The sequence below is a fragment of the Panicum virgatum genome, chromosome 6K, assembly GCF_016808335.1.
Source record: "Panicum virgatum strain AP13 chromosome 6K, P.virgatum_v5, whole genome shotgun sequence".
Taxonomy (NCBI): domain Eukaryota; kingdom Viridiplantae; phylum Streptophyta; class Magnoliopsida; order Poales; family Poaceae; genus Panicum; species Panicum virgatum.
Genome location: NC_053141.1, coordinates 44,496,043 through 44,566,817, shown reverse-complemented (window position 1 = coordinate 44,566,817; position 70,775 = coordinate 44,496,043). Strand labels below are relative to the sequence as shown.

Below are 70,775 nucleotides of genomic sequence, written 5' to 3'. Positions count from 1 at the left end.
CAAGGTTGTTGGCTATTCATTAAAAAAATCAACAAGAACGACATCTTTGGAGTGTCGCTCGATCAAAGTCAACGTTTAATTTTCCATATATATGCAGAGCGACATATAGTTTACGACGTTTGTTAGGCAGGAACAGCTACACTGCTAGAGTTTGAATTGGACACATCATCTATCTCGCCTGGAATTGTAATCTCGCGAGCTTATGATCGAGCCGTCTGCAACCAAAATTACGGTACCCGGCCTCCCACTGCTCGGTGCAATGCATGCATGCATGCATCTACTATAATAAGCCTGAAATAAACAGGACACGACATGTATGACACTGATGTGCAGGTCGATCGATCGGCTTTGTCTAGCTATGTGCCGCCGCCGCTGACACAATCTCTCACGATTTTTCAAAAGGCTAGTTGCATTGGCTACGTACGTCAGTTCGAATTTGAAACAGCTTCCTGGCTAGCTAGCTAGCTTCGTAATAACACGTGCAAAATGGTAATATAAGTTATAGTACGTAATAACACGTGTTCTTCCTAGCTAGTCAAATCGAAAGCGTACGTACCTACAGAGCCTTAGGAAAGCCGTTGGAATAGAGACCCCTGGCAAGCAATGCAAGGCTCACGATTTCGATTTTTCGACAAACGGTGACACGGGGAAGAGCCTATCCGAAGAGTTAGCTGCAAGGCATCCGCCCGGCAGGCGGCGGCAGCCGAAGCTGACAAGTGACAAGTGGCGAACGGACAACAACGTACGTCCTCCCTAATTCATCCCCCCCAAAAGAAAACGACCGTAAATAATAAAATATATAATATTACCGCCCTCAACTTTCACGTAACGAGGGTAGGAGAAAAATATTAATTTGGCCGTGAGATATGTCGAGAATGGTTTGATTTGATGGATTCAGGGTCGGTCTGGTTGGAGGAGATAATAAAGTTAAATGCTAAACTCTAGCACATATTAGCATTTATGCACGTGCTAAAGTTTTCAAGTCTTGACTGAAGTTTAGTCTACCTCATTAGCACTCGTGTTTGGAGAAGCTAGTGCTAAAGTTTAACACTTTCACACATTAGTATTTGGATCCAAACAGAACCTCATGAGATTTGTGATACCCTTAGCTTGCACAATATATGATGTGCCCATACCATCTCCATAGATTTATTACGCCTCTAACGTTGAAAAATATAACATTGAAAGGAGGTACACGATAAGCTAGCCTTCTAGTAGTAATCTTGTTCTATGATGATGAAGATACGAAATTATTATATTATACTTTTCTAACTTTCAGCACATGGAGGATAAATGTCAACAAGCTGCCGTTTTGTACAAGAAACATAAAGGGTCAAAAAAAGTTTGATTATTATTGATTGAGACGAGATTTCCGTGACTCTAACCGCGTGGACACATTTGGTCCCGGGGTTCCCCGATATAAAAACTCGTCATGTTGAAAGAGCCATGTTTGTCACGATTATTCTTGTGCTATGGTCATGCCTTCCCATGTTGAGGCCACAAAGATCAAGCGAAGAGCCAACAACCGAAGTCAACAACACATGATCTTGTTTAAGACTTGTAATAAAGGGCTAATTAGGGTCTCTCAAGAGGATTATGATAGATAAGTTTATAGCACTAGATTCTTATATAGAGAGCAAAAGTTCGATAGTCCTAGAGGGTCGTCGACTCGAGTTGCGAGATCACTCGTATTCTTTTAAAGTTGTTCTTAAATAATTTACGGCCAGCTTCATCATTGGGCATTTTCCAGCGTCCCCGCGGTGGTGTCGTTGGATGCGACCTGCTGTGGCTCACCAGCAGCACCGTGGTGGTGGGCCGAGGCTGGTGGCGCCGGGCTGCCGGCCGTCTCTTGCGCTATGGATGATACGGGTGAAAATCCATCTCTCCTTGGGCCGGCCGTCTGTTGCGCCATGGACGATACGGGTAAAAACCCATCTCTCCTTGGGACGAGTCGATGGTGCCACTAGTGTCATTTCCTTTCTGAAGGCGATGACGAGTGTCTCCAGTGCGAACCGGACCTTGGTGGCAGGCGCTCGGCAATGGCTGCAGCATTTTTCTTTCTTTTCCCTTTTCAAAAAAAAGGAAAAAAATGTTGCTCGTGTTGGGGTGGCTCGTGTCGAGGACAATCCGACCTAGCATGGTGTGCAGTAGTGCAGAGGCTCTGGTCGACCATCCAATTCGACAGGGTAGAGTGAGTTGAGGCCTGGGTCGATGTCCCAATCCGACCTGGGCAGTGGTGTGGTCGTGTTGATGCCCCAATCCAACCGACCAGTATGCGGCGCCGTCGATGTCCCAATCTGATCGGTTTTAGTTGTAGGTGTAGCTGAATGTGTTGTAGTTGTAGTGTTTGATTTTCGGGTTAGATTTATCTATAAACTGGATCAATTCTCTTCTTCTTATTAATATATGCCGAGCCGTAACGTTTAGGATTTTTTTTTAAAAAATCTTATCCTATTGTCACATGCTTCAATGCCGTCATCTAAAATAGCTTTCAACAGATTTATCCATATATGCTACCCCTAGATATATGGTGCTTGGTGCAAGTTTTCATGTCGTACTTGCAATATGATTTCTAGATCTAGAAGCTAGTACGCATAGTAAAGTCCTTGTATTTGCTGACTACAATCGTGCCGTCCTACCTCTTGATAAAGTCCTTGGAGTACTATCAAATTAATAGTGCAACTTCGATGATGAAGTGTATATATATTTTTTCTTAATACATAAGACAACTTAGACACTCGCAATTCGCGCACACTCACACCCTTATAAACACACGTACGCAAAATCCTACTCCTACGAGTATCTTCAAAAACTTACCCGATAAATCTTCGAGATTGACGAAGTCATCAGGCGCCACACTGCGATGGGAACGTTGTCTACTACTAAACGTCGTATAGTCTCTGGTATCCTGTTTTCTCATCAATTATTTTTTGGACATCACTTTGATAGGCCACTACCTAACCCGTCCTGTGCCTGCCGGTCCGCACGTGTCCCGATAGAGATACGGATCCGGCCAGCCCATGCGCTGCACAGTTCTCTGATGGATCCGGCCAGCCCATGCGCTGCACAGTTTTCTGATGGATCCGGCCCACCACACGACGACGACGCGTGTGGGAGAGAATTCTACAGAGCCGGCGGCCACCTTCTCATCCCTGAAGCCGGCCTAAACTGTAAAAACGAGCCCTACGCGACTCGGCGGCGGGCGGCGGCGGCTGCTGCGGCGGGAGTCGTAGCCTTGTTGTGGGGGCCACGACGACCTAATTCCATCGCCGGCGAGGCGAGGCCAGAGGCCGCCGGAGCACCAGCTCGTTTGGGACAGTAAGTCTTCATTCTCGCGTGCGTGGTCTTAGGTTTTCTCAGACTTGAAGGTTTCGTTCTTTTTTTGGATGCTACATGATCTGTTTCTGTTAATTTTGGCAAAATTGATGTTAGACTATTGATCTGGAAATCGTGTCAGAGACCATTAGGTTGGGACCCGTCAGAGCTGTACCAGCACGAGGATTTTTTTCATATGTGATTCCTGTGCCTTCTTTTTATGTTTTTGATGTAGTGCTGGAAAAGGTGCTGGACGCTCGTTTCCTCGAGTTGAAGTTCGTGTTCGACAACACGAAGATCAATGACCTCGCCGTGAACAGATCAGTCATCTCCGATGATATCTCAGCCGGGTGCCAAGTGTGGAGGTTTAACCGCCGCACCCCCCCCCCCCCCCCCTCCCGTGGGATCAGCAGAGAGCTCGCCCCTGAGCACTTGTCTCTCTACATCCAGATGGTGAGCAAATCCGTCAAGGCAAAAACTATCTTCGAGGCTTTCGTGATGGACAAGAACGGCAGGCCATCGTCTCACCGCGCAGGGAGGCTATCGTCCCCGCTTGTTTACCCGCAAGTGTGGGGGTGGCATCAGCTCGTCAAGTAGAGCGATCTCGAGACGCTCCACGCGACGGATGGCCTGGTCACCATGGTGTGCGGGGTCATCGTCGCGCGTGACGACGACGACCCTGTCGACGTGCCGCCGTCCGACATGGGAAGCCACCTTGGCCGCCTTCTGGACTGCGCCGACGGCTCCGACGTCTCCTTCGTCGTCGAGGGCGAGATGTTTCCCGCGCACCGCGCGGTGCTCGCCGCCCGCTCGCCGGTCTTCAGGGCGCAGCTCCTCGGCGCCATGGCGGATGCCAAGATGCCGTCCATCACCATGCACGACATATCGGCGGCGACGTTCAAAGCCATGCTCCGGTTCATGTACACGGACGCCTTGCCTGCCGACGACGAGCTCGGGGATTGTCCATTGATAATCGAGGTGTTTCAGGATCTGCTTGCCATGGCCGACAGGTACGCGCTGGACAGGTTGAAGCTCATATGTGCTAGGAAGCTGTGGGAGAACATGGCGACAGATAATGTCGGCTCAACCTTAGCCTGCGCCGAGACGTATAATTGCCCGGAGCTGAAAAGGAAGTGCATTGCCTTCGTGGCCAAGGACGAGAACTTGAAGAAGATCGTGCTGACCGATGGTTTTCTTCAGTTGGTGCAGAAGTACCCATCGATTCTTGCCACTACTGCAAAAAAAAATTTAGAGACGGGTAAAAACGTATTTTTAGGGGTGGATGCGGTATCCGTCCCTAGTTCTCGTAGCTAAAAATGCCCCCCTAAAAATAATTATTAGGGGCGAGTCACGGCATGTTGATTTCTATGGGTGGGTCATGCCATGACCCGCCCCTACAAATTTTTGTTCAAAAAATAAAAAAAATAAAAAACAGCAAAAGAAAAAAGAAAAAAAAATTATCCTAGCCAACCCACCACCACCACTAGCCCTGTAATGTCAGGCTACGATTTTTTTGATGAAATATACACACTTGCATCACCTGGGATTTGAACCGCCTATCCCTAGTCTCGCACATACTTTCCTTACCACTACACTACACAAGCACTTGTGACATTATGAGGTATGTTATTCTTTTATATTAACTCAGAAATTAATTTATAGGGGCGGGTGACGCCATCACCCGCCCCTACAAATGCATTTTTAGGGGCGGGTGACGCCATCACCCGCCCCTAAAAATATTTTCTATTTTATCAGAAAATTCATTTAATTGTTTACATATAGCAAAACAAATTAAAAAATGTGAACCTTCTACACTATGGTTATTGTGAACTATAGAAATAAAAAAATATGTCAAATATATTTCAGTGTATATAAAGGTTAAGATTGTGGAAACCTCAAAGTATGACTTGAGTTATATGAGATACTATATAGTTATAGCTATTAGAGAACTAATTCTATTTTTTTACCACAAGATGACCTTAAATGAAAAAATTATCAACTACAAAGTTTTAGATCTCGTCATTCTCTATAATTTTGATATAAAATTTGACTTCATCCAAGATTATATGAAAAAGTTATGATTTTTTTTTGTGTGGAACTATTTGAAGGGGCGGGCCATACCATCACCCGCCCTTAAAAATGCATTTGTAGGAACGGGTGAGGCCATGACCCGCCCCTACAAATGCCACTATTTTTAGGGGTGGTTCATGGCATCACCACCCCTAGAAATGCTCTTTTTAGGGGCGGGTGACGCCATGAACCGCCCCTGAAAATGACATTTATTTTTAGGGGTGGGTGAGGGGTGACCCGCCCTAAAAATATTTTTTTTAGGGGCGAGTCGGATGCTACAGTAACACCGTTCCATTTGTAGCAACGGTTGAAATTTTGGTCTGTCCTTGAAAAAAAATCGAGGCATTCCTATAAATCGTTTTGTTAGTAGTGTGCGGAGACGAGGGAGAAGTTCGCGGGCTAGAAAGGCATGCATGTATGCCAAGTCTGGAGTACAGCTGTGCATCCACTTCTTTACGGATGAGAAGAACTTCAGGAAGGCTGTGTTAACCGATGGCTTGTCCAGCTGGTGAAAAGGTTGCCGTCGATACTTGCTGAACTCAGGGTGAAGGCCGGGGCATATATAGAGGCATGTGTACACATGCCAAAACCTGCACTAATATACTCTATTGTAGCTGACAGAAGTGCACTGATATATAGAGATATGCATGCTATTGCTAGATACTCCCTTCTTCAGTTTAAAAAAAAACAACTTATACTTAGTGAACTCGTGATGAGGGGATTAGGCATAATTTTCACTAAGCCATATGATAAAATTAAAGGTGCACTAATCCTTAGTGAACAAATCATACTCAGTACGAATCGAGTCCCGGTCAACGTTTAGAGAGGGGTGAGAACGCCTGAAAATGAAGCTACACTATGCCAGAATACAACAAAGATGACACCATATTAGGCTACACTGAAATTAACCGTGTCACCAAAAAAAAATTTTAGTGACGCGTCTGAACCAGCAGCGTCACCTATATACCAGCTACAGCCGAGGAAGCTAAAATCGCGTCACCTATATCTGATAATCGAAGACGCGTGTGTAAAACACGCGTCACCAAAACGGACCTCAACAATCGGTGACGCGTATTGGAAACCAGCGTCACCGATAATGCAGCACAATAGTGACATAATTTCTTCCGTCCGCGTCACCAATGTGAGCTATTTGGATTTATACGCAAGCAGAGTAGAAACTATATGGGCCTGGGCCGCCACGGCCTTTCAACCGGCCCAAAACAGGCGCTCACGAATATAAAAACCTGATAGCTAACCCTAGCCTCCATCCGCTCCGCGCTGCCGCCTCTCTTCGCGCTAGAGCCGCCACATCTCCACGCCCTAGCACCGCCGATGAGAGAGAGGAATGGAAGGGAGCGCCGCCGCTGCCTAGCGCTGTTGCCCCCACCCTCCTCTCCAAATCACCGCCTCCTCCCAGCCTTCTTGAGATCTCCACGTTGCAAATCCATGGAGGAGAGGCCGCGGATAGGGCTGGAAAAAAAGCTCGTTAACTGGCTCGGTGTCTTTTTTCAAAATTGCTCCGATTACGTTCGTTCTTTTTTTAAAATAAAGATTAGTTGATTTGGAACAAAAGTCAATTTTGGCCGGCTCGGCTCGGCTCGGCTCGCTCGATTTGAAGTTGCATATCAAACAACGCGGGAGACTATAATAAATACGAATATATTGATTTCGAAGAAAGCTCGAAAAAAGTCTCGGCTCGGCTCGAGTCCAGCCCTAGCCGCGGACGAGGTCAGAGCGCCGGCCTGACCCTGAACCCCTCGCCTTGCTCCCCAACTGCAGGCGCCGCCGACACTGCCCAGCCTCGCCGCCTCTGCCGATGGGGAATTTACAGGGACTACAGCGCCCGGTCCTCGTCCGCGCGCTCACCTCCGGTACACCGAGGGTATGCCCCCACTTCCCTCTTGCGCGCGGCCTCTCCTCCGTATCTCCCGTCTCAACCCGTGCAGCTTCTGTTGCTTGGCGTGCTTGCAGTTGTGGGCGAGTTTTACAGCTTGTGTGACCCAGCTCGACCGAATCGGATCCGAGGCTTGGAGCTGCTCCTCCCCATCCTCTGGCCGGTACACTCCTCCCCGAGCTCAGGCCGGCACTGCTCCTCCCCGACCTCGGGCCGGCGCACTCCTCCCCGAGCTCAGGCCGGCGTTGCTCCTCCCCGACCTCGGGCCGGCGCACTCCTCCCCGAGCTCAGGCCGGCGCCGCAGCTCTCTGACCCCAAGCCTTCCCCACACCGGCAAGCCCCCCGCTTCCACGCTGAGGGCTTCAAGGCCGACCTCTCTGGCGCAGGTATTTGCTAGTTTCCTTGCGTTATCTGCATTTTCAATTCTAGATTCATTCCTTGATTTAGTTGTATCCAATATTTTTGCTAATAATTTAGTTGGATTCAGTAAAGTGCAGACATTCTTTCAGTTTGTAACATGCATTATCTGCCTTAAGTTGAAATGTCTTTTTAGTTCAAAACTAGATGTAGGCAGCAGGATGAGAGAGTTCTCTCTTAATTGTTAATTCGTTGCCTAACACACAAAAATATTGAGTAGAGCAATATTTATAGTGAATCTCTCTTAAGATGCACAGATGTAAGTGAATCTCGATGGGGCTGGTACAATTGGTTGCTAACTTTTGAACTTATACACGGATATTGTAGGGCACTGGTTCAAAAGTTGAAGGTGGAGGATGCCACTTCTGAGACTCCTGGTACAAGTAGACTTAAATATAGCATTACCAGTTTGCAGCTCTTAGTGACTTGTGCTTTCCAAATGTGTATTTTGGTTCGTAGTCCCATGTAATTTCAATTTGTAAGTGAATCATAGGATGCACATGTGTATATATGATAATTGTTGATGATTGCTATTCCGCATGTATATGTGATCAGAGAGAAAACTGTGATGTGCATAGGTGAGTGAATCACCTATATACTACTGCATATATATAATGGAGAAAAAAAATGTACTATTGATTTTTTTTGTTTTTTCAATTCATCATTGGTGACGCATTTTGCCAAAACACGTCACCAATTACTCATTAGTGACGCATTTTGTCAAACTGTGTCACCAATATCCCCTCATTGGTGACGCGTTCTAGAAAAAGGCATCATCGGTGACGCAAGAAATCCACCAATTAGACTTTTTCCGCGTCTCCAATGACGAGTTCTGGCATAGTGCTAGCTACATCCCTGAACGCTTGATGAGGTGTGTATGATCTGAGTACACACACATGCCGCGCCGTCTCACTGTTTGCCCACCGCCTCCTTCAGCTCGGCAATCATGGATGGGAACTTCTGCACCAGCTGCACAAACCCATCAGTTAGCACTGCATCTCTGAAGTTCTCGTCCACAAGGAAGCCAACGCACTTCGTCTTCAGCTCCGGGCAGCTACACGCCTTGGCGCATGCTAGGGTGGCGGCAACCGTGTTCGCCGACACGTTGCCCCACAGCTTCCCGGCGCACACGAGCTTCAGCCGGTCCAGCGCGTACCGGTCGGCGGCGGCGAGCAGGCGCGGGTACACCTCGCTCGGCGAGCCCCCGAGCTCGCCGTCCTCGGGGCAGGCGTTGGTGTACACGAACCGGAGCATGGCTCGGAACGTCGCGGGGGCCATGTCGGGCACGGTGACGGATGACGCCCTGGCCTTCGCCGTGGGGCCCAGGAGCTGCGCCTTGAATACCGGCGAGCGGGCAGCAAGCACGGCCCGGTGAGCCGGGAACCTCGCGCCGTCGACGACGAAGGAGACGTCGGAGCCGTCCGCGCAGTCCAGCAGGAGGCCGAGGTGGGTGCCGATGTCGGGCGGCGGCGCGACGAGGGGGTCGTTGTCGCGGCCGCGCCCGGTGACGATGACCCCGCACGGGATCGTCGCCCAGCCGTCAGCCAGGTACAGCGAGTCGAGGTCTTTCCGTTTCACGAACTGCCGGAACGCCAGCGACCTGACCCCTCCGCCGCCGCAGGTGGTGATGATGAGTAGACCTGCTGGGCCATGTGCACGCAGGACGAGGACGGCGCGCTGTCTGGTTTCGTCATGAAGGCCTCGAAGATGGCCTCGACGCTGCCGCTTGTGGAATCGCCGGTGAGCTCGAGGTAGAGGGAGAAGTACTCGCCGTTGTCCTCTGCCCTGTACCCACGCGGGTAGCAGTCGATCCGCCAGTGGTGGTGTAACACCCTGCCTCACGGACAGTCCGCTTGGGGCGGCGGACGGTCAGCGACGGCTCTGTTTCAACCACTCCGAGACCGAGGTTCGTCGGTCGCCGCCACATGCCGACCGTCGAGCTCGTCCCCGGCCACCCCACTACACGGCATTGAAGGCGTACAACTCCCCTCCACCCACCCGCGCCCACTCTTCCTCTCTCTCTCAGTTCACTCTCCCTCTCCCTCCCGACGCTATGGACGGAGCTTGAGCTCCTCCCGTTCGCCGGCCGATTTTGCGAGCTCCCCTCCATGGATTTCAAATCCACCGCACCCAAAGCTCAACTACCTCCCTAGCTCCCTCCTCAACCCCTCCAACCATAGCCACAACCCCCACCTCGCCGGGAATCCCTAGCTGAGCCATGTGGTGTGGTCGCCGGGGAGGTGGTGGCGCAGCCGTCGGATGCCGACGGACAGTGGATGCACACAGGTCACAGGACACGTGGATGGCCTCAATGTGACTCGGATCCTCTCACAGTGTGTTGTCCGGCCGTGTACCAAAATGGCAAAATTTGTGGATCAAGATAAACAAACTAGTGTAATCCTTAATGTTGCTGTTTACAAAACCACCTAGACGACGAAGGCAAGAACGAAGCGATGGAGTTGCCACACAATGACACACACACACACCCCACACGGCCGGGTCAAATTAGGCTTGGTGTGGTCGGGATTAGACCAGCCGCTCGCAGAGTGTTTGAATAATGGTAAACTTTTTAAGTGGTGGGCATGCAGTTGCCGGTTCGTTTCAGGGGGTCTGCTAATCGGGGCGCGCGCGCCAGGAAGGCTCGCAGCGCTCGATCTCCGACAAATATATATTTCCTATTTGGGAAAGTTGTTTGTCTATACAATTTTTTAATTTTGGAAAACTATAACTTGTAAACATAATTTTTTTAGTATAACTTTTTGCACATCTTTATTAAAGATAAATTCTCGTCATAACTTTTTGTGATGTACATAACTTTTACATATAACTCTTTCCTAATAACTAGAAATACAATATTTTAGCACAACTTTCATGATGCATATAGAACTTAATGCATACTTTTCTCAAAGTAACTTATGGAGGACAATTTTTTAGCACAAATTGTATGAAGATATTATCTGGAAGAATTTTTGCACAACTTTTTACGCACAAATTTATCTGCAATTTCTAAACACACAAGTCTGGTATAATTTTTTAGTATGATTTCCATATAAAAGTTGCTAAGAACACTTTGGAAGATAAAAATATGCTGCCGGTCAGGGAATACGTCGCCACCCACGTCCAAGATGTCGTGGTTGCGACGCGAGGTCGCAGCTGCAGCACGGCACACAGCATCGCAGCTGTCACGTGGATTTGTGGAGAAAGGAAAAGAAAAAATACTAAAATTCATCGACGGGATCACAAGCGGAGCAACAGGATCGGAGTGCGAGTCATCCGGTCGGAAAATCGAGCGTTCGTACGCTTCCTCACGCTCGCGTGTGGAATTAGAATTCCGTTCGTTTCAGTATATAGATCTATGGGTTAAGTGTTAAACTTTGCTAAACCTTTTCCCTTCCCCTTCCCCTGCTACGGTCCAGAGCGCGGCGGAAAGGCGACACCCTTGTTCTGCCGTCGATTTCTCCAATTTCCCACCTCCGGCCGCTCCGGGCCGGTGGAAGTGGGGATCCGGCGCGTGGATCCACTTGTATAGCTAGTACCTAGGTCTTAGGTTTTTAATCTCCTGCTCCACGACGTTTTGGCATTTTTTACAAACAAGTTCTTTTGGCACTTTTTTGTAATTTTATTTTCTTCCCAGAGTACGGTACGGATGTAATTCAGGGATGTACTAACACACTTCAATGAATCCATAGCCCTTCGCCAAAAAAAAGTGTGAAACTTTAAAATATATTAGCACTTATATTTTAACATCTTATTTGGATTCAAGTGCTAATACGTGCAATGTTAAACTTTAGCATTAGTTCATCGAAACAGAGTGCTAATATGTGCAAGTACTTTAGCTAAGACTTATAGTACATATACGAGTGCTACTATGTGATAAAGTTTGTTAGCACTCAACTTTAACTCATGCAAAAAGACTTAAGCCCTGGTTAAATTTAATTTTTTTTAGTCCACCCAGTAGCACTCTTGTTTGGATGAGCTAATAATGTTAAACTTTAGCAATTCTAAGCATTACTACTTGAATCCAAATTAACATACCTCCTTGCGATGGAGGATCCTGCATCGCTCCTAACGAGATTTCGTTGCCAGCTAACTGGAACGAATGGATCTAACAGCACATATTCGATCAGTATATATGCACGACAAGAATATTCATCATCACCAGCGCAATTTGTTGTTTAGGCTAGTGGCTAGAGAACAATATAATGAACCCCCATTCCCATCCCAACCCCATCATGGCATTACATGGATGGAAACTGATCTGATCTGAGCTGCTGTCAATATGATCGCCAACAAAACAAGCAGATGAGATGATGCGTGTGCGGTGAGCCGGATGCATGATCCAACAATAATTAAGGATAAAACAAGAGTAGTACTTAGGAAAGAAGCTTGTTGGATGCTAGCTCGTGGAACACATGCATCACATGACTGACAGCAGGCTGCCTCACCGACGATGCATGCGCTTTCCTACGACCACAACCAGGATGGATGCATGCAGAGTCCTACTTTTGCTTCATTTGCTTTTGTCTCACCTATTTCTCAAGGACATACTTGTGCACGCTGCTACCTTCGCCAGCGTCGCCATCCATAACTGAAGCTCATAATATATAATTAACTTGCGTATTAACAAGGACGGCGATGGCGATGGCGATGACACGAGAAGGTGACTGCCTGCCGAGACGTAATATGTGCAATAGGTATCCTAATTATATTTGCCACATGTGATGACTGCTCGATTCTCCATTTACAGGAAAGATGATTATATTTCTGCTAATTATTCCAACCAAGATGATGCTGCTGCTCCTGCTGCTGCCTGCACTTCATGCATGTGTGTCCGGATCCGGATCCGGATCGGAGGCTGGGATGCTGGCCCGATGGTGGATCCAAAGCAAACCCACCGGGAGCAGAGCATATTCCTTCCTGCATATGCCTGCGCCACTTTCTTTTCCACGCGCCATACTCGCGTATGGGTGTTAACCGATCATGGTCCTACTCTCTTCTCAGTTCAACTTGATTCTTACATAGTATAATTTTAGCTTAAATTGTATAAGATGTATAAGAGCACGATCTTTTTAGTCCGATTCTTAGATTATCTAAGCTAAAATTTGAGACCTTTTACCATCCTCCTTACGTCAGCTAATCGTCTGCTGGCAGTACTAGTAGTAGATTGATTTGTTTTTAATCTGCGTCCAAAACTAATGATGGTTGGCAGCCGGCACGCAGACAAATTTCTTTCGTTAGCAAGTCTCGTGCACCATCATGTTATTGCGTGAGTCCACCCAACTCTTCTTTGAGACTGTTCTACCAAAAAAATGCATTTCTTTTCTTTCAGACCTGCTTATTAGTCGTCATACGTACCTGTCATACTTCGCAACTAGCCACCCTTGACCTTTTTATTCTTGGATAAGGCATCCTTAACCATTGATTGGTCATCTTTTGTTTGTCAAAACACGTGGATCTTGCATTTGCATCATCAGTCTTCTTGCTTGGATGTTTTTCCTTTTATAAGAAGAGGATGTTGATACCAACAACAAGAATTAGGGCACCTAGTGCATACCAAGGATCTCTATATAGAGAGCTTCTAGAAGGTGCGCAAGGGATGTATCTATAAAGCCCATGAGAACTCATCTTCTCATGTCGTCTTCTTTCTCGTGCCCGGTCATCCTCTTGCCGCCGTGCTACCTGCCCACCACCCGCCGCCGCCTTCGACCTTAGCGTTCCTCGCCCCTGCCGCCGGGCACCGCCTACTGAATGTCCAGCCCCGCCCGAGCGCCACCTCGCCTCCGCCACCAATCTCCTCCTCTAAGGCCGGTGGCTATTGGAGCCTCGAAAATTTGAAACTCTAACATCTGCCGTCTCGACCACCATCCCGGCCACCGGCGACCTTGCTAGCGGCGGCTCCCCCACCCCTCGCCAGCGACCGTTCCACCCTCTCATTGCTCGCACTCCTCCGACCGGAGCACGTGTGAGTGGCAATGCGAGATGGAACAGCGTGCGGTGTGAGCCAGAGGAGAAAGAAAGAGATCGTATGGCCCAGCGGATCGCACAAATCTCAACGAGTGGTAAGTGGAATAAAAAAACTTCAATATGCCAGCCTGTAGTCGTAGGCCCAAAAGCAGGAAGGCGGCCCGTCTTCTTACCTTTTCTTCTTGTGGGTGTGAGACTGTGAGCAGAGCAAAGCAGGGCCCGCCCGCACGTCTTTTTCTTTTTTATATTTAAAAAAATTCAAAAATATATGTCTGTTTTGAAAAATTTCGAAAATGCCCCCCGGTCGCCCGGCCCAGGGGCGATAGGGGTCCTGTCGCCCAAGCAACGGGCGACAGGACCTCAATGTAATTTTTTTTTGAATTTGCAAAGTGGTCCCTGGCCGGGGTAGGGGTCCTGTCGCCCAAGCAACGGGCGACAGGACCTCAATGAAAATTTTGTGGATGATCCAGAAAAAATTTACAGGCAAAGGAGACGAGAAGCACGATCAAGGAAGCTGGAACTAGTAGATCCAAAAGAAGAAGTCGCCGGTTCATCGTCTTCACCTCGAGCAACTCCACCAACAAGTCCAAAGGAGGCGCCACTTCACCAAGAGATGGCGCTACCTGAGCAGGAGCGTACGATCAGAGAGCTATGCACTCCGGACGTTCGGGACTTGCCGATCCAAAATCTCGACAACATCGGAGTTCCATTCGAGATCAAGACTTCAATCATAAGGATGGTGCAAAGCTCGCCCTTCACTGGAAAAGAAGACGCTAATCTACATGTTCAAGCATTCCTCCAACTATGCCGCACCTTCGACATGCAAGGGATGACTCAAGAACAAATAAGAGCGAGGCTCTTTCCGTTCTCTCTACTTGGGAGAGCGTTGCAATGGTTTCATTCTCTACCACCGCGCACGGTGCAAAATTGGGAGTCCTTGATGAAAGAGTTCATGACGGAGTTCTACTCGCCGGGCAAGACCCAGATTCTGCGCAACAATATTGCAACATTCGCGCAAGCCCCGACGGAGACTATTGCGGAAGCCTATGAGTGCTTCAACGACTACATCCACGCTGTACCTCATCACAAGTTCTCAAGGGAGGATGTGGTCCAGAAGTTCTATCAAGGCCTCACTACTGCATCAAGGGGGATCATTGACGCATCGGCCGGAGGTTCTATCATTGAGCTCACGCCTACTCAAGTTTTCAAGCTATTCAAGAAGGTGGCAGACAATGACGCATGGGCATCATCGGGGCGCCTACAACCACTCCAAGCCGTGGGCGCCGCGAAGAGTGTATTGCAAGTGGAACGTGAAGAAGTGCTAGAAGTGAAGATCGACTCGCTCATGAGAAGGTTGGAGAAGATGGAAGTAGAAAAGAGAGAAGCCCAAGCTATTGATTTGAAGGCGGTCGAAGCAAGGTCTACATGTGAAGAATGTGGAGAGTACGTCCATGTCCAAAAGAATTGCCCGGAGGAAGCCAAGATGCTCGACTACATGAAGAAGGGAGAATGGATCCCGCCACCCAACTCCCGCTACGGGCAAGGTAGACCTCAATTTAATGCAAGCTCTTCCATTCAAAACTCGGTGCCTCTTCGTATACAATTGAAGGAGTTCATGGAGGAGCAAGGCAAGATCAACAAGGACACCATCACCAAGTTCAAGGCTATGGACAAGATCTTGGAGAACATTGATGGCAAGGTGACGGAGGTCGGGAGCTCTAACCTTCAAGTACTCAACATGATGAAGATGCTAGAGACGCAAGTAGCCCAGCTCGCCGGACGCTTATCTAGCAATGAAGGAAAATTGCCCGGGTAACCTCAAAGTCCGGAGACGGCAAAGGCAATTCAAACTCGCTCGGGAAAGGAGACCGAAGAACCCGAACACGCAGCGGGAGCAAGGAAGCCTAAGCCAAGAGTTGAAGTGGAGACCATCATCAAGGAGAAGGTTGAGCATCAATATGCCGCTCTTGGACGCTCTACAAGTTCCGATGTATTCTCGCTACTTCAAAGACATCATGGGAAACAAGCGCGAGATACCGCCAAGCACTGTCAAGCTAACCAAGAAATGTAGCGCGGCAATCGCTAATGAAGCTCCTGAAAAGAAGAGGGACCCCGGATGTCCTACCATCCCGTATTCCATTGGATCTCTTATGTTCGAAAGAGCACTTTGTGATCTCGGTGCAAGTGTGAGCATCATGCCAAAGAATGTGTTCGAGAAGCTACGCTTACCGGAGCCGGAGCCCACCGCCATGTGCCTAGAGTTAGCAGACAATTCCGTTCGCTATCCTTTGGGAATCGCCGAAGACATGCCCGTGAAGATTTGAGAACACTTAGTCCCCGTTGACTTTGTGATTCTCGATATGGGAGAAGGGAGCAAGGTGCCTCTCATACTTGGGAGGCCTTTCCTCAAGACCGCAAGGGCAAACATCGACGTTGGCAAGGGAGAGATAAAGTTCGACATCAATGGCACCACAAGTGAATTCAAGTTTCGTCCACGCCTCGAGGTATGCAACATGATCAATGTCAAATATGTTCCGCCTCACTGTCGTGTCACAGAGGAGAAGCCAAAGAATGAAGAGGAGCCGAACAAGAGGGAAGCGAAGAAGGAGATAGAAGTCGTCGCGTCCATCGCGACAAAGAAGATCGCTGCACCCGTCAAGAAGAAAGCTAAAAGCCCGCCTGTGAAGACCAAAAAGACAACTAACCTAGAAGACAAACTCGCACCACGGATTGTGCGGAAGTGGGTACCCAAGACTGCAGCGCCATCACCGAGCGTTGGTCCGAAGTGAAGAAGAAGAAAGTCTAGCTATAGACTATAAATGAAGCGCTTTGCGGGGGGCAACCCGTTCGTCGAGTCAAGAATAAGCTGATGGGAGGACAACCCGCGAAAGATTTAGGTAAGTGAGTCAAGAATTTTGCTACGCAAGGACATGATAAACTTTTGAACAATTGGTCGTTCGGTCGAACAATTCGATTTGGATTTTATTCGCTCGGTCATTTCGATGTTGTTTCTTATTTTAAACCAATGACATGAGCCATCCTATGATTTATTTGCCTCTTCTTGAGAAAGCCACATCCAAAATTCCTTACCCATTTTTGTCGACCGTCCTGTCCATGACGGCCGGACCAAGTTGAGATAAAACACACGAGCAGAGCCGCGCTATGTTTATATTATTTAAATTCTTGATGCGTAGGTTCGCACAAACATAGAGAGAATTTTCAGTTTCATTACCATAGGACTAGAATTTTCCTAACCTTAATTATTCTCTTTTTCAAAAATCTCTCTCTCATTTTGGCAAAAATTAGAACCTAAACCCAAGGCCCACGGTTGAATTCGAGATTGTTCGCTATCAATTCATGAAAGTGAACGGTTCCGGTGCAACCAAAATTAATGTAGTCGGGAAATATTTTTCGACTTACAAATGTAAAGATGTTTCAATTCCCCTCTTATTATTCATTTAAACTTATTGCATGCTTTGAGTCAATTCTGAAATTTCGAAGTTAGAGGAGGATTAAACATCTAAGCATGATTTGGAGAGGGTTTATGTGCTTGATTAATATCCATTGATCAAAGTGAGTTCACGGGAAGGAATTGTGCTCTCTACCTACCACCACATGCAAATAATCCAAAGGAGGGAGTAGCCATGCATGGGAAGGACATGTGATTTTCAGCAAAGATGGCACCAAGTGATGAATGATTAGGCATGGGACAAGGTGAATGACACAAAGTGAAGAAATAATGTTGCAAGTGGACATCAAAGACAAAGAAGGAGTGGTTCACAGGATTTGGATGGTGCAAAGCATGAAAGATGTACTGGACAGAAGCAAATAATTGCACCAGGAAGCCACCAGAGAAAGATGAAGTGAAGAAGAGCCAGGAATGCCCTAGGCCGGCCGGCCTGGCCCCTTTTTAAGTGCTCTGGTGCTCCCCTTTGACAGGTACGCTCCTCACTCAATTCATTGCTTATGTTCTTCAAGTTCTTCACCCAGAAACATCAGTTAGAGCCCGGAAAAATTTGTCCACCAAATCTATTCCAAAAATCTCCGAAAATTCGCCACAAATCTTAGTTTGCTCCACTCTTCGATATATTATTTTCCCGCCGGCAAGAAACCCCCGGTGTGTTTGTTTTTGTGTGTGTGCAGCAACGAGTCACCATGAGTGGCATCATGAGGTTCGTCACCGGGAGGAGAAGGACGCGTTCATCGACATCCGACACATCGGCAAGTTCTTCGCGGAGGCATTCGGTCTCCGAGTCTCCGCGGAGCATGGAGGAAGACAACCCCGCACCGAGGAGCGACATGTTGCTCCTTGGTGGGATGAGAGACCCGAGAAGCTCCTCCATGAGATTCACCGAAGGGATGCCACCTCCTCCACGGCGTTTGACAAGGTCATCCGCACCACCACCATACAAGCCCAAGAATTCATAATATGGGTTTATTATCTTGTCGAAGGAAGAAGAAGAAAAGCTCAAGTTCATGAAGGGAAGGCTGCGAGCAAACTATGATTTTGATGATGAAGCATTGAAGAAGTTGTGATTTAATCATGACATCTATCAACTCTTGGAGAACATCGGTTGGAAGTTATTTTCCGACGGTGTCACGGTAGACATGCAAGAAGAAGTGGCTTTGGAGATGTTCATGACATTGGAGAAAACAACAGAAGTGGTGGATGATGAAGAAGTTCCATGTCTGAAATTTCGGCTCAAGAATGAAGAAAAAGTCATCACTTATGGAGAAATAGGGAGTTTGTTCGGAATCAAAAGTAATGCATATGAAATGGTGCAAGTTGAAGATAGAGAGCTTGATGAATTTTGGACAAAGATAGCAAAAGATGTCAACCGCCAAAGGAAGAATATAAGTAATGTGACCCTCCAAATATTCCACTCATGGTTGAGCAAAAGAATTCTCGGGAGGATGAGAGAATCGAAGGTCGAAGACCAAGAATTAAATTGGATGTATGCTGCATTGGTGAAGAAGCAAGTGATTGATCCCACCTACATCATGGTTGAAAGGTGGATTTGTGAAGCATCATCCGGTACGGGAGAAGTTGGTTCGGGGTGTTATCTCACAATGATAGCCCGAGCCATAAATCCGGGGTTACGAGTGATCCAAAAATATTATGTCCCGGGAAGAGATATTGGGATTGAACATTTGAGGCAAGGCCATTATATCGGAGGGGATGAAAAAGAAGGGATTCACTATTTCTGAGATGGATATTTCCCTCCCCGATCAAAGGCTGAAATTATTCGCAAGAGGGAGGACTGATTGGCGAGTTGAAAATATTGGAAAAAATGTGAAGAAATCAAAAAGTGGAAGATTAATTGAAGGAACATCGGCATCGGCACAACAAGAAGACTTCGAAGTAGACCTTCCACCGCCAAGTTCCGCTTATTGGAGGAATGAATTTCAAGGTGCATCAAGTGGACAAGGATACCCACAAGGATGGACGAGTCAATGGGAAGGGAACCAAGATCAAGCATGGGGGCATGCTGCGGCGGCGCCCCCACCATTTAGCAACTACGGCTACCCACCCTCGTCATACCAAGGAGAGATGCCCGACCCGTCATTTGGAGCGCAATATTTTGACCTCCCTCAACCGGAACAAGGAATGAGAATCATGGGTGCCTATGCAAGAAGAAACATGGAAGATATAGACGCCATCCGGAGGCACACAACCCAACTAGAAGATGGAACCGCAGGAATTGAATATCAAATGGGACTTCTAGGCCTGGCGCCACCGGAACAATTTGATGGAGGAGCATTTCAACAATATTATGACCAAGGATACAATGCAAGAGGCAATCAAGAAGAGTGATCGACGACAAGACCATGAATAAAATGCTCTCACGTGTGGTTTGGATTTTTCTATTTCTTTTTATTTATTTTCAGCATGTGTGCAAGCTTGTGTGTGCGTAGCAATTTTCTGTTTTATTTATTTTTCAGCATGTGTGCAATTTGCTTTCTTTTGTTTTCATCACCATGATAAATAAATGCATCACCCACGCTTTAATGTTATGATTAGTAATGATGATAGAAAGTTTGTGTCATGATAAAATATGATGATCGTTGCCGCCTTGTCTACTTTCTTGTGCTTGGTTTATGCATGATTAAAATAATGCTCTCTCTAACATGATCTGAAAATTGATTAAATGCCGGCTAATTCAATTATGGAGGTTATGATAATTTAAGACCCATATCTTTTATTCTTGCTCTCTTACTTAAGCTTGTCAAGGAAAATTTAATTTTGATTTAATTTTGAGCTAACCTTGTCAATGATACCTTTTGCAATTGCTCTACCCTTCTACAAGCCTAAATGATATATCATAACAAACCATAGAACAAGAATTATTTTCAGGTGAATTAATTCAGGATTTATCTTCTTTGGTACGAGACTAAGAAGCTGACCATTCTGTATTTTTGCGTACCTCTCTTTTGCTAGCCATTCTATCCATGCATTGTGAGTTTCTATACCGGGAACATCGCAAACCTCGCTGGATATCCACCCTTGACCACAACCTATATATTGAGTATATATTTATTTCGATGGCAAAACAGTGGAATCAAGAGCAAAATTCAGTAAAACATAAGCTTGGAAAGCATCAAAGAGTTCGCAGAAGAAAAAATCCGAAGAAGTGGATGCCTACATGCAGTAGGCCGGCCGACCCAACACCCCTAGGCCGGCCGGCCTGCCCCTTTTCCTCCTCTGTTGGCTTCAATCATTCACGAGGAGATGCTCCATTGAATTCCAAAGTTGAGTCCAGAGAATTGATAAAGGTTTTGTACACTCACTCCATCAAGTTATCATCACTTCATTGCTTGAGGATAAGCAAACGTTCAGGCATGGGGGGAGGTGGAGTAAGTGCATTGTGTTGCCAACGGTTCTGAGGAGCAAAAAGAAAGAAAGAAAGAAAAAATGAAAAAAAATGAATGATGATGAAAAGCTCATCGGTCCTGTTTGCTTCATTAAACTCCAGGTACTTTGAAGATTATTCAATAATCAATTATTCCAACCATGTGCAATCCGATAACAAGGACTTCAGCTATGCCATGGGATCAACCATTGCCATTTGCACATGTCCACCATCCAAAGTGTGTGTTCCATTCTCTCCCTCTCCACAAAGAAATTATTTTCCAATGGTCTTTTTGACGAGTCTCGGTAAATCCATAAGAAATATTTCTTGTTTTGATAATATCTTGATTATAATATCTTTTGTTAGGACTAACCTTTCCAGAGCTCCAGATAAAGCCTCACTCATACATATGAGAGAAAGAAAGGAGCAAGTTCTAGTAAGTTTGAGAGACAATATGAGCTGAGAGTTTCCATGAGCAAATTGCAATGAGGTTTAAATTATTGATCTTGGTTTAGCATTACTTATGGAACTTACTTTCTTAATTCTGAGACTTGTTCAATTTTGAGAGCATGTGTTTAATAATTGTGGGGAAGCATTTAACTTGTATCTACCTTCCACATTGAAAAAGCTGGTTACAACTTGAACTATTAACTGCAAAATATTTTTGGGAGCATTGTGTTTTCTCGTGTATGATCAAGTGCAGGGATTGGACACTGAAAGACAATGCTGATTTTTTATCAAAGACTTACTCGAGGACGAGCAAGGTTTAAGCATGGGGGGAATGTTGGCGCTCCTTAAGTATCCATTTTATCCCCTGTTTAACTTTGATAATGGCATGAATTTAATATCAAAATCACTAACCATCCTAACCTCGGCCCAATTATTGGTCGTTTTCGCGTTTGCACATATATTTTGGAGGTACTTCGTTTTTGCAGGTTTTTGACCAATTTTGGAGCATGAAATGATGAGGCCCACGATCACGCGATGACACGAAGAAAGACGAAGGCCAAAGCCCGAACAAAGGACCGAAGGCCATGATGATTAGAGGCCCGTTCGTGCACATCCACCCTCCAATGAAGCCCAAAGGACAAAGCCCACAAGATCAAGATACTTCGGGGCTAAGCAAAGCAAAGAGAGATTTAAGGGAGGATTTTCCATTCTATCCTTTCCCTCGAAGAAATCTCGAAGATAACGACGTCTAATGGGGTGCAATCGTGAAAGGCATAAACTCTAGAAGACTCCAGGAGACTTGGGGAGAAAGGAGGACACGAGCCGACGAAGAAATGTGCCAGGCCGGCCGGCCTGGGTCCATTGGGCCGGCCGGCCCAGCCCCTTTTTGAGGCGGTTCGGCCTCCCCTTTGACCTAGGGTTTCCTGAGGCTATTTAAAGACCCCTCCCCAAGGTTCACGCAGAGATCAATTCGGGAGACGACGCCAAGGAGCAGAGAAGATAGAGGGACACCTCTCGGAGAGCCGAGGGTCGTGCTAGTTGTCTAGGGTTTGCCCTACCCGACGTGGGAACCTTGCAAGGAAGACCACGTCGGAGTTCTGGAGCTAGGATCATCAAGATCAAGATAGGGCTCCGGTTGTGATCTTGTGATGTACAATCATTCATGGTGAAGTTATTTGTGATTCCGAATATTTAGCGACCATGTTCTCTCTTTCGATTTCGTTCTTTTCTTTGGGTTTGCTTCATCCTAGATCTATTATCGAGATAGGTTATCTCTAACTTTCTCTTGCTACCTTCAGTGTTTGTCGTTTTTAGTAGATTAGATTCATTTTTCACCATCTCAACACAAAGGAATCTCTATGCTAGTAGATTGTTTCTCGTATCTTTGGTTCCGTGGATTGATAAACCTTGGGGGAATACTCTAAGGGAAAAGCTACACGAACCGTGCGCTTGCGATATACAAATCGGGGGCACTAAGGAGCGTCAACAGTGATATTAGTAAATATGTAGGAACACTTGATCTAATTTTAAAGAGATATCTACGTTACCTGCAGTTGTGTAGTACTGCGACGTCAGCCCGTGCACAGTCGCCGGACACGGGAACGACGACGAGGCCTGGGACGACCTGTGGCTATCTTCATACTGCACACGGCTTCCCAAGTTGTGCACTACCTGACGCAACTGGTCACGCTGCCTCGACCATGCTTCTGTCTGCTCAAACTGGGTCATTGGGGATCCGGCACGTACCCTCGTCAGGTAAGTCGAGCAGTCCGTCTCCATCATGTTGCAAAGGCGAAACTGCATCCATTCAGTAAAGGAACAATTAGAAACACATGAATTATCTAATGAATATTAATATATATATATATATATGCAAATATGATCAAGAGACTCACCGCGCCAGCTAGTGCCTCCATGTGGTGCCGGGCATAGCCATCCCGAGGCCTCGCCTGGTGTGGCTGCGGGTGAGTGTCAACATAAACCAGACTAGCCCAAGTCCGGGGTAAGTACCAGGTGAGGTAAGCCCTAAAGGAGCTGTCTGTGTGTGGTCCTGTTGGATGGACCAAGTGCTCGTCTGCATGTTCCCATTGGTCCACCCACTGCTGCATCTTTGTGAGCCAATCATCAGAGCATGGCAAGCCACTCCTTGACAACCTACAAAAGTAGAACACGAAGAATCATTAGATTCGACACAAATGTATGAGCCAAATTCATTCATAATTACCTGTGGTCCTGGCGACTGACACGCTCTAACGCGGTGGGCACCGGAAACTCCTGGCGCTGCCCAAACTGTCTCCTGACTCTCCAGGGGAAATATTCCTCAACCGCGATGTCGTAAACCAGGACGGCTGTAGTAAACCACAGGCTCGCATTCGCGGAGCAGTGCGAAGACAGGCCTGCTGGTGCACAGGTAGCCACAGCCTCAGGGCTGTAAGGCTCCCAGACAACGTCCTCGGGCGTCAGCTTGTCGAGCTCTGAAACAAACTCAAGATATGCGCGTCTAACCTGCGCATGTGCTCAGGACCTCTACAGTCCGAATAAGTAAAATTAAAAGTGCGCTAATGCATCATGTAATAATGAATAACAAAATTAGATTTGTTGCGAACGAACCTGATGCCAGATCCAGAGAGTTCCCATAGTGGGCCTGTCGTCCTCCTCGTCGCCGTACATGGCCTCGTGGTAAGGCTCGTGGCCGACGATGGGCCGACCAACGGCTAGCCTATCGTACGACCAAAGTTGTAGCAGTAGTGGGCACCCCGCCAGGATAGCGTTCCCATGTGTCTTCATGCAGCCGTCGTAGAGTCCACGGTAAGTGGCTGCAAGTACCGCCTCACCCCAGCTGTAGGGCGGTACGTCCTCGTCCCCATCCGCAATCTCCCGTGCATACGGAAGGAGAATCCTATCCACCGAGTTGCCATGAGTGTTGTTGAACATGGTGTAACCAAACAACCAAAGTAGGTACGCCTCCAGCGATCTGGTCACACTGTACTCGTCGGCATCCGCAACCAACAGGGTAGGATGCATAAACAATTAAGATTAATGGTTTGAACTGACAATGCAACATATGAATTGTAACAATTAAACTTAAATATGCAATGAATACGTACTGTAAACTGTAGGAACCAGGTCTTTGAAGGACCTGCTGCTCGCGGGTGCGGGTTGATCGGACCTGCTTCTTCCACACGGTCAACCAGGGCAAAACGGGCCTCCAGGTCATCCTTCCACGAGGCCGCCACCACACGCGGACCTACAGCCTCCCCGACGATTGGGAGGCCGAGGAGGTAGGCCACGTCCTACAGCGTAGGAGTCATCTCCCCACACGAGAGGTGGAACATGTGTGTCTCCGGCCTCCATCTGTCAACGAGCGCCATCAGGAGGGATCGATCGAGCTGAATAGGCCCACCCTCGACAAGACGGCCCAGAGTCAGTAGACCGGACTCACGTAACCTGCAATAAATAAAATTATCGAAACAAAGGAATACCGACGAATACATAAGTGATAAACAATAATATTTCATTACATACTTGTCAACCCAATCGTGGTGTATAGAGATCGCCTCCCCAGGTGGACGAGGACGTAGCACCTCTAGGGCTCGGTGCTCAACTGCTGCAAAGAAAGACCTGTGGCTCGAGTCGATAACTGGGTCTAGCAAGGAGTCCATCTCCATACCTGCATTCAAAAATATATGAGAACACATATGTACATATATGTTCCATACAAACTGGACATACGATATTTATACATTACAGATAGGTTCGATACAAACTCCACGCACGATTACTAAATATTACAGATAGGTTCGATACAAACTCCACGCACGATATTTATATATTACAGATATGTTCCATACAAACTGGACGCACGATTACTACATATTACAGATATGTTCGATACAAACTCCACGCACGATTAGTATATAGGTACAAACTGCACACTGGTGGATCATGACACCGAGTGCCTTCCATGAGCAATTCTCGCCGATGGTCATTTGAACGTAGGAGGTGCTCCATCTCTGGGATTTCCGGAAGGACCGACGTCAGCAGCATCGTGAAGTGCATTCTAAGGACACTTCTTGTAGTTGTGACCCAATGCTCCACATTGGCTGCAACGCTTTTGTGCCTTGCTTGCTTCGGACTCGTCCATACCATTTCGAATACGACGTGTCTGATGGCGGCCTTTGCCTTTCTTAGTGGTTGGATCAGGAATAAACATCTTATCCTCATTATCCTGAATGAAAGGTCCCACTATTCCAATCCTATATACCTCATGTCCCCAGGTGGATACAGCTGCTTCCTTGCTGAAGTAAGGTGAAACAAATATTCCTGGCTGCAACTCAGACTCTGCACATGCCGCAATGAGATGCGAGCATGGCAAATGCAATAATTTAGGCTTCATGCAGGAGCAGAAGGCTTTGCCATCTACTGTAATCAAACTCTCCTGTACCACCCTATCTCTACGGATACCACGACCAGTTCTATCCTTGCATAGAACCTCAAATCTATGCTCCATTGTACCTGTCGATATGACGCGGTGCAGTTTGACATTTTCAATCTTCTGTTGCATATATTGTGTCACTCTTGTGCAAAACTGAATTTGGGGGTTGCTGATGTTTATGTTTGCAGCCATGTAACGCTCTCTAAAATACTTCATGCACCCATACATGATGAACTCAACAATTCCCACAAGAGGAAAGGCACGACAAGAACGCATAACCATATTGAAACACTCTGCATGGTTCGTTGTCTGAATACCATACCGTATTCCATTGGTATCATAAAAGAATGACCATTTCTCCTTAGGTGCACCTCGAATCCAGTGTGAAAATGGCTTCTCAATTGAATCCCTAGCCTCTACAGCCTGACTCGTACTTGTTCCTGATGCCTTTACCTTCACTAGCTCTGCAGTCAACTGATCAAGCATATGTCATAATGCATTTAATTTTCTCTGTTGATTTTGGGTGCACAACCTCTTAAACATGTTCTTAAGATCCTTGTTCTTGAAGTGGTCATAGAAGTTTGCACCCATATGCCTAATGCACCACCTGTTTTGGACATCGGGCCACAATGGAGGCGTTGTCGCAGTTCCATGTTGCAATTTCAGTATTGATTGTAGCAGACCTGCATACCTATCACTAATAAGGCACACATCTGGACGTGCAGCAACAACGTGAACCTTCACTCATTCAAGGAACCAATACCAACTGTCTAAGTTCTCATTCTCAACAAATGCAAATGCAAGCGGAACTATTTGGTTGTTGCAATCTACCCCGATTGCGGTGAGTATCTGACCTTTATACCTTCCAGTCAGAAATGTGACATCAATGCAGATCACCGGAAGACAACACTGAAATGCCCTAACACAGGCACCTAGGCAAAAGAAGGCTAGTTGCAGAATGATTTGCCTCGTATCATATGATGCCTCGTATGTGCCGAACCGCATCTAGAACACCGTTTGTTTAGCCCGCCATGCCTTCAAATAACTAATGGTGTACTGGTAAGTCTGGTCAATGTGTCGAATAATCACTTTTGGCTCATAATTTAGGTTGTCCATAATCAACCCATATATTTGCTTTGCAACAAAGTCGCATGATATATTGCAATGCGAGGGAAGAATTTCTTACAGCAAACAAGTGTGCTCTGTCACAATGGAACATTTCCAGTTCGACTTTCATTTTCCCTTGAATGCATGTACTCACCATGGACATCCATCATTCGCACACTTCACCTCATATTCTTTACTGCCAGACTTTACGACTCTAAATTCTCGTTTCAATGATATTGCCCATAGTCTCACAGCATCTTTTACGGCTTCAATGTTTGGATATATTGCACCTTGCACTACCTCATTCCCTCTGTACTCCCACTCCTGATTTCTTACGTCTTCTGCGACATGATTGCCAAAACAATGCTCCATCCACTCTTTTGACAATGAGTACTGCTCATCATCAGATGAGCCCTCATATTCTTCCATCTCCATTACGGTTTGGTCTTCTGCCTCCATCTCGTCCATAATGATATGTATCCTCTCTCCATCATCAGCAAGGCCCTGTGGTCCGATGTTTTGGTTCTCTATCTCTTCTGACTCATCTTGCTCAACATAGTTGGTCTCTCTTCGAATACTCGGAGTTGCTTGATCTGCACCATGTTGGATTTCATTTTGTGTCTTCTCCCGGATTTGAACAAGAATGGCCAGAGGCCACCCACGCTCTAGAGCTGCTTGCATGTACTTCTGCCAGTCATCAGTGCTGTGTATCATCATCAATTCCCATAAATCACTTTCTACCTCCCAATTAACAAGAGACTGGACGGTCATCACATGTGTCTCCGGATCAACACGGAACCCACGCTGCAGCCACTTACATATGGAACCAAAACTCCTCTCCAGAGGTTTATCTATGGCGCTAGATGTGCATTTAAAGGCAGAAAAGTCTACTCCATTTGGCACATACAAAACATTTTAGTCACCAAAAAATACTTGAAACTGCATCTTGCTCGACATATCTGTATATCACATAATATTTATCGAGTTATACTCTTTACTTCACTACCTTATTCAATAATCCGTAGAAACTAAGTATGGATTTCAACTACAACATATAAGTATTTATAACTACTTGATGACACTCAAATTCTATACTGCATATGCGAAATTCTATTCTAAATCGTAATTAATTTATAAACATGTCTCTAATAGTACTGCAATTTTAATAATAAACGCGTAATACTAATTTTCTAAACTAATTTGCTACTATGTAACTAAAGTATCATTAAACTCCTACTTAAATGGTTCTACTATAGCACTAATTAAATTAAATTACTCTACAATACCAATGGAAAAATACATAAGCTAAATGTACTAACCTGCAGATCACAAGTGCGCAATCCAGCAGGGCTTCGCCGCTTCACTTCTCCTCACATCTCTCTTTTTTTCTGAATTTTTGGTGGAATTTTTGGATTCAAATGAGAAGGGAATGAGGGTAGAATGCTTATATAGGAGGGGAAGGGCCGGTCGCCCGAGGGGGGGCCTCTGTCGCCCGAGGGGGGCGACAGCCCCCTTCTCCCGCGCGCCCCCGGCCAGGGACCTCGTTGTAAATTTGAAAAAAAAAAATACATTTAGGGCCTGTCGCCCCCATAGGACGATCGGGGTATATTTTTGAAATTTTTGGAAACGAACATATATTTTTGAAATTTTTATTTTTTTGAAATTTTTATTTTTTTAAATATAAAAAAGAAAAAATCGCTCCATCCGCACCGCATAGCAGGCCGAGGCCCAGGCGGGGGCAGGCCGCAGGCGGGCAGCAGCTTTGCGCCGACCTCTGGCATTCATCACGCTCACGCAACTGCAAGACGAGCCCCCGAGCCCCAGCGGGCGGCGGCGGGGCTTGCTGCGGGGCTTAAGGGCGGGCCGTCGCGGCAATCCCCGGCCCGGCGGTACTCGCGGAGGCTGGCTCCGGCAAGCGAAAGGGAGGGGAGGCGTGGAGGCTAGGAGCGGGAAGGACAGGGGAGCGGCCGGCCTCGTCTCCTCTCGGGTCATCGTCGTCGCCGCCACCACAACCACCACCGGCGGCGGCGGATAGGCTGCGACTTGCGAGTGAGTGCCCTTCCGCGCTCTTCCTGAATGCCTTGCAATTTGAGGGTTTCCTTGAGTTGGCGCTGAATGCAGCAATTGTTTACTGATTCAGTAGCAGTATCAGATTAGAATCTGTTGATTTCGTGAGGATTTTTGCTAATTTTGCTTGCTGATTGCACAATCAGTGGCTATGGAGGGGCGGGCCCTGGATTCCGCGTTCCACGAGTTCAGAGTAGACTACGAGCTAGCCAAGCAACTCGCCGTCGGCGTCGCCGTCCACTCCGATGCCTTCTCCGCCGGTGGCCACATGTGGAGGGTACAGCTCTACCCGCGCGGGATCAGTGAGTCGGACAATGGCCAGTATCTCTCCATCTTCTTTGAGCTTCTGAACAGATCCATGACCACAAGAGTCAACTGTATCTTTGAGGCCTTCTTGATGGACAAGGCTGGACGGCCGCGTTCCATAGCTCGAATGAGGTCGGAGTCCGACGTAGGCTATGGGTGGAGTCGGTTCATTTCAGTGGCTGATCTGGAGGAAAATCATGTGAACGAGGGAATCATCCGCCTTGTATGCGGCATCGCGGTGGTATCTGACAGTTCTATTCCAGTGCCGCCTTCAGACATTAGGAAACATCTGGGCACGCTGCTGGATAACACCGACGAGACAGATGTCTCATTCATCGTTCATGGCCAGACTTTCCATGCACACCGCGCAGTGCTTGCCGCCCGCTCACCGGTCTTCAGGGCAGAGCTCCTTGGATCCATGGATGAGGCTACAATGTCATCCATCACCCTGCAAGGGATAGCTCCAGAAACATTCAAACGCATGCTTCAATTCATCTACACAGATACCTTGCCTGAGGATGATGAGCTTGGTGACAGAGAAATGAGAATGAAGATGCTTGCGCGAATTCTTGTTGCGGCTGACCGGTATGCATTAGGCCGGTTGAAGCTTCTTTGTGCCAAGAGGTTGTGGGATAATATGACGAGTTAATTCCCTCAATGCCATCAAAATTTAAGCCAATTTCTTGAATGCCATTAAAATTTAGGTCATCCCTTCATTGCCATTGAAATTTTACTTCAATCCCATCAGTGCCATTTCCGTTAGATTCCAAACAGTAACCGTGAAAAAACTATTCACAAATATTAAACTTCGATCTATACAATTTTTGTGTTCCAATTCTACCCCCACGAATCCTATCCCTAACTCCCAACCCCACCTCCCCTCCCAGACCGCCGCACAGCACCCCCCCACTCCACCCCCGCCCCCGCGCGCCGCCAGGAGGGGCGACTCACGAGCCCCCTGCGCCCGTCGGGAGGGGCGCCGCACGAGGCCCCTGGAGGCTGTGAGGCCTGTGCCCCCGCCTACAGGAGGAGCAGCGGGAGGGGCGCTGCAGACGAGAAGCCCCCTCCCCCCAGCCTACCGCCGCTAGGAGCCTCCAAGCGAGGCGCCGCTAGGAGCAGGCCCCCAGCGAGGCGGCGTCCGAGATCGTGGTGCTCGCGGAGCAGGAGGCCGGCCACAACGGCGCCTCCTTCCGGAAGCGGTTCGCAGAGGCGCTACGCTAGTACGCGGCGGCCTACGACAGCCTGGACGCGGCGGCGGCGGCGCGCCGGCGGCCCGCTGCTGAGCGGGCGGAGGTGGAGCGCGCGGTGCTGGGCGAGGAGGTCCGGGACGTGCTCCTGCGGGAGGGCGCCCGCCGGCGCGAGCAGCACGACCGGCTGCAGCAGTGGGCTCGGCGCATGGAGGCTGCCGGGTTCCGCGGCGTGCCGCTGAGCTACGCCGCGCTGAGGCGGGGGGTGGACGCGCTGGGGAGGTGCGGCGTGGGGGGATGCGAGAGCAGAGAGCACGGGGGATGCCTGCTCCTGTGCTGGAGTCGGTAGCGGTTATCATCTGTCACTGTCCGCTCCTCCTGATCATTGCTTTGAGGAGGAGTTGATGTGCTGATGATGGCGGTTCAGTCGAGGAAGACTGAGGGAGAGTTGACACCGTGTTACAGTTAACTGAATGAGCTAATATACTCGATGCAATTTGCAACATAGATCGAGTTAGCGAGTGAGTAATGGATTCACTGGTTGTAGCTTTGCAGGAGCATGATTTATACTGGATGGCATTGGCATCTTACACCGGACGAACCAATGTCAGCTACTGGTTGCTGCTACTTCTTTGTTCATTTGCTAGGTATTGTGAGAGATATTAGCACTTTGCATGTATGACTATTCCTATGGACAGCCATGGTTGATGGGAATATGCATGTATGGACATCAATGTCTACCTGTATGGCTGCTTTTATGGATAGCACTAATGGTTATATGTGTACTGATGGTTGCTTTGACTGGTTACTTATATATGTATTACTGTATATGTTGTTTTCTGTCAAAAAAATTATCATCAATGAGGATATGTACATACATTTCTAATTCTCTGCAATGGCATAGAAGGGATGGCGCTACAAATATTTCATCCATGCCTTACAGGGGTACTAACGTCTTTTTTCCCTTATTTAACAGTCAATCTAACAGCACACTCACGAAATGGCACTGAGGGGATTGTAGTAAAATTTCAGTGGCAATGAAGGGATGGCCTAAATTTTGATGGCATTCAAGAGATTGGCTTAAATTTTAATGGCATTGAGAGAATTAACTCTAATATGACAGCTGGTATGGTTGCAACGACCTTATCTTTGGCTGATATGCATAACTGCCCAGAATTGAAGAAGTGCCTTGACTACATAGTGGCAGGCGAGCATCGCGGTCGTCTCTGTTAGATATATATACAGAGCTACAGTTACAGTTGTTATTTGGCCTATCTAGTTCATACGGCCCATATGGCCCATGCTCCATGTATATCTTGTATGCTCAACATCTAATGGATTCTACAGACTTCGATTCCTAACATTATAGTTGTCCAACGGGCCGAGCCCGGCCCGACCCGGCACGGGCCCGATCCGGCCTGGCACGATTAGCCCGGATAACTAATCGTGCCGGGCCGGGCCGGCCCACGTGCCCAGCTCTGTGCACGAGCACGGCACGAGGGCCTGTTTGGCGTGCCGGGCCGGCCCGATATGCCAGGCGGGCTTCGTGGGCCGTGCCAGCCCGAGCCCGGCTAGGCATCTGCACCAGGCCGTCACTCCCTCAACTCAGAATGATTTCAAGATTTCAAATCAAAGATTCAAATTCACAAAAGATCACGAAACAGAAGTACATTTCATGATAACAAATTTATTGAGCTGTTTTGGGTGCTGCCTCGTTAAAAACCTTTGTAGGTAAAACCCCACACCTCGTGAGGACAAAACCCTACAAAGAAAAAGAGTACAGCCAGCTCTAAATGTTCAAATGTTCATCACAAGTTCAAGTCCACAGTCTACAGTCCACACTACATAGTTATACAGATTCAACATCTGGATATAAGTTTTCAAATGATTCTTCAAGTTCTTCATCCTCTATGGGATGCTGAAGTCTTGCATCGGCTTGCTCCCAGTCCTTGATCAGAGCCAACATCTCCACGACCTCAGGGCCCAGACGCCGTAGTCGCTCCTCGATAATCCTGCCAGACATACTAAATGCAGATTCTGGTGATATTGTTGAAACAGGAACAGTCATTACATCTCTAGCTAGAATTGAAAGAACAGGATATGATAGCTTATGCTCATGCCACCAGTTCAAGATATTAAAATCATCATCATACTGGTTAACAGTATCACTGTCCAAGTAGGCAGACAATTCAGAACCAGATGATAGAGAAGCACCAGAAGTTGCAGCTTGCAACAGAGCACTAGCAGAGGTTCTTCTATGCAAGGAGGAAGTAGAACCAGAACCAAGACTAGTAACAGAACCTAAGAGTAGTACCAGACAAACTAGAACCAGAAGAAGAAGACTCACCACCAAAGATTCTTCCCCAAGCAGTTTTTCTCTTACCTGTAGGGCCTGGTTGGGCAGCCCTTTGCAACCTTACACCACCAAATTTCTCATCATACTTAGCAAAAATAACAGACAACTCAGCCCTTACCTCAGTCAAGTAGCATGAGTAATCATTACCATTAAGCTGAGATAGAAGTCTAAGAACATTGGTGAAACCTTTCAGCTTAGCCCTAGGGTCTAGTATAAATGCAAAGGAGTAGAGTATGGGTATGTCACACCAGTATTGCAAGAACTTATCTTTCATAGGAACCACAACTGATCTTAAATCTCTATCATTTTCATAATTATTTAGATGGCTAGCTATCTCAAGAACATGATGCAATATTAATGGAGATGTCGGGTAATAAACACCAGACATAACAACAGTGAAATCATAGAACTGTTCAAGGAATTCAAAAAAAATTCAGCAACATACCAATGCTGGTCTGTCAGGAGTGGCTGACCATCAACCAAAGGATGCTGAGTAGTGATGAAAACAGAGAATGTGGCCTTATGGGGCAGGAGATGTTTTAACATAAGATAAGTAGAATTCCATCTCACATCCATATCCAAGCCAAACTTGCGAGGTCTTTCACCAACAGCAATGCAATAAGACTTGTATGCAACAATGCGCTGGTTAGATGAGTTTAGAAATGATATAGCAGATCTAAATGCACCAAGCATTGGCTTAAACACTTCAAGACCAGCCTTAACAATAAGATTTATGATATGACAAGCACATCTTTGATGCAGGAACAAGCTACCAACATAACCAGACAAAACAGGATTAAGTTGATTAATAGCCCTAGTGTTAGCAGCAGCATTGTCCAGTGTAACAGCAAAGATTTTATCAGTTAACCCATAATCAGCAATAACAGAAGTAATACGCTCAGCAATATTCTCAGCATTGTGAGACACATCAATCAACCTGAGACCTAAGATCCTTTTCTCTAGTTGCCAATCAGCATTCACAAAATGAGCAACCACACTAAGGTAATCCTCCTTAGCATTGCCAGACCAGATATCAGAAGTAAGAGCAACAGAGGATACAGACTTCAAGCACTCAACAAGCTGAGCACGACGTTCAGTGAAGTACTTGGCAAAATCTCTAGTGGTTGTTTGCCTAGACACCTTAGCAAATTTAGGATTATGAGCAGTAGTCATGTACTCTTCAAAAGCATCAGACTCACCAATGCAAATAGGCAGGTCAAGACGAGCAACTAACCTACACAACTCAGTACGAGCTACTTCTGGTTTGTACTCCCAAAGGTGCACAGAGCCATCAGGATTAAACTAAAGTTGAGATTGAGTCATGGCATTACGAGATTTCAAAACAGGGCATACAGGAATTTGCCGCTTCAAGTGACCAGTACCATGGGTTGATTTACCAGTGAGGTTTTTCTTGCAATGCTTGCATCTAGCACCAGTTCGACGTTCCTTACCATCAATTACCTCATAGATCTCATCAAAGTCTTTCCAGACCTTGGAGTGGACGCCCTCCTCTTCCTGGTCGAGCCAGACTCAGTGGCAGCGGCGGTGCTCGCGCTGCCAGTGCCATATCCAGCGGCAGTCCCCTGAGGAAGGCCTTCTGGATCCAGGTCGATGGCAGCATTGCTGCCAAACAGCTCAGCGGCATCCGCAGACAGGTCATCCTCATCATCTCCGCGAAAGCCCATTGACCGCAACTCATTGTTGTAGGAGTCGTCGGTGGCCATCGCCGGTCTTCGGTCCCTCACGGACTGCACAAGGAGGAGAGACTGTGAGGGGGATTCGTGAGGAAGAAGGAGAAGAAAGACGAGTTCTGACTTACCTTTGGCCGGAGCACCGAAGACCGAAGTTGCCGTCGACTCCCTCACCGGAGTTGCAGGCCACACAGACTCGCAAAGAGGGGAGAGGAGGATTCGTGAGGAAGAAGTAGAAGAAAGGAGAGGGGAGGAGGTGAGGGCCTGAGGGGAGCGGCGGATCTGACTGAGCAAGTCAGAGGAGGTCCACTGGAGCGGCGGATCTGGCCGACAAGAGGCGGAGGAGGTCGGAGAGCGGCGGATCTACGCCGGAGAGGTGGGGTGCAGGTCGGGGTGGAGCGGATCTGGCGACGAGCGGGGGAGGCGGAGAAGCAGAGGAGACGAGGCGGTGGCCAGGCGGGCGGGCAATGGAGGGGGCTAGGGTTACCGGCGATCCACGCGATAGGAGGAGGTTGGAGAGCGGCGGATCTACGCCGGAGAGGTGTGGTGGAGGTCGGGGTGGAGCGGATCTGGCGAGGAGCGGGGGGGAGGCGGAGGAGACGAGGCGGCGGCCAGGCGGGCGTGAATGGAGGGGCCTAGGGTTACCGGCGATCCGCGCGACAGGAGGGGGTCAGAGAGTGGCGGATCTATGCGCGGAGAGGTGGGGTGGACGGTGGAGGTCGGGGACTCGGGGTGGAGGCGTGGAGCGGATCTGGCGAGGAGCGGGGGAGGCGGAGCACGGAGGAGACGAGGCGGAGCCGCGGAGGAGCCAGGGCGGGGAATGGAGGGGGGCTAGGGTTACCGGTGCCCGCGGCCGCCCCCTCCCCCTTATGTGGCCGGCCGGCTCGGGCTCGTGGGCTTCGTGCTCACGGGCCGGCCCACGTGCCTAGTCGGGCCGGCCGCTAACCGTGCCGGGCCGGGCCGGCCCACGTGCCTGCGGTGCGGCCCAGGCACGGCACGACGCCCGTGCCGGGCCGGCCCGGGCCCGTTTACCTTCGTGCCGGGCCGGGCCGTGTACCGGGCCTAATTATCGTGCTTCGGGCCGGCCCACGGCCCACGTGCCTGATGGAAAACTATACATAACATGGCATCTGAGCTAGGTTATTGCCGCCGCCGCCGGCCATCTCCATCTTGCCGCCGGCCGCCTTGCTGCCTGTGTGGTAGTTCAATCTCTCCACCTACCATCCTCCATCCTCCTCTTTTGAGCTGTCTGCCCCACGCACTACTGCCCGCACCAAATCCTGACCTACAGATCGCCCCATCTCTGTTGCGCAGCTGCTGGTGGCCCTCGATTAGTCGTCCTCGCGCCGTCCGTTTGTACGTGTGCTGGTTCTTGCCGCCGCGGCCGGCCACCGGCCATCTCCATCTCGCTGCCGGCCGCCTATCGTCACTGACGGTCCTCACGGTAACAACAGAGTTGCACAAGCATCACTGTCATGGCGTCATCTGGTGCTTCCCCCACTTCTACATCAGTTCCTGCTTTGCCACCTATCTCTTTTGGTGCACCTGTATTGGACATCAAGCTTAATGGCCAGAATTACCGGCAGTGGGCTTTCTCTCTGAAAATGCTACTCTGGTCAGGTGGTCTTGCTGCCCCTTGAACTGATGAACCACCGGATTCCACTGATAAAGATTTCAAAGCTTGGAGGCTTAATGATGACAGAGTGATGGCCATCATATGTTTGAATATAGATCAAGATATCAGGTCCTGCCTTGAGGAGCACAAAACTGCAAAGGAAATGTGGGACCATCTGCAAGGGCGGTATCAACAGAGCAGCTCTGCACTGCGCTATTCGATTCGACAACAACTTCATCATCTCCAGCAGTTGGACATGTCTGTGGAAGAATACTATATTGCCTTGACTAAATTATCCAGTCGAATGTTCTGTGCCTTGGGCTGCTAGGGACAAATATGATCAGCAGAACACTATGTTTGATTTTGTGATGGGTCTTCGGTCTGAATTTGAGCCGCTTCGTGCTCAGCTTCTTGGGAGACCGATCCTTCCTACCATGTCTGAGGCACTCTCAGCTTTGATTGCTGCAGCTCCTACATTTCCTCAGCACTCTGTTCTAGCAATACCTCCTGTACCTCCTCAAAATGAAATACATGGTACCTCCCTTGTATCTCGTGAGGCACCTCCTTGCCGTCATTGTGGAAAGAAGACTCATCCGGATGACCAATGCTTCAAGAAATATCCCCACCTTTTGGCTGAGCTGCGAGCCAAGCGTGGAGCACCTCGACGGGGTTCAACTAAAGCTGCTTCTTCTGGCACTTTCTCAGTGGTCCAGCAGTATCTCAGTCTCCCACACAAATTAACTCTTCAGCTCCAGCCAACACTTCCATGACTGTTGCATCTCTTGCTTCTACTCCTGCTTCAGGGACAACCTCTTTTTGGGTTCTTGATTCAGGTGCTTTGTTCCATATGACTTCAAATAAATCCCAGTTGGAATTTTGTCACCCCATAACTGATAATCAATGTGTTCAAACTGCTGATGGTAGTTTTTGCACGGTCACTCATCGGGGCAATCTTGCTACCTCTCAATTCAGTGTTTCCGATGTTTCGCTTGTTCCACAACTTTCAATGAATTTGATGTCTGTTGGTCAACTCACTGATATGCATTGTTTTGTTGGATTTGATGATACATCTTGCTTTGTTCAGGATCGTCGAACTCGAGCTCTTCTTGGTATTGGCCATCGCCATAAGGGCTCCTCAAGCCTCTACATCCTTGATCATCTTCATCTGCCATCTTTTGCGTCAATAGCACTACCATCAGCAGCTTCAGCCGCTCCTACTTTTCCTCAGTGGCATCATCGCTTGGGGCATTTATGTGGTTCACGTTTGTCCACTTTAGTCAAGCAGGGAGTCTTTGGTCATGTTTCTGTTGATCCTTCTTTTCATTGTACTGGTTGTAAGCTTGGCAAGCAAATACAATTGCCATATTCCTCTAGCACTTCAAGAACCAGTCATCCTTTTGCTCTAGTTCACTCTGATGTTTGGGGCCCTGCTCCTTTTGCTTCGAAAGGAGGTCACAAATACTATGTTGTTTTTATTGATGATTATTCCCGATATACGTGGATTTACTTTATGAAACATCGATCCCAGTTATTATCTATTTATCAGTCTTTTACTCGCATGGTTCATACTCAATTCTCTTCTTGTATTCGAATTTTTCGCTCTGACTCAGGAGAAGAATATCTTTCTAACTCTTTTCGTCAGTTCCTATCCTCTGAAGGCACCTTGTCCCAACTTTCTTGCCCTGGTGCGCATCCTCAAAACGGTGTTGCTGAACGTAAACACCGCCATATTATTGAAACTGCACGTACACTTCTAATCTCATCTTTTGTGCCTGCTCATTTTTGGGCTGAAGCTGTATCTACTGCTGTATATCTCATTAATCTTCAACCATCATCTCGCCTTCAGGGAAAGTGCCCTGGAGAAGTCTTACATGGGTCTGCTCCAAGTTATGACCACCTTCGTGTTTTTGGATGTACATGCTATGTTCTTCTTCCCTCCCATGAACGTACCAAGTTAACTGCTCAGTCTGTTGAGTGTGTTTTTCTTGGGTATAGTCTAAAGCATAAGGGTTATCGATGTTATGATCCCTCTGCTTGTCGCATTCGTATTTCTCGAGATGTCACTTTTGTTGAGGATCGTCCTTATTTTTATTCCTCCACTGCTCCGTCACCATCACCAATTGAGTCTCTTTCTTTTCTTTCCTTACCACCTATCCCCATAGACTCACCAGCTCCATCATCCATTCCATCTCCAGAGCCTACAGTCCATGTTTCTGCTCCTCAAACCTCTAATGGTCCTTCAACAACACCCCCTATGTCATCTCCATCACCTACACCTATTACACCTTTTCCTTTTCACTATAGTCGTCGCCCTCGTGTGCTCCCTTCCTCTCCTAGTCCTCCAATGTTCCTGACAATACAACAGATGATACTTCTTCAGATGATGCCCCCATGCAGCCTGGTGCTCCATTACCTTCTCCATCAGCACGTTATAATTTTAGATACCGTTCCACTATTTCTGCTCCTAACAGATTTAGTCTTCTCACTGTTGGTGCTGCTTGTGAACCACGTAGCTATCAGGAGGCAGCTGGTATTTCAGTTTGGGAAGAAGCTATGCGTGAGGAACTTGATGCTTTAGGCTCTCCGCACTCGTCGTTCTCTAAATTCACTCTCTAAACAGAATATTCTGTCCTGGTCATCAAGATTCTCTGCTCTATATCCCGTTTTTCCGCACCCATCCACTCTCTATATCTCCTCTCTATATCAACCACCACGCCATGGGACCCACATTTCAATTTTTTTCCACTCCCTACCCATTTTTCTCTCTCCTCCCCATCTCTTCTCCCCGCCGGCCTTCCGCCCCCTTCCCTCCCTCTCGTCCACCGCCACCGCCCCTCCCTCTCCGCCCTCCCTCTCCACCGCCGCCCTCTGCACTTCCTCGCGGCCGCCTAGAGCCCACGAGACGGCGCTGGGCTCGGGCTCTGTCCGCCTAGGGAGCTCGCCGCTGCCCCCTGGACCTCGGCGCGGCGGTCCCATGGAGCGAGCGCGCGGATCTCGGCGGCGTCGGCGAGCGCACCTCCCCGGCGTCGGCGAGGCGGCGCGGCCACGGCGAGCGCGCGCACGAGGCGGCGGCCGCGGCGAGCAGGGCAGGGCAGACGCGGCGAGGCCGGGCCGGCGAGGCGAGGCGGGGCAGCCCCCGTTGGCGCCGCGGGCGGTGCTCGGCGCGGCCTCAGGCGAGCTCGGGACTGCGGCCGCCGGCAAGCTCGAGCTCCGCCGAGCCGGTGTGGGCGGGGAGCAGGGGCGCGGCGCCGTGGGGAGCACGGGCACTGCACCCTCCCTTGGCAGCCATGGCGCGCGGCCCGGCAGGGTGGGGCGGCCGGCGCACGGCACGGAGGGGCTGGAGCGCGCCGAGCCGAGCGGCAGCGGGCTGAGCGCGCCGCGGTGGAGCGGCCCCGCTCCAGGCGCGCGGGGGCAGGCGCGGGGCGTGCCGGTGGCGAGCCGGGCCGAGCGGCGGATCTGGGCCGCGGCGAGCACAGGGCGGCGGGAATGGAGGCAGCAGGGGTGGAGAGGCAGGGGGCGGCGGCGGTGTCGAGGCCGTCGCCGCACCAGGTCTTGCGGCGGTGCAACGGCAATGGCGAGAGCAGGCGCGAAGCCCATGGCGGCCGGCGAGCGGCCCGACCTCCCTCGGCTCCCATGGCCGGCGCGGCGGACCGGGGCAGCCGGCGCGCGGCCCGCACGACTCCTCCACGCCGCGCCGCCTTCCCCATGGCGGGGCAGCTTGGCCCCCTCCTCCAGGGCCGGGATGGGCGCGCGGGCCATGGAGCTCGCCGCGGCGCCCCCCCTCCTCGTCGGCTCTTCGAGCTCCGCCCACGGCGGCGGGGCTCGAGCTCGTCCGCGGGCGGAGCAGGGGCGGAGGAGCAAGGGCGGGCGCGGCAGAGAGCAGGGAGCAGAGCGCGGCCCTCGCGGTGGTGGCGCAGACCGCCCTCCTCCCTCCTCCTCCTCCTCTCTTCTCCCTCCTCCCTCCTCCGTCGCCGGCGTGGGGCCATGGTGGGCCGCGCGGTGAGACGGCCGCCACCTCCCGCGTGCGTCCATGGCCGGTTTGGGGTGGCGGCCGTGCTCCTCCGACGTGGACCGTCGGCGGGGACGGTGGCGGCTCCTTCCGGTCCAAGCCGCGGCGCGAAGGCAGGGTGGTTGGGCCGGACGGCGATAGCGCACTGTCCGTACCCATGCTGGAAGTTGCGGACGGGAGGAGCCGCGCTAACTTAGCGCAGCATTTAGAGAGCCCCGCTGCGGCAGTTTTCTCTCCAAACTCCAACTGTAAAACGCATAGAGAGTGGGATAGAGATCCCAGTGCGGAGAGCCTTAGGGTGCACTGGGACTTGGGACATTGTTCCTTTGCCCACTCATGTTGTTCCCATCACTTGTAAATGGGTTTACAAAATCAAGACTCGAGCTGATGGTTCAGTGGAACGATATAAAGCTCGTCTTGTTGCTCGGGGCTTTCAACAGTCCTATGGACGTGACTGTGAGGAAATATTTGCTCCTGTTGCTCACATGACAACAGTCCGAACTCTTATTGATGTGGCTGCCATTCGCTCATGGCTTATTTCTCAAATGGATGTTAAAAATGCTTTTCTTCATGGCGATTTACATGAAGAAGTTTACATGCAGCCACCACCAGGTGTGGAAATTCCTCCTGGATATGTTTGTCGCCTTCGTCGGTCACTATATGGTCTTAAACAAGCACCTCGAGCATGGTTTGAGCGGTTTACTTCTGTCATTACAGCTGCTGGTTTCACACCAAGTGATCATGATCCTGCTCTATTTATTCATGTCTCTGACCGTGGGCGCACTCTACTTCTGCTATATGTGGATGATATGTTAATCACTGGTGATGATCAAGACTATATTGCTTTTGTCAAGAAACATCTTAGTGAGCAGTTCATGATGTCTGACTTGGGACCTTTGAGCTATTTTCTAGGCATTGAAGTAAATTCTACATCTGATGGCTATTATCTCTCACAACACGAGTATATTCAGGATCTACTTGATCGGTCTGGTCTCACTGATACTCGAACTGCAGCTACTCCTATGGAGTTACATCTTCAGCTACAACCCACTGATGGTATTCCTCTTACAGATCCATCTCGGTATCGTCATCTTGTAGGTAGTCTTGTCTATCTTACTGCAACCAGACCGGATATTGCTCATGTCGTTCACATTTTGAGCCAATTTGTGAGTGCGCCCACCTCTGTTCATTATGCGCATTTGCTTCGAGTACTGAGGTATCTACGGGGGACCTCATCACAGCGATTGTTTTATGGTAAATCCAGCCAACCTCTACTTCATGCTTACTCTGATACTACTTGGGCAAGTGATCGTGTTGATCGTTGTTCCATAACTGGCTATTGCATTTTTCTTGGTACTTCTCCAATTGCTTGGAAGTCCAAGCGTCAAACTGCAGTTTCACGCTCAAGTGCTGAAGCAGAATTAAGAGCTCTTGCTACAACAACTGCAGAAATTATTTGGTTGCGTTGGTTATTGGCTGATTTTGGGGTTCCTTGCTCTAATCCTACTACTCTTCGATGCGACAGTATGAGTGCTATTCAAATTGCCAATAATCCAGTAAAGCATGAGCTAACTAAACACATCGGTGTTGATGCATCCTTTACAAGATATCATTGTCAGCAATCAACTATTGATCTCCAATATGTCCCCTCTGAACTTCAAGTGGCAGACTTCTTTACCAAAGCCCAGACTCATAATCAACATCTTTTTCATCTAAGCAAACTCAATGTGTCTGATGTCGAGTCTTTGCATCCACCTTGAGTTTGAAGGGGGTGTTAGATGTATATATACAGAGCTACAGTTACAGTTGTTATTTGGCCTATCTAGTTTATACGGCCCATATGGCCCATGCGCCATGTATATCTTGTATGCTCAACATCTAATGGATTCTACAGACTTCGATTCCTAACAGTGTCTTCTTAACCAAAGGTTACATTGAATTAGCTGTGAAGTACCCACACCTTCTTGCTGAACTGCGACAGAAGCTTGGGGCATGATACAATCCCATCCCATATGGACCATATATGTAGTTTAGCGATCAAGCAGCGTAGCTTTAGTATGGTGTTCAGCTATTTTGGTGACTGTAGTCTGAAATATACTTTAAGCATTTGAAGTCGTGAACTCACTTTCTCATACTATTGAACTAAGTTCCTGCTAGTGATACTGATAAGTGAAGTGAGGTGGATGATGTTCTCATAACACTCAGTCAGTCTAGATGGCATGGTTATTGAGACAAATTTATATATAGTCTAATTGTGCTTTGATCCATTGTCTCTTGGCCAAGTTCTGTCCTGATGCTGCTTTATTCTTGGATGTTTACTTCTTAGCTCGATCAGGGAGTGCTTTCTGATCTATCCAACCATGTGGGATGGATTTGTAAATCGTTATCACAATTCTTAGTATTCTTTGCAAACTTCTAACTGAGCTTAGTGACGTTCTGTGCGACTGTGCGTGAGATTTTAGCCAACACTCTTTTGGGTTTCCAGCAACTGGAATTGCACACTTTGCTTTGAGTTCTGTTAGAGGAAATTTGCAGGCATTCTGTTGATGATTCTGTACAATAGAAGGGTCAGAAAAGTAAGTAGCAGGCTAAGAACATCGTAACTTGCCAATAATGGATGGCGACTATGCCTTTTAATTTCTTCCTTTCGGTTGCGTACCTATTATTTTGCTCAGCTTCAATGCTGAAAATATTGTAAAACTTTACTTTTGTGCTGTCTGCTGGCGCTGAGGATGGAATTTATTCCGTTTCCTAAAACAGACAGGTAACTAAAAAAAGTCAATCTAGACCTCCAAAGTTTGTATAGGGTGAAAGCTATTTCTGAATCTTGGCACGTTATATTGTTTCTCATTTTCTCCCTATTTGTACGTCGTATTCACTGTCCAATTCTCTTGGGTGGTTCTTGATCTTGGCGATTTGGGGACAAGTCCTGAATCCTGATGCGAATCAGAGTTACACCAACTATTTGTGCTTACATGCACAGACTAGAAGCCGAACTCCACTAATAACAATAAATCTTCAGTTAAGTGTTTTTTCCCAATCATTGTGCTACTCCTAAATTGCTAACACACAAAGAGCATATATCAACAAGTATGAATGTTAATTTCAAAAAAAAAACAAGTATGAGTGTTAGCAACTGTTTGTTTCCAGATAAAGCTTGCATTGGTGTTAAATTTACTTGCCAATTATTCAGTGAGCAAAGCAAGCAATGCCGCCTGCCACGTGCTATACTAAAAAAAAGGTGAGAGATCACTGCCTAAAAAAGGGAGCAAAAATCTTCAAAGTCTGAACTCTCAAGCCGTGGGCAGAGCCGTGATCTTAGCTCCTCGAGTATCGACGGGAAACTCGTCACTAGCTGCACGTAACCCTCGCTCAACGCTGCCTTGCGGAGGTTCTCCTCCTTCGCGAGGAAGTCCAGGCACCTGTCCTTCAGCTCCGGGCAGCCGTGCGTCTCGGCGAAGCCCAGGGTTGCCGCAACGGTCTTCGCCGACACGTTGTAAGGATCACCGGGGTGTCCGACCCTAGAGGGGGAGGGGGTGAATAGGGTCGCTAATCGCTTTTTAACCTAGGGCTCAAACTACTTGCATAAGATAAACCTAACACGTCCTACGCATGCTAGTTATGACTAAGGTTTATCTATGCTACTCTCTACTAACCCCTAAAAAGACTTGCAACCTAGCTAATCCTAATCAAACTAACTAGGAAAGTAAAGGTATGCAAGGTAGAGTAAGTGCGGAAACGTAATGCGGTAAGTAAAGAGGTAAGTGCAAGAGGGATGCAAACTCCCGAGTAGACACGGTCATGTAACGTGGTTCGGCATAAACGCCTACGTCCACGGGACACCGAGGCTCTTCCGATCACCGTCTTGCACTACGCCACCAATGGCGATGCCGGCAAGCAAAGGCAAGTGCCCACAAGACACCGAGTCTCGTGCACCGCCACCGTCTCTCTCGGTCACCCGGCCGAAATCCACTACGGAGCTTCTCCACCAAGGAGGGGGCCTCCTCTTCCCCCGCACAAAGTGTCGTTGCCACTCCACACCAAGACGGAGGGTCACACGACAGATCACAAGTTGCTTGCCGCAGCAAGACTTCTCTCAAGGGAGCTCTCGCAAGAACTAATCCCTATTACAAGCACTAAGCACTCTCACAAGTGTGCTTAAGCTTATATGATATACAATGAAGCTCTATGGTGGTTGGAGATGTTCTTGGGTGTGTATGGGATGTCTAGCAACTCCAGCACACTTCAAATGGACGGGGTGAGGCGTATATATAGGCCACCAAGTCTTGTAGCCGTTGCTCCAACGGTCAGCTGAAAAACTGCGTATCACCGGAAGAACCGATGCCTCTTGGTGGGGTTGCGTCGGTTCATCCGGTCACTCACAACATGAAGTAGCCGTTGAAGTCCTGACAGCAGACGCAGAGACCACCGGTTGAACCGATGCAATGCACCGATGCCTCACCGGTTCAACCGGTGCTGAAAGAATCTTCTCCTGGACGCTGACGTCATTACACCGGTGGTATGCACCGATGCACCGTCGGTTGAACCGGTGCTGAAGAAACTTCTCCTGGGCACTTGACATCGTCTCTGGTATAAAGGACGGCCAATGCACCGACGGTATGCTCCGATGCACCGTCGGTTGAACCGGTGCTGAAGAAACTTCTCCTGCGCGCTTGACATCGTCTCTGGTACATAGGACGCCCAATGCACCGATGCCCTATTTTGGACCGTCGGTTCAACCGGTGCCTATAGGCTGACTTGGCTTCGATTCCCTTCTGCACCAAGGTATTATGGCGTCGGTTCTTCCGACTACCACCGGATGCTCCGATGCCCTGGCGTCGGTTCTTCCGGTGCTCCTGAATCGAAGAGCTTGTTTGGTGCCTAAGTCTTAGGAACCCAAACCTTTTGAGAGCCATCCATGGTATGAATAATATCCTTGGGCACCCAAATAGGTTGGTTCCATCCATATGTTCTCCACCCCATGACATGAGCCACCACCTTGCCATTCTTCTTCTTTTCAAGTATGTAGTGGTTGCTCTTTTGCTTTTTCTTGTGGGTGGGCTTGGTGTACATGTAGAACGCCTTCAAGTATGGAGATGTGTTTTTCTTGATCTCCTTAGCCTTCTTGTTCTTGTTCAAGTTCTTGGGCTTGCTATTTTCTTTGCCCTTTGCTTTGCCCTCTTTCTCCTTGCATTGGTAGGACTTGTGGCCTTCTTTGTGACACTTGAAGCAAGTCACGGTTTCTCCCTTCTCAAGCTTCTTCACGCCCGCGGAACCCCGTAGGGGCGGCCCTTTGGGACTAGCTACGCCTATCTTCTCTTTGTCATCACTTGAACCTAAAAGCCTGAGAATGGTCATCTTTAACAATCATATTAGTCCAAGTGTTGTGTGTGTCATCAATCGCCAAAACATTATATTGAAATATGGCATGAGAGGCCATTTTCGCTACAATCTCCCCCTTTTTGGTGATTGATGACAACACAACCAAAGCAAGCAAGATGAATTGCAAGGATATAAAATTGATACTAATTCGAGAAGTTAGAAACTACTTAGCTTGCTTGGATGACATTTCAATGCTCATTTTAAAGAGCCCTTGATACCAATTGTAGAAAGAATTGTAGAACAAAGGCTTGTGTGTGGTTTGAACTATATGAGCAATGAAAAATTTGTATCTTAGTTCATGGGATCATCAAATTGCACTTCTTCCCCATATTGACTAAGTACCTCCCCCTATCACCATGCATCCTTTTGCATTGCATTTTCCATTCCTCCCCCTTGCTAATGGCATCACTTGCTTGCTTTTAGGGTACATTTTCTCCCCCTTTGTCATCAAACACCTAAAAGCTTCATAACCACTAGCAACAAGGATCATTAGTAGCAAAAGAAATTCACTAGTGATAGAGTGTTATACCAACTAGATTAGGCATATCTCCCATTGTTTGAACAAGCTCCCCCTTTTTCAAAACTTGTGGCACCTCCTATCTTGACATCCATTGTAATACCAATTGTGACTTGTAGGGGTAGTGTTCAAAAGAAATTGAATTCATGGAGATAGCTTTAGGTGACTAGTCATGCCTCCCTATATCATTTATCTCTTTAACCTTTTGGGAGTTATGGCTTGGTCTTCTTCCCTTGTCCAATCTTTCTTGATCCATTGATACCAAATGTAAGGTTAATTGCAATGTGTATTATCTTGATATCGAGGGATTGAGTGTATTACCATATGGACAAAAAGGAGTGTGACTACAACAAATAGCACTTGTAAAGCATGTTGGTCACAAAAACACAAACTATAGAGTTAGCTCCCCCTAAATGTGTGAATTAGTGTTTGAATCACTTAATCAAATGTATGCACTTGTAATTCACATGAAGGGGATCAAACTCTATAACTTGAAAAACATGACACCAAATGAATACCAAGGATAGGATTGATACCAATTGTAGACTTTGGTATTTTCTTTCGAAAATATGTGTCATGATGAAGCAACGGTTTTTGCCCATGTAGGTTGCACTAGATAAGAAGTTAGTACCAAAACAACCTACCATATGATATTTCTAGGAAGGCATAAAAGATACCAAAAGTAAATACCAATTGTAAAGATAAGATCATGCATTCCTAGAGAGGCATTGAGCTACAATGATGCATGAAGGATATCAAATGAATTTGAGATCATCCTTTTACCTTGCTCATTACCTCATGAAGTCCGTGTACCATGAAAGGTAACCTTGTGTAGCTTTCTACACTCTTATCAAACCATGTAGGTTGCTCATGGGTTAGAGTCATGGCACAAGCAACCCACCATATATAACACTAGGAGATGCAAAACAAGCAAACATCCTAGCAAAAGCAATGGAGCTACATGATGCTTGAATTGAAATCTAGCTACCATTATCTTATGGGGGACTTGGGCAACAAATGTCCAAGTTGTGAGCTTAGCTTGTTTTGGCTTGGACCTTCACTTTTAACTTGTAAGCTAAGCATCCAAATCCCCCGATGCACTTGTTTGGTGCCTAAGTCTTAGGAACCCAAACCTTTTGAGAGCCATCCATGGTATGAATAATATCCTTGGGCACCCAAATAGGTTGGTTCCATCCATATGTTCTCCACCCCATGACATGAGCCACCACCTTGCCATTCTTCTTCTTTTCAAGTATGTAGTGGTTGCTCTTTTGCTTTTTCTTGTGGGTGGGCTTGGTGTACATGTAGGACGCCTTCAAGTATGGAGATGTGTTTTTCTTGATCTCCTTAGCCTTCTTGTTCTTGTTCAAGTTCTTGGGCTTGCTATTTTCTTTGCCCTTTGCTTTGCCCTCTTTCTCCTTGCATTGGTAGGACTTGTGGCCTTCTTTGTGACACTTGAAGCAAGTCACGGTTTCTCCCTTCTCAAGCTTCTTCACGCCCGCGGAACCCCGTAGGGGCGGCCCTTTGGGCCTAGCTACGCCTATCTTCTCTTTGTCATCACTTGAACCTAAAAGCCTGAGAATGGTCATCTTTAACAATCATATTAGTCCAAGTGTTGTGTGTGTCATCAATCGCCAAAACATTATATTGAAATATGGCATGAGAGGCCATTTTCGCTACACACGTGCTCCCACAGCTTGTGGGCGCAGGCGAGCTTCAGCCTCTCCATGCCGTACATGTCCGCCGCCGCGACCAGGTTCCGGAGCGTCTCGGCCGTCGACGCGCCCTCGGTCTCGTCGTCTCCGGGCAGCGCGTCGTTGGCGTACATGAACCGCAGGAGGACTCGGAAGGCCTCGGGCTCGACGCCGCGCACCCTGACGCCGTCCTCCGTGGAGGAAGCAGCTGGGCTGAAGAGCAAGTCTTTGAACACCGGCGAGCCGCCGGCGAGCACGGCCCGGTGCGCGCGGAACTTGTCGCCGCCGACCAAGAAGGAGACGTCCGCCGCGCCGTCACCCACCAGGCAGCACTGGCGGCGGAATTTTGGAGAGAGAAAATTTTTTGACGAAAAATTTGGAGACAAAAAAAAATTTCAAGCAAAAAAAAGGAGAGCAGAAAAAAATTTCAAAGAAAAAAAAATTGGAGAGCAGAAAAAATTCAAGAATTTTTTTTTGTATCATTAAAAAATATTCATTCGAAAAAAATCAAAAGGAATTCAAAAAATAATTGTTGAAAAAATTTTGCAAAAAAAAAACTGGATCAGGCGCGGCGGCGGGCGGCGGCGCCTCCTCCCCACCCCGCCGCCTCCCCTCCACGCCGCTGGCCCGGCGTCGCGCCTCCGGTCCCTGCCGCCGCCACGCCACGCCACCCCTCCCCTCCCCGCCGCCGGCCATGGAGCGGAGAGAGGCCCGCTATGTCTCCCCCTCCCCGCCGCCGGCCATGGAGCAGAGAGGCCCCGCCGCGCCTCCCCTCCCCGCCGCCGGCCACGGAGCAGAGGGGCCCCGCCCGCCTCTCCTCCCCCGCCGCCGGCCATGGAGCAGAGAAAAAGGGGAGGGGGAGGAGGACGGCTGGCCTTGGAGCAGAGGAAGGGAGGGAGAGAGACGAAGGGGGAGGCAGAGGGAAGCGGTGGGGAGGAGGACGGCCGGCCATGGAGGAGAGGAAGGGATGGGGAGGAAGACGAACGGCCAGCGCCGGGCGGCTAGATCTGGGAAGAGAGGGAAGAGAGAGGAAAAAGAGAAGAGGAAGGGGAAAGGTGCGGGGATGGGGAAGGAAAAAGAAATCGACCGTAAGTTGCTGTAGTTACGGTCAACCTTAAACTCAGCATGGCGCACGTTGGTTACCTTGGCGATTGCCGCACATAGCTTGGGTTAATTTACTGGAGAGAGATAATAGTTGTTGTAGAATCTAAATCGCACTGTGTATAAATATAAGAATAGAAGTAGAAATACGAATAGAACTCGGTCATATTTTATCTTGCTGAAAACAAATAGAAAAAGAAAGAATAAACATGAAAGTGCACTGGATATGAATAAAGCCGGCCGCAAAATTGGAGTCCAATAACCTCGGAGTCGGAGAGCCCAGCTGTGGGCCTTTGCACTGGGCCGAAACCTGGCGGCCCAGTTAGACCATTCAAGACCCAACCCATGTGTGAACCGAGCCCAGCCGTCTACGAGGTCCATGGGGTTTTGCGTCCTAACCCCCACCCACCCCCCTTCGCCGGCGGCCGCGCTGCCGTTATACGAACCCTAGCGGGCGGCGTGACACGCGAGGTCCGGCGGAGGCTTGCTGCGGGAGCCGGGTGGCAAAAGCGCTCGAGAGCCGGGGACGGGGAGGGACCATCAGCCCGTCGCGGCATTCGCCGTGAGTCGCGGAGGGATCCCGCTCCGGCAGGGTGAGGGGGAGGGGGAGCGGGCGGGGGCGTGCGTGCAACCAGAGGACCCAAGTCGGGAGCGGCGAACACGAGCGGCCGACGGCGCGACTCTTTCTCCGATCGCCCCCCACGAACAGGAAGGCAACAATCCCACGGACACCAACACGTCAGTGAGTGCCCCCCCTCTTGTGCTCCTCTTCTGCAGGTTAACGTGTTTTTTTTTCAGTCTGAATTTGTACAACATTTACCTAATGTTTACTAGACGGTGGAATGATTAGAAATAGCTGATGTTGTGATGTTTGATTGATAGATTTTTTGGCCATTGTTATGTTGAGACTTAATTTAGCTGCCAATTCTGCAGTGGGCAAGCAACATGGCTGGGCTGGGCTAGAGGGGCGCCCTATGGACTTCTGTTTCCACGAATTCAGATTAGATTACGAGCAAACCAAGCACCTTGCTTTTAAGAATGGCATCCACTCAGACCCCTTCTCCGCCGGCAACCACATGTGGAGGATAAGCTGTTCGGGTTATGACGGGAGCGATACTATCTATATCTACCTTTGGCCAGAGAGCAAACATGGTAACGTCAGTGCCATCGTTGAGGATCAAGTGCATTGACTTCTTTGCAATGGAGAAAAATTTCAGGAGGGCTGTGTTAACTGATGGTTTCGTGGAGTTGGTGCAGCAGTTCCCATCCATTATTGCTGAGCTGCGACAGAGGCCGACATCATCGCTGCTCATTTAAGTTGCTGCAGCATGCTAATGATACATGTGATGCAAGGTGGAGGTTATTTCCACAGCTCAGTGCAAATGTAGCACATTATGCATAATCAGTAGCCTAATTGCGTGTTTGTGTCTATGTTTCTTTGTTCTCTTGGCACTGTACTGTCCTGAAATTGGGTTAACACTTTTGAGATGTTTACTTTGCAATTGGGGATGATTGGATCGGTGAAGTAAGTTAGTGTCTCCATATGGACAATGTGTATAATAGTTCAGTGATTGATCCAGTGTAGTTTTAGCATCATGCTATGCTTAGATGCTATAATAGTGATTACTGTTTGATAAGTTCCTGAGCATTTGGAATTTTAAACTTGCTTTTTTAAAAGTATTTGAACTAAGTTGCTGCTAAACGATACTGGCAAGTGAGGTTTAGGCTGAGGATAGTCACAGAACTCAGGTACAAAACCATGGATTATGAAAAATTCCTATAGTTTATAGTTGTGCTTTTAGTTCTCTGTTCCCTTGGCCATGTTCTTTCTAAAACTGGGTTATGCTTGAAGCTTATGAGGATACTCTATGCGCCTGTTGTGGTTTCAACTGGAACTGTGCACTTTGCTGCACAGGATATTTTTGGTCAAAATTGCCATGTGTTTTCCAGATTCATATAGAAGATCAGAAAAGTGCAACAAGCTGAAGTCATTCCAAAGTTTGTAAGACCTCCGAAATAACTTTGAAAATTAAAGCATTTCCGAATCCTAGCACACTACATGGTGAGTATGTTTCTCATTGTTCACTTCTATTGGTGACAGTTCTTCTTGATAACAGTTTGGGAGCCAATCCTGACTTGAAGTAGATCGAGAGCCGCTACATGTGTGTACACAAAATAGCAGCCAAGCCTCTTTTGCCGGATTGTCCTTTTTTTCCCCACGACCCCACCCCTTTCTTGAGAGAGAAATTCCTTTTTGGAGCAAATTTGTCCTATTTTCTGATAATATGCTTGAATACGAGGGAAAAATTTTCATTCCATACATGTGTTTCATTTTCAACACGTTTGTATTGATTAAGTCATGAAAAGTACGACTAGTTAACTGATTGCATGTCAAGCACTTCAAAAGGTAAATTTACCACCATAACGTTCAAAAAGAAATACTACTAGTTTATCAGATCCCGACCCGAACGAAAAAGAAGAAAGTGTTTTTTTTTCGAGGGAAAAAATCTATTTTACTCCCCTCATTTATTCATGTGATGTCCATCTCACCTCCAACCAAGCAGTCCCTCATATCAATAATTCAATACTGGACTAATTTAACTCATAAGCAGAATCTTGACCATAATTTGGCTCCCCGGCATGATTTTAATCGTCATTAAATCTAGTGAGCTGACACGAGGATAAAATATCAGTATATTTGTCTGACGGATAGGAGTACTTGTCTGGTCATGTGAGCTGAGAATAATTTTTTTTAAAAGGAATAAATGCTTGAATGAAAGAATTCGTATGTATGGATGTCAAATTTTGAAATACTTATAAATTGAGTGTTAAATAATGAAAGAAGTTGGAAGTGAGATGGAGATGCTGAAAATGGAGGATTTTAACATTATACCATTATAACGATCGCCACCTCCTGAGATAGCATCTTTGTTTTTGCAATTACAGCATCAGCATGAGAGAGAGAAAATGTTTATATTTTTACCACTCTTGCCCCCGTGGACGCCAGCGTGGCGGTCCAGCTAGGCTCCACGTCAGCTCCAGCCCCCTCCCCCAGCCGACCAGAGGCTATTTTGTCCAGCCCGCGCGCCCAAACCCGGCCCATTCCAATCTCTTTCTCCCCTCCTCTGCTCCATGACTACCTTGCCGCGCCCCTGCCGTTGGATCCTCGCCGGCGAGGCACCCCCCAAGCGCGGCCAGCAAGGCGCCGGCCATCCGCCATCGCGGAGCATCCCCAGCCGCGGAGGGCGATGGTCGGACATGGCAGCGCGCTGCAGCGGCGGCAGGGAGGGCCCTTCCAGCGCGCGGTGCGACTCGGGGCTCCGCGGCCATCCCTCCCAGCGCGGAGGAGGAGGCCGGCGCCGCGTTTGCTGAGCCCGTCCTGCCTCGCGGTGGCCTCCGCGGTGGTGCCGCGGAGCACCAGCTCCATGCGCTAGTGCTTTAGCGCCAGGGCCGCCGCGCTCCACTTGCGCGACAGCAGCGCGGGGCTCGCTCGGGCCGCTGCGGCCATCGGCACCGCCGTCCGCACGCAGGTCGGGGACCCGCCGGGCGGTGCTGAGCGATTTCCAGTGAGTTCTTGCTCTGTTCTTTGACCATCCTCTATTCGATTTGAGCTTTTCTTGGTTTCAATCCGTGGGATTCACTGTCTATGCATGTGCTTCGTTACTAATTCGGCTCAATTCGACTTGGTTGATGCCTTTTCAGGAATTGAAGCTGTGGGTTTGCTAGAGCGGTGATCGGCGATGGTGAACCACAAGCTGGTCCTCGGGCACGAGCAGAATGCGGAGCTTGCGCTGGGGCAGAACCACCACGACTTTGGCCAGGACAACGGGCTGGGCCTTGGCTACGGCCACGAACACGACCACGAACTTGTTCTCGGCCAGTCGCACGACGACGACATGGCGCCGTCGCCTCGGCGGCGGTGGCGCTGGGGGAGAGCAGAGGAGAGGAAAGGAGGAGAGTGGAGAATGGGCCGGGTTTGGGTGCGCGGGCTGGACAAAATAGCCTCTGGTCAAGCACGGGGCTGGAGCTGACGTGGAGCCTAGCTAGACCGACGCGCTGGCGTCCACAGGAGGCAAGAGTGGTAAAAATGTAAATATTTTTTCTCTCCCATGCTGATTCTGTAATTGCAAAAACAAAGATGCTATCTCGAGGCGGCGATCATTACAATGGTATAAAGTTAAATTTCCCTGAAAATGAAAGGAAAAAAGTCTACTTAACCCCCTGAACTATCAGTGGTAGTCTACTTCACCCCCTCCAATTTTAAAACCGTCTACTTTACCCCCCACTATCCAAAACCGGTCAAATAACCCCCTCAGGCGGTTTCGGACGGCGGTTTTGCTATAGTAACACGATTTTATCTTTATCTTTTTTTATTTATTTCCACTAAATCTTTGAAAAATCATAGTAAATCACAGAAAGATCATAAAATGAAAAATCTAATTTTGTTGGACTCTACATGAGTAGATCTACACAGTGAGAATATAATATGTTATAGTTTTGTACAAAATTTTTGATGTAACTTTAGATATATATTTTTCTATAATTAATTAGAATAATTCATATGTGCAGCTTCTATGGTTCAATTGGGGTGAAATTTTTATGGTAAAAAAATATTTTATGCTTGAACTGTAATAAAAATTTCATACTCATTGGACCATGTATAATCTAGTTATAGATTTATTTAGTTTTATGCTCGTTAAATCTATGCTCCAAATCTATTAAATCTATAACTAATTTATAATTGATCCAATGTGTATGAAATTTTTACTACAGTTCAAGCATACAATTATTTTTCTACCATAAAAATTTTACCCCAATTGGACCATAGAAGCTGCACATATGCATTATTCCAATTAATTATAGAAAAGTATAGATCTAAAGCTACATCAAAAATTTTGTACAAAACTATACCATATTATATGCTCACTGTGTAGATCTACTCATGTAGAGTCCAACAAAATTAGATTTTTCATTTTATGATTTTTCTTGATTTACTATGATTTTTTAAGATTTAGTGGAAATAAATAAAAAAGATAAAATCATGTTATTGTAGCAAAATCGCCGTCCGAAACTGCCTGAGGGGGTTATTTGATTGGTTTTGGATAGTTTGATGGGTAAAATAGACGGTTTTAAAGTTGGGGTGCTGAATTAGACTACTACTGATAGTTCAGGGATTAAGTAGATTTTTTTTTAAATGAAATCTATCCCAAGTACGAGGCCCATGTTTCCTTTTTTTTTTACCATCACTCCTTCAGATACTTGGGCCGACCATCGAGCGCCGCGCCGAGACAACCCTAGCGTGCGGGGAGCGACGCGAGGGCCGGCGGAAGAGGCGGCGGTCGGGGAAGGCAATGCGTGCGGCGGAAACGAGGAGGAACCCTCGTCCCGTCGCAGCATTGGCTGCCGCGACCTAGTCCAGGAGCGAGGTCTCCCTCTCCGGTGCGAGCGGAGGTGTCGAGGGCGGAGGTCGGAGCAAGCTGCGGGCGCGCGACCGGAGGACCTAAGCCGGGAGCGGGGGCAGAGGAGCCACCGGCGGACCTCATCTCTGGTGCCACCACGGGCAGGCTCCAGTTCAGTCTCTGGTGTTAGGCAGTGTGTGCCCCTCTTTCCTTCGGATTACTGTAGCTCAACTGCTTAGGAACTTATCTAGTCTTTGTATTGGTCTCAAATGGTTCAAATGTCCATTAGAAAATAGGTGTATAATATAGGTGTATAATGGAAACAGCACACTTTCTTTGATAATTTATGGTTAAATTTGGCTGCTAATTTGTTTGGTTGAGATCGTTTACTTGCCAATTATGCAGTGGGCAAGCGATGTCGCAGTGCAAGGCTGGAGCGGCGGACCATTGATTCCGCCTTCCAGGAATTCAGAGTAGACTACGAGCAAACCAAGCATTTTGCTACTGGCAGGGCGGTCACCTCCGATGCATTTTCTGTTGGCGGGTACATCTGGAGAGTACACTTCTATCCACATGGGTTCAGTGAGGAATGCAAGGATTCCATCTCTCCCATATTTGAGTTGATGAGCAAAGCAGATGTCAATGTTATCACAGAGGCCTTCATAACTGTCAAGGACGGTCACCCATGGTCCGTGTCAAGACAGGAGAGGTGTTGAACTGTTCCAAGGGGACAATTTTGACTTGGGCGGCTGGGGTCAATGGGTTTCACGGGCTACTCTGGAGAAATATTACCTAATAGATGGTCTCGTCACTTTTGTATGTGCCATCATGGTTGTTCGTGATCGTGACAGCTCTGTTCCTGTGCCAGCTTTGGACGTCGGAAAACATTTTGGTACGCTCCTTTCTGATATAGATGTATTCTTTTTGTTTCCAATCTGAATTGGTGCTACATTGACATAACGTGTATTAGAAAGTGTACGGGTTAGAGCACACACATCCATTGATGCTAAGGAGAATTCTTGGGAGAGAGAAATGGGTTAGCATCAGTGCTGACGGTTGTAGACATGATGCTAAGCTAGAGCGCGTTAATGCTAAGTTTTGCTAATGATGTTAACTATATTTCAGTAAAAATTAATTATTTTAAATCACCTTAGCACCTATAAAGGGTATACTATAAACTAGATATAGTTAACTGAGATGATGATAGATACCCTTAGGACCTAAATCAGGGGATAACATATGCACATTGCTTTTAGAAACTGTCAACTGTTAAAAACCTGCATTGTTAATCCCAATAAGAACAGCATAGATATAGTTGAGTTCTGAGTGCAATATGATAAGCAGCAAACCGTGGAAATCAAAGGATGAAGATTAGAGGTTCATCAAAAAGGAAGCTAGTGGGGAAATGGAAGTCTAGAGGAAGAGGAATAATACGGATGGACGGGAAAGAAGGATATCTGCTTCATAGTATTATGTTTGGTGTCATTTGTGTTAACCAATCGCACTGCTCAGGACACAGGCCCACCTCCAATGCAAACTGACACTGATTTTGTGATGTTTCATTGTTAAAAATGATTACCGTTGTTTTTTGGTTGAGACTCAATTTGGTTGCCAATTTTATGCAGTGAGTGAGCAACCCCTATGGTCTAGGCTGGAGGGGCGGACCATTGATTCAGCTTTCCATGAATCCAGAGTAGACTACAAGCAATCCAAGCACCTTGGCATTGGCAAGGCCATCTACTCTGATGCCTTCTCCGCAGACAGTTATATGTGGAGGGTACATGTGGGCAGAACCACTTTGAATTACACCAGTTAGAGTGCATTGAACATCGCAACACGCCTTTACCGGCATAATCCTTGGTCTGTCGGGTAAATCCCGATGAAACCACTGAATATCCGATCGTAACCACAAGTATACATCCCGCACGAAGACGAGTTAGAGATACAATATTTCACAATATTTTACATCACATAGATAAGAGGTATAATTTACATCAAAGTTTTTGAGGCTGGAAAGCTAAAGTTCTAGCCTATACAAGTTTATTCAAAGGAAGAAACCGAGATAAAAGTAAGCTCTTCTTACTTCAGAAGTTCTGCAGCAGAAAAGTAAAACACGACTATATACAAACGTCGTAGGGGTGACATCATGATAAGCCCGATCATGACATCATTCATCCAAACCATAGTTGGTAGATGGTTCCCATTCCATAGACCAACCAGCAGGTATAGCACTAAGCCAAGTCATACTAGTGTTGGGTTCATCAGAAGACATTCCTAAAAAATATTGTCAAAAATAAGTCTGAGTATACTAATACTTAGCAAGATTGACCTGTCTAAGGGTATAACATAGCCCTTTAGCTAGACATGCAAAGCTTTTAAAGGCTCTGTGGTTTCTTTTGTTGAAAAGCAACAAATAGTAGATCTTTAATTTCAAGTTTTAGCTTCCAGATTCTAGGTGAATTAACCATTCTAGTTAAGTAGATCTATACAAGCATGGTAGAGAAATTATTTGCATTCAACAGAATTTAGTATCATAAATGTTCCACTTCTTACTCTATGTGGCAAAGGGGTCAAGCAGTCTCAATATCCGCGAGAAACGGACGATTATGAATCGAATTTCTAACCTTGCAAGGATGAACCTAACACACACGCTTGGAGCACTGACGAGTCACTCCCAAGCAACCGTTTACTTCTCATTCGGGTTCATGGATCAAGGCCACTCTCCCCGACTACAGAGAACCGCTCTTCTCTGCACCTGTAGTTGTTGCGCAACATAATATAACTTCCTATCTCTACGAGAGAGTGGGGGTGTATGTCCATTTGCCGGGCCGATCAGCTACTAGGCTTGCCGCGTACTATATTTACGGCATGTGGCTAGTACTTTCAAATGCTTAACCACCGCTACCACACACTGCGACCTTATCAAGTTCATCAACATAGACGGACTTCAACAAATCCGTCTATGATCCTTATAATGATTGCAAAAAAGTAAACAATCAACTCCTATAAAGCTCGCGAGTGACAGTTTTTACCGGTCCTATTAGCAAAGCATCTATTCGGACTTAGTTCTAGTGTTTAATCAATAGGTATTTAGGTTTATGCATCTAGGTTTTCAATCAACTCCAAAAACTTAAATGCACAAGTAAATAATAACGATAAGTTGCATAATTTGAAATAATATGATGATGCTCCGGGGCTTGCCTGTCGAGGTGTCTATGGGGTCAGTAGACTGGGGTTCTTCCGAATCGGGGTTCGGAGCTTCAGTTATGTTAACAGCGTTAACTTGAGCTTCAGAGAAATTCCTGTCAGGATTCTGGATGAGCTCGTACGTTCCGTCGGCTAATGACATTGTTTCTATATGTAATGCAATAATTAGGAATTAGTGAAGTGCTTGAGTATAGCTTTCCTTCACTATAAAATTAAAATTCAATAAAGTAAACATTTAAGATTAAACATAAAAGTTATACTTTACTGGGCAATTGTTTATAGAGTAAAAGTGAGCAAATAAATTCCATAAATTAGCATGGAAAATGGGTTTTTATTTCCACACAACAATAACAAAAAGAATTTTTAAAAGAAAACCTAAAGAACATAAGTAAAACATTAAAAGAAAATTTTTAAAAGTATAAGCTAGGGCTTGGTAAAGGTTTTACAAAAGTTTATAAGGAGCTAGATGTACTATATATAGCACATGGCTCAAAGATCACAAGGAAAATAATTTTGGAACATAGGATATAAGTAAAAAGGGCATTAAAAGAATCCTATTTTTTTGAATTAGCTATACAAGAGAACAACTCAAAGTCATAGCATAAAACTATAGAGCTGAAAACAAGGAACACAACAAAATTAATTTCACATTTTTCTGATTTTTCAACTAATTACTACGAATTTTGTAAGTTCACTGTTTAAAATATAAAAGGGTTAAACAGTTTTACAGAAAAGACCCTAGGAAGAAAAGGATTAAAGCAATTGGGTCCTTGACCCATGGCCGGCGGTAGGGGAGGGGATGGCCGGCCGATTCCGGCGGCGTGGGTCGCCGGCGGCGAGGGGTGAGTGGTGAGGGAGCACTAGTGGCTCAAAGACCTGGTGGAGGGGTCGGGGTGGTCTGGGGTGGTCGTGAACGACTCGTCGGCGGCAAAGCAGAGGGCGGCGGCGATGGCACTCGTCGGCGGCGGGTTCTGGTGCGGAAAGAGCGGCGAGAGGGTGTGGATGGGTTTCACAGGTTCAAGGTAAAGCTTGCTAGGGGGTTGGGATGAGTGGAGCGGGTCCAAAGCGGCGGATCCACGGCGGTGGGGCTCGTCAGAGTAAAAGATAGGGAGCGCCGGTGAGGGATGCCGGAGTTGGAGATGGACGGGCTATTTATAGCCCGAAGGGGAGGAGATGAGCATGAGAGAGCGTTCTGGAAAAGATAGGTGCATCAAGGGGTTGAATCCGGCGGCGGCGAGGTAGAACCACGGCGGGCCGGCGAGGCGGCGTGGGGGAGCGGCGTGGCGCACATGCTGGGAGCCAGCGGAGGCGGCGGTGCGGCGACAGAGGGTAATGCGCGACACATGGAGGCGGTGGAGGTGCCAAACAGGAGCGGGGGCGGCTTCCCGCAGCAGGAAAACGACGGCGGCGGCGGGAGCAGAGCTCCGGTGAAGCTGGAGGAGGAAGAAGGGGATTGGGGACCATTTTGCAAATTGTGAAAAGTTCAGGGGTCTAACTATAAACTAAAATTTCCCACTGATCTAGGGCTCAAATGAAAAAGTACCCAAAATGAAAGTTGTTCAGTTTTTCATGATCTACAACTTTCATGTTTTGCAAATTTTGAAATATTTTAAAAAGTTTGAAAGAACTTGAATTAATAAAAGAAAACACTTTTTGATTGCAAAATTCAACAAATTTGGGACTTATTTGCAATAAAGCTGCCAAAGTAATGATTACTAGCATATTTGCAAGAAGGCCCTTCAAAAAGTTGAATTTGCTCTCTAAGCCAAAACTTTTTGCAAAAAGGGGCTAGTAATTTCTCATAATTACACATATGCCCCTAATTTGCTTTGAAATTTTTTTAACTACCAAATAAGGATAAACACATAAAATGCACACATTATCCTCTGTTCTATTATAGTAGACACCTGAGGTGTCACAGTACACTACTATCCTCATGGGTGCACAAATCCAGACCTGTTAATGCCATTTGTGAGGCCTTCATGATGGACAAGAATGGTCAGCCATGTCCCTATTCTGCAGTTAGGACTGATGTTGTACCGTTCATAGACCTAGGGGTCAGTGATAAATGTGGAGGTGGCTGGCCTAGGTTCATTTTACGGGCTGATCTGGAGAAGTATTACCTGACAGGGGGATACATCACGTTTGTATGTGCTATAATGGTTGTTCATGACAGACCCATTCCTGTGCCACCTTTAAACATCAAGAAACATTTCAGCAGCCTGCTTGGTAGCACTGATGTTTCGTTCGTCATCAACGGTGAGACATTCCATGCACACAGAGCGGTGCTTGCTGCCCGTTCACCAGTGCTCGAAGCGCTAATGTCTTCCATTACCCTACATGACATCACCCCTGCAACGTTCAGAGTCATACTTCAATTTATGTACACTGATGCCTTGCCTGAAGATGATGAACTTGGGGACTCTCCCTCTGAGATGTTGCAGCAGCTACTAGCTGCGGCTGACCGGTACGAATTGGACCAGCTGAAGCTTATATGTGCGCAGAAATTGGGCGACAATGTGTCTGTTGATACAGTTGCTGCTACCTTAACATGTGCTGAAATGTACAACTGTCCAGAGTTGACAAGTGCATTGACTTCGCGATGGAGGGGAATTTCAAGAAGGCCATGCTAACAAAGGATTTTGTGCAGTTGGGTCAGAAGTTTCCTTCCATCATTGACGAGCTGCGAGAGAGGGTTGGGTTATGATGCAGTGCAGGTCCAAACATGGCTGATATTTTGGTACTGGTATCTCAGATCAGTTGATATTTTGGTGTCCAAGCATAGTGATACTTTGACATTGCCTTGTAGTAGTATCCAACTAATTAAGTTGCTGCCAGGTGATAATCTTGGTGTCTTGGAGGATTAGCAGATGGCAGTAAGCGAAGAAAGGCAGATGTTGTCATGCAGATCAGGTGCATAACTATGGAGGTGAGGTGGAGGATATTGCTAGTCTGTCACAGATCGGGCAGAATGCTATTGATATTTTGCTCACTTGGTAGCCTCGTTGTGTTTTCGTTTCTCTGTTCTTTCTGGCCATGTCACTGCGAACTGCCGAACTGTAGTCTGGACCTCTGAGGCTGGGCTGCGCTCAACCTTTTCAGATTTTTACTTTTTCTATGCTACTGCAAACTGCCTAACTTTGTAATCTGAAGTCTGAACACCACGGGAGCTCTCTGACCTTCTTAAGCATGTTGGAACTGCTTGTACTATCCTACCACAATTCTGCACCATTTCTTAAAATTCGCTTGGTAACTGAAATTAACGGCGACTTGGATTGAGTACATGATGTGCTTCACCCGTTCTTAAGTAGCATTATTTTGGGGGTGGGGGGAGGTATTATTCTTTCATTCAGTACCTAGTGCCGTTTCTTTTCTTTAGTATCTGCAGAAACCGTCGCAGTCTTCATTATGCTCTTGTTTTTAGGGCGCCTGCATTTTTTTTTTGACATTTCTCGTCTTTATGCTCGAGACTTAAGATTCCGCATTGAAAACAAAGGGCCCGGTAGGCCTTCTTGAATTAACGTGTTGCTGACATGCAGGCCCGCTTTGTATGCGAAGCGAGTGCTGGTAGAAGAGGTCAGAGCGTGCGCGCATCTCGTCTCCGATCTCCACCACCAGGGGGCAAGCGTCGCTTCCATCTCCGGCGTGTCAAGCAGTGAGTGGCCCTATCTATTTCGATTACTATTGCCCAACCGCATAGGGATTGGCTTTGAATCGGTCTGAATTCTCAGATTTTTTAGATTAAGAACTGAATTCTTAGATGCATATATCTATCAAATGTGTATTGGCAAGTATCGAAATTGCCGGGTTCTTTGTGATCTATTGTTAAATTTGACTGCTAATTAAATTTGTTTGGCTTAGAGAGACTCAATTTGCTTGCCGATCATGCAGTGGCCAAGCGAAGTCGCACGCCACGGCTGGAGCGGCGGGTCATCGATTCCGCTTTCCATGAGTTCAGGGTAGACCACGAGCAGACCAAGCACCTCGCCGTCGGCACGCCCGTCTCCTCCGACGCCTTCCCCGCCGGCGGTTACATGTGGAGGGTAAACTACTTCCCGCAAGGGTTCAGGGAGGCAGACAAGGGCTACGTCTCCATCTTCTTCGAGCTCTTGAGCAAAGCCGCAAGCGTCGTCAGCGCCATCTGCCTGGTGGCCTTCGTGAAGGGCAAGGATGGCCATCTGTGGTCGTCGTACCTTGCAGACACGTCGGGTGTTCGTCAACTGTTCCCAGGGCCCGGCATGTCCGGCTGGTCCGCGTTCGTTTCCCAGCCTGATCTGGAGGAACACTGCCTGACGGAGGGGCACGTCACTTTCGTCTGCGCCGTCATGGTCGCCCGTGAAAGCTCCATTCCCGTGCCGGCTTCGGACATGGGGAAGCATTTCGGGGCCATGCTGGAGACCATGGACGGGGCGGATGTCTCGTTCACCGTTGGCAACGAGACGTTCCGTGCCCACCGAGCAGTTCTTGCTGCCCGAGCTCAGGCTCCTCGGCTCTATGGCCGAGGCCACCATGCCGGACATCACCCTCCATGACATTGCCCCTGCCACATTCAGGGTCATGCTCCGGTTCATGTACACCGATGCCTTGCCTGCGGACAGCGAGCTTGGGGACTCGCCATCTGAGACGATGAAGAATCTGCTAGCTGCGGCTGACCGGTATGCATTGGAGCGGCTGAAGCTTCTCTGTGCGCAGAAATTGTGGGAAGCTGTGTCTGCTGATACGGTTGCTTCTACCTTAGCCTTCGCTGAAACGTACAGCTGCCCGGAGTTGAAGAACAAGTGCATTGGCTTCTTTGCAACGGGGGGGGGGGGGGATTTCAAGAAAGCCGTGTTAACCAAGGGTTTCGTTCAGTTGGTGCAGCAGTTCCCTTCAATTGTTGATGAGCTGCGGGAGAGGATTGGTGGTTCGTGAAGAATCTCCATGTGTACAGTTCAGGCGTCTAACAAGCATGGCTGGGCATGGTGTTCAGATGTTTTTATGTATAATCCCCAAGCTTTTAAAATTGTCTTCTTGTAGTATTTACCTTTGTTGTCGCCGAGTGCTACAGATAATTAGTGAGGCAAGGTTGGAGGATATTGTGCTGTTTACTAGTTCTAATTTTATATGCTACTGCAAACTTCCTAATAATTAGTGAGATATTGTATTGTACACCGTTTCATCTGAGCTTCTACTGTTTAATTCGTCTTCAGGAGAGCGGCATCGATTGCTTTCATCAGTAATAATTTTTGGTTTCTGTGTTGTTTGATTCAGTTTCGGACCTACAGTATTTTATGGCAGAGCTCCTCTCCCATTTGCTGTTGGTAAATATTCAAATATATCAAAATATGTTCTCATGCTCATTTCACACAATCGAGATTCGAGAGAAAATACTATAAAAAAGATTCGAGAGAAAATAGAGGGCAGCCCAGGCCCAAATCGTACCTCGTCTCGTGGGCTGGGCATGAGGGAGAGACACTCTGGGCCTCGCCAGAGAGGGGTTGGGGTTTTTCAGTTTGCTCAAGAGTCCAAGGACTCAAGTCCTCCTCCTGCTCTTCCTCAAAAAAAAAAAAAGTCCTCTTGTTGCTGCTAGTTGCCGCCGCACCCGCGCGAAACGAACCCTAGGGAGCGGCGAGGAGGCGGTCACCCACCGGAGGCAAGCACGCGCAACGAATTCGCGCGGAGGTATCGGCCCATCGTACGCTTTCTCCACCACCTCCGACAGATCGACGACGGTGAGGATCAATCTTGCGCTCTGATCTTCTGCGGTTGTTGTTGCAGCATAAGGAATTGATTTAGCTTGCGTGTTAGGAACTGCTGGCAAGCGAGCCAAATCCAGAAGCTCATCAGCAAGTTTTAGGACATGCTAAATTTGTGATGTCTAGGGAACCGATCGCTTGCTCGATTAGTTGATGGTGCCGCCAATCACCTTGCCCAATCGGTTGTCCAACTCATTCTGAACTGAACACTAGAGCTCCCTGTCATTATTTATTTATTATTCCAAAATAATCTGTGGTAGCTAATTGCTTGCTAATTATTCAGTGATCCAAGTTAGTTATTTATTATAATTCGTTAGCGTCAACGTCAACAAGTTTTTAGGAAATGTCATATGCTATTACTGATTGCTAAATTACATGCAGATTATTCAGTTAGCAAGGGGAGACATCTGATGGGGCTAAAGGTGCAGGCCACTGCGTTGGGTTCCACATTAGTCGAGTTCAAAGTGGACTATCAGCACAGCAAGCACCTTAATATTGGTGAGGCAGTCCACTCTGAAATCATCTATGCCGGTGGGCACATGTGGAGAATGAACTGCTACCCTTCTGGGGTCAGGGAGCGAGACATGGGCGGACATGTCTCTTTATTCCTTGAGCTTCTTAACAAATCCTCAAGTGTTGAGGCCATCTTCGGGGCCTGGTTGAAAGGAAACGGCAGAGAGAATTACACCTCACCAAAAAAGACTCTAGCTTATGTATTCAATGAAGAGGAAGAAGAACTAGACGAACAAGGTTGGCATCAGTTCTGTTCGCGATTTGAAGTAGAGAATTATCATGTAACAGAGGGATACATCACGTTTGTATGCGCCATCATGGTGGTAGGTGGGAACTCTATTCCCGTGCCGCCTTCAGACCTTGGAGAACATCTTGAGAGGCTGCTGGATAGCACGGATGGGACGGATGTGTCATTCAACGTTGATGGTGAGACATTCGACGCACATCGAGCGGTGCTTGCTGCACGTTCACCAGTCTTCAATGTTGAGCTCCTCGGATCCATGGCTGAGGCTACAATGCCAGCCATCACCCTACATGACATCGCCCCAGCAGTTTTCAGAATCATGCTTCGGTTCATGTACACTGACACGTTGCCTGGAGATGATGAGCTCGGGAGCTCTCCCTTCGAGATGATGCAGCATCTACTAGCCGCGGCTGACCGGTATGCATTGGACCGGCTGAAACTCATGTGTGCACAGAGACTGTGGGACAAGGTGTCTGTCGATACCGTTGCTGCTACCTTAGCTTGTGCTGAGATGTACAGCTGCTCGGAGTTGAAGAGCAAGTGCATTGACTTCTTTGCAGCTGAGAAAAATTTCAAAAAGGCTGTTTTAACTGACAGTTTTCTGCAGCTGGGTCATAAATTCCCATCGATTATTGCTGACCTGCGAGAGAGGGTTGGGGCATGAATTTGCAACAGATCTATCTCCATGTATATAGTTCAGGCATTCAAGCATAACTCAGTATGGTACATTTGAATATTTTGGTGACTAGTATCTCATGGATTGTGAAGCAGCATAACTCAGTATGGTATTAGGATATTTTGGTGGCTGGGATCTCATGGATTGTGAAGCATATTGGAACTTCGAAACCGGATTCTGCAATCCTGGCTGTTTGGACTATTTTCCTTCCGAATCCAAATGATTCTGATTTTGTGTGGCAAGGTGAAGGATATTGTCAGACAGATCTGGTGCAAAGATACTGAGATTATGCATAAGTAGTAGCATGATTTTATTTTGGATTCTCTGCTCTATTGGTCTTTGAAGCTTCAAAGATGGGCTATGCTTGAAGCTTCAAAAATATTTTAACTTTTGCTATGCTACTATGACATACTAAGCTATATAGTTTTGACTCCATGTGCTGTCTGAACTTTCCAACCTGTTGGAAGTACCTACATTGCTGTATCGTATATTCTGCACTATTTGTCAAATTACATCTGTATTTCTACTGTCAAAGTCGGTTGGTACTGAAATCCGTGGTGCCATGACCGTAAGGCAGTGTTACACCATAAGTTTCTTCTTGTTTCTATATAACTGAATGACTGAATCACGCACTTGCTTAGGGGCAAGAACTTTCTGATTGCCTTCGCCACCAGTTCGTAAGATGAGAGCATTTTCTGAACTGCAGCACGGTACGTTGTGGCTCAGTTTCTCTCTATCGTTGCATTTGCATACAGCTTGGGTTTAAAAGAATATGCAAAGCTGGGGCTCTAAAGTCACCTGGCGATTGGAAAAGATACCAGACGGACATAGACTAGGACTAGCTGCTTGATTCTCACTGCCGTTAGTTTCGTTCATTTGGTCAGAGTCAGATGTGCATGTGCCGACCCATGCATGCGAAGAGAAAGTGCAAAGGCCTGGGTGCCTGGCGTTCAGTTACTCCGTCCCAAGCTTTTGCCGATTCAGGGAAAGAAAATTGAACTCTTGTTTTTCAGCAGGTAAAAGTGATCGTCTTTATCTCGAAACAGCCATACGAGCTGGCCCTGTAATTCAGAGCGCGGCGTTGCTGTTACTGCTACTCTGGTCCAGCATTGCAGGCTCAAAACCGCCTCAACTCCCAAGTGAACTCCGGAGCTACTTGGTCCCCTTGTTTTCACACTTCAACTTCAGATGCAGAGCCTTGCAACACAGTACTACCCTTTATAGTGCCATTATTCTTGTTAATAGATTTGTCAGAGGTAAAAGTTACTAAATACCTTTGACAAGTCTCTCCTTCAAAGCATGGAATTGGCTTAATTATCTCTTTCTTTACAGTGATTTCAAACAAATTTCTTGCCTCCAAATAGGGGGCTTCATATATATCTTGTGGAAGATAGATAAGTCATCTATTTTTTTTGACGGTCAGGGGGAGCATCCCCACCTGAATATACTGATAGGCTTTTTGCAAGCCAAAAAAACCAGTACATTAGTTACATTTTCAGAGATAGCATTTTTAAACTAGGGAAAGACCATAGTCACAGGATTTGGGGTCGATGCCTCGTCCCATGACCCGGGAACGCCGTTCCGATTCGAGGGTCGGGGTCAATGAGGGTCAGTGTCCCATTCAAGATTGGATCGCGTCCCGGTTTGAGAGGGGTCGCAGCCCCATTACTTGCAGATTTTATTGGGATAAAAAGGTTAAGGGTGTGGTTTTTGTTAGATAATGAGCCGAGTACGTGTACTATGGTCTAAATGTACTCTTTTTATATATTTTTTATATGCTTGTGCAGATTAGTTTCTTCATTAGTAGCACATATATAGTTTTTGTCTTTTTAAAGACGCTTGACCTGAAAATATCGACCCGGATGAATCAGGGTCACGTTCCACATAATAATTTATCGTTCCACAGCGGTATACCCCCTTTGTACCACAATTTTATAAAGTGACAACACTCGACCCTTGACCCCGTTCCTCGACCCGGTCGACCCAGGAACTTTGTGACTATGGGAAAGACAGCTTGCTCTGCTAGGGGTGTTACATTGAAGAAAACGTAGACCACCAGTCCTCCGCTAGAACCCAATCCACCACAGACCACCGTTGGCACCACAGCCGCGCGTCCTCTTTGCATACAGACCAGAACCGCGAGATGGAAGGCGGCACACCATTGAAAACGAAGTTGTTCCGTTGCTTCCATAGCTGCCAGCACACCAGGAGGATGTAGACAGAAGAATGTTTGTTTGGCAGCATTGCCGGACAAGGAACAGTCCATAGCCGAGCCACACTGCACCCTTCCGTGTTCACCCCAAGTGCAGACCAGATGTCAGCAACGGCGGGGCAGGTGAAGATGAGATGGTCGCAGGTTTCATCCGCTTGGTTGCATAGCTCACAGCGTGCGTCGTCGACGATGTTCTTTAGCAGGAGGTTCGTTTTGCACTGCACTCTTTCTTGAACAAGGAGCCAGGCGAAGAATTGAACCCGCGGTGGCGCGCGATTCTGCCAGACAAAGGTGGAGAAGGCACACAGATGGGCACTTGTCGTCTTCATAAGCATCTTGTATATGGGGTCGGCGCGCATCACGTTCTCCGGCCCGACGAGCGGCGAGGATCGTCGGTTGTCATCCTCCAAGAGCAGAACGTCTTCAAGGAGCAGGGAGAGTTTGGCAAGCTCCTCCCGTGCGCCGGCTGTCAGGCGCAGCATGAGGTGTTCCCGGACGCCGTCACGCAGCACGCGCGCCACCGAAACTTCCGTGCTAACGGCATGGCTGTGGAGTAGGGGGGACACCTCCTTCAGCCGCCCACAATTCAGCCACAGATCTTCCCAGAAACAGGTAGAGGTCCCGTCCCCGACCGCGCAAGTAGTGACAGCACGGTATAGGGGCATAAGCTCCGCCAGATCCCTCCAGTGCGGGCCTGCGACTTCACCAGCCATTGTTGCCAAGTCGATGCGCTCCCGCACCTACCGAGCCCATGCAGAGTCGCCGAGGTTGTGCAGCCGGTGCAGGAGTTTGAGCAGCAGACACTTGTTCTCCGCCGCGATGTCCTTAATCCCCATGTCGCCTTGCTCTTTTTCTTGGCACACTTTCTCCCAGGCGACAAGGCACTGCGCACCATGCACTTGCTCATCACCTGACCAGAGGAAAGCGTGGCGACGACGATCCAGGGCATCTAGTGTCCCTTGCGGCAATTGCATCACGGACATTGCGTAGATCAACTGGCTGTCCAGCACGATGTTCACCAGCACCGCCCTGCCCATGGGGTTCAGCAAAGCCGCCTGCCACCCCCCAAGATATCTGTCTGCTTTGCTGATAGGGGGGCGAAGGCCGTCAAGCGCAGCTTGGTGCCCGACAGAGGAAGGCCAAAGTAGGTTTGAGGGAAGCTCCCAACCTGGCAGCCGAGGATCCCTTGCAAGGCGCCCACAGTCGCCGCCGCGATGTGCATAGGGATCGTGGCGCTTTTGTCATAGTTGATTTTGAGCCCAGTGGCAGCGGAGAACTGGTCGAGAACAGCTTTGAGGTTTTCCACATCCTACCGCTCAGCCCGGAGAAATATCAATGTGTCATCCGCATAGTGCAAGACGGGGATGAAATGATGAAATGCTAAATCAACTATCACAATTTTAATATTATGATCATCAAATCCATCTTTAAAGCCCATTAGGGTCAATTATCATGTATAAATTTTTGCAAATATATTTAACATGTTGATATAATTAATTCAACATTTTTATTAAACTAGTTCAACATTTGATGATCATAATGTTAAAATTGTACCGATGAAATGTTGAAATTGGAAGTGCGAAATGTTGAAATGCTAAATACGATTCGTTGAATGATGACCAGGTAAGCTTCTTCTCCGGCGCCCGGAAGGCGGCATGGGCAGCGCAGGCAGCACCGGCGGCGCAAGCAGCGCAGCTGCGCAGGCAGGCAGCAGCAGCGACTGCGCAAGCGGTGCAAAGCATGCATGCAGCAGCAGCGCGCATGCAGGCGGCAGCAGCAGCAGTAGCTAGCACGCGCGGTGGGGCAGGGCCAGCGCGCAGGGCCAGCCGCGGGCGGCCGGTGGTGGCGAGCGGCGGGCCGGCGGCAGAGAGAGAGGGTTGGAGAGAGGGAAAAGCTAGGGTCTAAGATAGATTAATTGGTTGCACGGATCTCAAACAGTGAAAGATGGAAAAAATAATTTTATGAAAAATATATAGGATTAACATCGAAATAGCATGTTGCAAATTAATGGCCCCAACAAATTTACGGGCCAATTTGCCCACCTGAGCCCGCCCGCACACACATGGGCCTCGCAGCCCGCACCCCACCCTTGCTTGATGGGCCTCACTGGTGTCGCCGCCTACTCCACCTGCCGCCGCTGGAGACAGAAGAACCCTAACGAGTCCGGAGAGCCGGAGGCGCGACGAGATGGCGGGGGCCGACGAGAATAGCGACGGTAACTTAAATGAGTGACACCGAATCCCTGCATCCCGAATGGTAGATTTTCCCGAGATTTTGTTGTGGATTGAAATTTACCCCCTCCGGGCTCCAATCACGCAGCGAGCAACATGCGGCAACGCACGTCATCAGGGAGGGAGGCGGCGCCGGCGCAGACCACCGTGGTGGATACGGCCGCGGCCGTCGTCGAGTTCATTGTAAACTATGAGCAGGTCAGGACATGTGGAGTAAAGATGGCAACGTGTACAAAATACCCGCAAATCCGCGGATACCCGACCCGCTGGGCGCGGAATCGGGTCTGGATTTGTACCCGCGGGTGTGGGCGCGGGTATGACTCTAAACCCGACGGGTATTTTATAACGGATTTGAAAATTTGATATCCGAACCCGCAAACCCGAAACCCGCTGACAAGTGGACCCCATACCCTTTATATATATCAGATCTTTAGGGTTTCCTTCATTCCTCCGGACTCCCAGTCCCAGTCCAGTCCCAGGCTCCCAGCGGCCCAGCCGCCATCCCGGCACCCTCCCGAGCCCCTGCCCCCAACCCAGCGCCGCGCCGCCCCCACGACCCAGCGTCGCGAGTCCGCGACCCCCCCTCCCACGGCGCGCGGTCGCGCCCCCAGCGGAGCGGCCCCCTCCGAGCGCCGCCAGGGCCGTCCGCTCCCCCAGCCCCCTCCTCGACTCCACCGCCGCGAGGGACTCGCCGCCCTGGACGGGCAGCCGCCGGGGGGCCTCGCTGCCCCTGGACGGGCCGCCGCCGGGGGGCTGGGGTGGGGGGGGCTCGCTGCCCCTGGACGGGCCGCCGCCGCGAGGGGGATGGCCATCGGGGGGAGCGGGGAGGGGCTCGCCGCCCCTGGACCGGCCGCCGCGACGAGGGTACTCGCCGCCCCTGGCGGGCACACGGGCATGCCCGCGGGCAAGGGATGCCCGCGGATAGCGGGCGCGGGCAGAGGATGCCGCCCGTGGCGGGCGGCGGGCGCGGGCACGGGCACGGAATTTTGGTCGCGGGTGCGGGCACGAGACACTGGTATCCGCGGGCATTCTACCCGTTGCCATCTTGAATGTGGAGGCTGCGCTACCACCTGAATAATCATAAGACGAAGCATGTTTGCATCGTCCTCGAGCATCTGACACTACAGGACTGTGCATGTTTGCCGTGTGCCAAGGGAAAGCCCGGTTTATACTCGGCAAAATGTTTGCCGAGTGTAACACACGGTAAATATCTCACGGCATACAACGACCGGCAAAAAGCTTGTTTGCCGTGTGCTACATTTCGAGCACACGGCAAACACTTTACCGAGTGTAATTCTGGGCACACGGTAAAATAAAGTGTCTCGGTGGCAAATCCGTTGAATAGGCTGTTTGTCGTGTGGCGTAACGGCTCGGCACACGGCAAACACAAACTGTTTGCCGTGTGCCCTGGCCCTGGCACACTCGGCAAACATTATTAGGAAACATAAAAAAAATCAAAAAAAGGAGGGGCCGGCCGCCAGCTCGCCACCGCTGCTCTGGTCTGCGCCGCTCGCCCGCACACACCGCTGGCCGCTCTGCCGATGCCGACAGTGAGGCCATCGCGTCCCAACCCTTCCTTGACCTCCTCGACGCCGGCTTCAACGACGACGTGCCCGCCACGCTCTAGTCCGCACCGCTGCTCTGGTCCGTGCCGGCCGGCCGCCACTGCCGCCACCAGCTCGCCCACGCTGCTCTGGTCCGCGCCGCTGGCCCCTCCGCCGATGTCAATGCCGACGGCGAGGCCCCCGCGTCCTACCCCTTCCTCGACCACCTCGACGCCGGCTTCAATGATGACGCACCCGCCGCGCTTCGGTCCGTGAGCACCGGCCCCTGATCCGCGCCGCTCGCCCGAACGCGCCCACGCGCCGCCGCCACTCCTCTTCCGCTCGCCCGTCGCCGCGCCGCGAGCTGCTCTGCTCCTGCTAGCTGGCCGCGGCCGCCGCTCCTCGCCCCGCCACCCCTCCTCACCGGTCGATCTATTCCGGCGAGGGGTGAGCGGAGGGGGAGGAGAGGAGCAGCGTGAGGGAGGTGGCCGGGGAGGATCTGTCGCCGGCCGTCGCTGCCGCTTGCATCGCCGTCGTTGCCGCTCGCATCGCCGTCGTTGAGGAGGCCGAGAGCGAGAGAGAGAGT

General features: G+C 48.4%; 4 protein-coding genes, 2 long non-coding RNA genes and 3 pseudogenes across 6 annotated transcripts; 7 read left to right on the top strand and 2 right to left on the bottom strand.

The window, feature by feature from the left end:
- Positions 1-1,910: 1,910 nt before the first annotated feature.
- Positions 1,911-4,629, top strand: LOC120713544 (BTB/POZ and MATH domain-containing protein 1-like). The gene is made up of 3 exons (XM_039999480.1): positions 1,911-1,923; positions 3,551-3,672; positions 3,913-4,629. The coding sequence occupies exons 1-3, from the start codon at positions 1,911-1,913 to the stop codon at positions 4,627-4,629; spliced, it is 852 nt and encodes a 283-aa protein (XP_039855414.1).
- Positions 4,630-8,605: 3,976 nt separating this feature from the next.
- LOC120713543 lies at positions 8,606-9,666 on the bottom strand (annotated as a pseudogene).
- Positions 9,667-28,273: 18,607 nt separating this feature from the next.
- Positions 28,274-29,694, top strand: LOC120712912 (BTB/POZ and MATH domain-containing protein 1-like). The gene is made up of 2 exons (XM_039998840.1): positions 28,274-28,552; positions 28,717-29,694. Coding segments are annotated over exons 1-2 (810 nt in total). The 5' UTR covers positions 28,274-28,551; the 3' UTR covers positions 29,526-29,694.
- Positions 29,695-42,990: 13,296 nt separating this feature from the next.
- LOC120713542 (BTB/POZ and MATH domain-containing protein 3-like) lies at positions 42,991-48,775 on the bottom strand. Its single transcript, XM_039999478.1, has 3 exons — positions 48,692-48,775; positions 47,318-47,659; positions 42,991-43,215 (listed from the first exon to the last, which is right to left on the bottom strand). The coding sequence occupies exons 1-3, from the start codon at positions 48,773-48,775 to the stop codon at positions 42,991-42,993; spliced, it is 651 nt and encodes a 216-aa protein (XP_039855412.1).
- A 39-nt stretch (positions 48,776-48,814) lies between these two features.
- LOC120712911 lies at positions 48,815-50,007 on the top strand. Its single transcript, XR_005691089.1, has 2 exons — positions 48,815-49,170; positions 49,362-50,007. It is a non-coding gene; the product is annotated as an uncharacterized LOC120712911 (long non-coding RNA).
- Positions 50,008-53,685: 3,678 nt separating this feature from the next.
- Positions 53,686-55,797, top strand: LOC120712910. Its single transcript, XR_005691088.1, has 3 exons — positions 53,686-54,020; positions 54,233-54,719; positions 55,453-55,797. It is a non-coding gene; the product is annotated as an uncharacterized LOC120712910 (long non-coding RNA).
- A 3,149-nt stretch (positions 55,798-58,946) lies between these two features.
- Positions 58,947-60,152, top strand: LOC120712909 (annotated as a pseudogene).
- Positions 60,153-61,344: 1,192 nt separating this feature from the next.
- On the top strand, positions 61,345-61,945 carry LOC120713541 (annotated as a pseudogene).
- A 620-nt stretch (positions 61,946-62,565) lies between these two features.
- LOC120712907 (BTB/POZ and MATH domain-containing protein 1-like) lies at positions 62,566-64,784 on the top strand. Its single transcript, XM_039998838.1, has 2 exons — positions 62,566-62,745; positions 63,151-64,784. Exon 2 carries the CDS (start codon positions 63,180-63,182, stop codon positions 64,188-64,190), a length of 1,011 nt encoding a protein of 336 aa, XP_039854772.1. The 5' UTR covers positions 62,566-62,745; positions 63,151-63,179; the 3' UTR covers positions 64,191-64,784.
- Positions 64,785-70,775: the final 5,991 nt, after the last annotated feature.

Excerpts from the sequence above, each read along its gene's own strand:
- LOC120713542 (XM_039999478.1), bottom strand. The coding sequence starts at position 48,775 with ATGGGTTGGGTCTTGAATGGTCTAACTGGGCCGCCAGGTTTCGGCCCA. Across the intron at positions 47,660-48,691 it reads CTGGGCTCTCCGACTCCGAG|TGCTGCCTGGTGGGTGACGG; the intron begins GTTATTGGACTC and ends TTCCGCCGCCAG. Across the intron at positions 43,216-47,317 it reads CCCACAAGCTGTGGGAGCAC|ACCGTTGCGGCAACCCTGGG; the intron begins GTGTGTAGCGAA and ends GTGTCGGCGAAG.
- LOC120713544 (XM_039999480.1), top strand. Across the intron at positions 3,673-3,912 it reads ATATCTCAGCCGGGTGCCAA|AGCGATCTCGAGACGCTCCA; the intron begins GTGTGGAGGTTT and ends CTCGTCAAGTAG.
- LOC120712907 (XM_039998838.1), top strand. The coding sequence starts at position 63,180 with ATGGGGCTAAAGGTGCAGGCCACTGCGTTGGGTTCCACATTAGTCGAG.